The sequence below is a fragment of the Onychostruthus taczanowskii genome, unplaced genomic scaffold, assembly GCF_017590055.1.
Source record: "Onychostruthus taczanowskii isolate IOZ18803 unplaced genomic scaffold, ASM1759005v1 scaffold29, whole genome shotgun sequence".
Classification (NCBI taxonomy): domain Eukaryota; kingdom Metazoa; phylum Chordata; class Aves; order Passeriformes; family Passeridae; genus Onychostruthus; species Onychostruthus taczanowskii.
The window spans coordinates 4,521,645-4,593,733 of record NW_024500239.1 but is presented as its reverse complement, the minus strand read 5'-3'; positions in this window follow the sequence as shown (position 1 = coordinate 4,593,733).

The window sequence follows — 72,089 nt, the reverse complement described above, 5'->3', positions numbered from 1 at the left end:
ATTTAATTTCAAAGGAAACAGAGCCATCAAATCTACATTACGTGTTGCCTTCTCCCAGTGTATGCCAGTGCCATGTGCTAACATTAATTACTTCTTAAAATATCATTGCTGCTTAATTTTTCAAAATTCTTTTGTTATTAGCATATCTGAAACCTGATGTCTCTGTATTTCATTCATATTTGCTCACCTTAACAACAAAAATGGATTTATTATTATTTTCTTGTTCCATTCATCTGACTCAGCACTAAAATCTAGTTTAACTTGCCCAAACCAGTTGTTATGTGCAGCAATAGAAAACAGCATGTTTCACTAATATAAACAATGTACAACAGCTTAATAATTTGTTTACCTAGATTTTTTTTTTTTTTGAGTAGGGATTGATTTGTATTACAAATGACAAATTCAAATAACAGAGTATGGGGAAAAAAAGTAGTTGTTCTATTTGGGAAGTTGCTTTAAAACATAATGCATGGAGAGCTGCACAGCAAGATTTAGAAAGAGATAATGAAAGACAATTTAGTTTTCCAAATTTTTAAAGGAAATGTCATTCAAGAAAATTAAACTTGAAAAAAAGGTATGTACCCATTTACAGCTATATGAGTCTGATCCTACAAAAAAAAATTACTGTTTCATGAAAAATCATGTGTATTTGGAGGTTCCAATTTACATGGATGTTGAAATTTACTGATTATCATAAGAACTTTACATCAGCTTTTATTTGTCAGCTTTAACTCTATGACCATCAGAGAATAAATTAGTAATAATTCTGAAAAACTAAAAATTCACCTATGTTTTGATATGTTGAACACGACTTATTGTGACATTTGAATCATATAAATCCATTTCTTGGTAAAGTTCTCTACCAATTATTGACGTCCTAAATGCAATGCACATCTTTCAGCTTTCTCTTTTAGGGATTACAGATATAAACACGTGCATCCAGGGTGTTAAAATTTATGGTTCTGATTATTTAAAGTGCATGAGTTGCATCTGACATTTATTTAAGAATATCTTTTCATAGCATAATATTTAAACTGCTTAATTAATGGCTAAAAGAAAGAGATGGGAAATGTGTAATTTATAAATTGAAAAAAGTTCTTAAAAGTTTTGCAGACCATCTGGAACTTTTCCACAACAGTCTTGAAATAATATACTCCAAGCCATAGATCCCATTATAGTGCATCTCACATATGTACTACCGCAACTACTCCATGAATTAGTTTTTCATATGTGGATAGCATGGATTCATTAAGTACAGTACACACTAACATTCCTCACTCTGAGTTGATTTGTCAAGTTATTAACATCCAAAACACTGCTGCTGAATTATCAAATTGGAGTAGAGATTTCCCTGAGATATAGCTCCAGAGCTTATTTTAGATTATGGCATTTCTACCAAGTGACTCTCAGCGATGCAGTTTGAAAGCTGTAGTAGTTTGTTAGTAAACTGTAAATTAGTATTTTTTTGAATAAGTGAAATAATAGATGATTTTTGTTCTGTGGCTGAAGATACAAGAAACATTTACAGGTTGTGTGTGCCTCACATTCAATCTGAGTCCTAGAGTGAACATTTCTTTCCCCACCCCCCCTTTGCTTTGCCTGCATTGCAGTTTGTTTTACTGACTGAACACTTAAAGAGATATCTACTTAAGGATGTCAAAAGGTGTAGTAAATGGGAGGCAGGCCACTGGGAGACAAAATAGGGAGGTCATTCCGCCTGACCTCCTCCTGTTTTTTCCCACTAAGAAAGCTGCTGCTCAGCTGACTTAAGATTGAGAGACAAGGCAGAAAAACTGCAGAAACAGAATGAACTCAACCTGTTTGGTGGTGCACTTTCTACTTGCAAAAGGTTTTCCTTCATGCTGGTCTCCTGTTGCAGTCATTCCCTTCTGAAATGCTGCAGTTTATTATTTCTTCTCTGTTATTCACCCTGCATTCAGGCTGTGTAAGTGAATGGAAATTCAATAGTAAACTCCTCTCTGACTTTAATTAGGTATATAGAGATTAGTTTCAATAGTTAAGCTAAGATTCTCAGTAGCCGATGCTTTTTTTTTGACTTTGCAAAGAGGATTTTTGTCTCTAGGTAATATATAATGCTTCTGTAATTTCTTGTTGTGGCATTAGCATATTGGGAAGGGAATCCCAACCTTTAACCTCACAGCTATATTGATGAGGTGCAAATTGATTTCTTGTGTGTATTCAGTCTCTGAGCTGGGCAGGAGGGTCCCAAAAGTTTGGCCAGTAAACATTCAGGTGAGTGTGAGTGGATGTCATGTTGAAGAGAAGGAACAAGTATGCTCCACTTGCAGGAATTGTGTACTTTTCTCTTACCCAGTGCCTGGCAGATCATGGCCACTTTGACATCTCCTGGTTTTGCTAATCAGTAGAAATGGGGAATATCTTTTGCACTGGCATCCAGCATAACTAAGGAGCACTTCTGCTCTTCAGATAGCAGAGGTTTCAACCCAGTGCAGTGGAAGTTAGCCCTAAAAAAAGTCTAAAGAGCTGTTTCAAAGGCATTTGTACTTTACAGGTTCTTACCACAAGTAATTTTCTTTCCTGAAGCTCACTCTCAAATCTGAGAGTGTTTTATTTGAATTTGTAGAGAAACTAGTTATATAATTTACCCATAGAAGGAGGGAGGATGAGCTTTTCTCAGAACTATATGATGACAAAATCCATATGCAGTCAACTGAAGTGGAAAGAGTGTAATTTTTAAAAAATATATATATTAAATTGGCTTTTGATAAACATGCATGCTAGAATTCTTCTTCAACTTATTTTCATAAGTACTACTCTTGCTACTTGAGGTTTACATTAAAAATATTTTACTCTCTTATAGTTTTCCTCTATTTAGATACAACTAAAAATCACATTTTAAAATTACAAATCTTTCTGATGAGGGAATATATGCAGCTAGGAAATAAAGGTTTGCAGTTTCACAGGTTAAGCACCTAGGAGACAAAGCTGGAGAAAATATCAGTGAATGAGTGTAAGGCCTGACCAAACCTTGACAGTGAATGATTTTGGGGGAGATACTTCTCTCCCCTGTGATGTAATTGCTCACTTTCTTTGGTGGAAATTACTCAAGTTATGTTAATTTATGTCAGCATCTCTGAGAGACAGTTCAAGTCCATGATTCTGGGTTTATAAAGGCACCAAAATTTTAGCATACAAAGTAGAAACACTCTCAAATGAAATGAGGAAAAAAAATGTTCACAAGGCATTTATAACCTAATTATATTTCCTGTCAGGGGTGTTAGTCTAAAAGGTTTGTTTTCTTGTTTGGGATGGGGTTTTTTGGTTGGTTTGTTGGAATTTTTTTTTTTTTAATAATGACAGATAAATTCTTTGGAAATACCTAATTAATAATGTTCTGTTAATAGGAATTTTAATGCAAATTTGTTTGTATATAACTGTGAAAAATAGCAGTAAATAGGAAATGTTTGGAGTATAACTCTACCTTCAGGAAGAAAATGAAACAAGACTTTAAATGTAACCAAAGCTACTTACATTCATTACCTGAAAATGTCAGTGATGTACCAGCGCTGGTCCCTAGTTTCTCACATCAGCTATACCACTAAATAGCTCTTTTCCAAGCTTAAGGTCTTTCTATGATTTATTGTCTCGTAAATAATTTAAAATAATGAATAGATGTCTATTATTTTTAAAATTTTCTGAAAATCTCTGGAAAAAAGGAAAAAGCCAACCAAACAAACTAATGGTAAAATAATAGCAAGTCATAGGGATCCAATATTTCACTTCATATTCTATTACATAGTGCTTTGTGCTAACTTAAGGGTAAATATTTCCCTTTTTTTCTTTCTCAGGGGTTAGCTACATAGTTATTGATACTCTCTGCTGGCTCTATATCCATAGAGAACTTATTCATATAAGCAGCTGAAGAGGTGATTTTAAAAACCTGAAATTAGGTTTTAGTCAAGTGTTATGCCAATAAAAACAGAAAAATAAGGATTAATTACAAATAGAATGGCACCAGAATTGAATGTTTTAACCTATTCTCTGGAGGAGCAAGAAATATTTTAGTGCAGGAGTACTCAAGACCCTGTACATGAATATGCGAACAGGATGAATCGCTTGTCCTTAATAATGTTTTGTGTAGCCATTTTAAAAGCAAACTTTTTGCCAATTAGTACAAAATACCATTTGCCAATGGTAGAAAATATCAATTAATCTTCATTTATTAATATATTTCATTTAAAGAGTTTGCTTATGATTTAAAAACCAAACTCTTTTTAATGGGATCCTTAAATTTAGGGATGTGAGGCAAAGGCACAGAGCACCCTGCAATGCAGGGAAAGTGCATTTCTCAAATGGCTATTAGTTTTTCCCTGTTACTGGTTCACTAGGTGTCTTCTGTCCAGTGGGGCAGCACAAGTGGGGGCAGCCTATCGGATAAAGGGCTCCAAATGAGAATGATAGATGTGCTTTAAAGCTAGCCATCTGTACTTTCAAAGGTGCTGAACTAGTGATTTTTTTTCTCACTTCCTCCTTTTTTTTCATTTCTCGTGATACACATTTGCAAAAGTACAGAATCTCCAGTGAATGGCAAAGTGGGATGCGGACAAAGGTTTTCCTTACTCAGAAGGGGTGAGCATGGTGCAGAGTGAAAAGTTCATTGTATGATGGATGAGCCAGGGAGTATGAAGGTCACTCTGTCAATGGTACACAAGAGAGGATTATGGGTGACAACAGCTCTACAGTCCTGGCAACTGAATTGTTTACAAAATGCAATAATAGAGAGTTGTAAGAAACTTCCCCAACTTTGTTATTGCAAAAGGATCACCAGGACAAATAACCTGAAGGGTTTTTTGGATATCTTGGGGAACATTTCAAAAGTAGAAAGATATTGTCGCTTTGAAGACTAAGATCATTTGTTGCTTTTCAAATTAGATTGTCACTAAGAGACAAAGAAGTCCCAGCTCAAAGCACCAACCACACCAGAACCCCACCACCCCATTCTGAAAAAAAACCCCAACCAAACCACAAAATAAAATAAAGTTATATTAATTTCAACTAACACCCATCAAAAATAAATAAAAATTTACTAGATATTGCTGTGTGCTGAATGAAAATAAATGATTCCTATTAAGTTTTAAATTGTGCAAAATTTCGCTTATTCTGTTTTACAGATTATCTTTTAAAGTCAATCAGTTAATGTTCTAATAAAAAATGGCTATAGGCACACCTCCTGAAGTGACCCTCAAATGCCCCAGTATTTGCATACTTTATTTTCTGCCAGCTTAAAAATAGTATAGAATAACCTGAGGTTGTTATAAAATGTTGATCACATTAACATTATAAACCCTAGTATTTAATTAAAACTTTCTGCCATTTTTTTTGACTTGTTTTTCTTTCAAATAAACACAGTTTTGGGATGTCTGAATGTTAAATTGGCTAAGATTGGAATATCGAAAGTGTAACATTTAATACCAAAAATTTAATTATGATTTAATCATGTTCTAGAAATTCTTCCTTTGAAGTCCCTTATTTTGAAAAGAAATGTAACTTAAAAACTTGACCAATTAATATATCAAATTTCTGTACAAATGTTTTCCTAAACAAAAGAACACAGTCTTAAATAAAAAAATCATCCTCAAAATATACACCATCTTTTCTCCACCTAAAGAGATGCATATATGGGAAGATTTCCAGGCACCCACCAATGTGAGAATATGCCAGAAGCAATAGTTTCTGTCCATATCAAAGCAGTGTACTGGATAGTGTTTTTACACTGACTTAAAGCTGTGATAACAGGCCTTTTCAGATATGCCATTTCTTAAATAAGGCACCCTTCATTTAACCAAGTGTTCAGTATTGCCAAATCTATAAAGCTAAATTGCTTTTTTATAAGGTAGAACCTTACCTGTTGGATAAAGTATGTGCAGTGAGGCTTATAAATGCTCATAAAGGGAAAGTATGGACGGTAAAAGTATCCATTACCTTTTGGAAAAAGGACGATTATTTCAAAGAAAATGCCAGCAGTGGGAGACATATAATAATAATTTAGGAGGAAAAATAAAACTGACTTTTTCCCAGTACCACTGTTAATAATACAACTACTTCTTTTATATTAATTAAAAAGTGTTTCTTGCTTGCTATATATTTTTAGTTAGCAGCCAAGTATTTTGTATTTTATAGCAAAGACTGGACTTCAACCAAATTGGGAGCAAGTGTGCTGTGGAAAGCTATTGGGGAAAACTTTATAACATAGTGTCTATTAATGAAGGACAAATTCATTTAATAGATTTCCCTGTAAATCAACATCTGTTGGTAAATTGGCTAGTGGAATTGCTGTGGGTGAAATTCACTTTTGTTTACTGAAAAGGCACAGCTCGACTTTTGAGTTGGGTTAGACTTTTTACCTAACAGTAAGATATAGATAAATGGCTCAAGTGCTTTTTTCTAAGATACAATGCTAAGCTTTCCTATGTTGGTGCAAGCACATAAGAAGATCTGAGGAAAAGAAAATGCCCAGTTTCCACATTCCAAAGCTCACCTTTGTATCAGCATTTGGAACTACTTCATAACAGATAAATCAGCTTGCTTTGGTCTGAGGGGGACACTTGTGTAATTTACTTTTTATCCAAATGAACTTGGTAGCATTTATTCTACATCAGTGCTCCTGAAAGGCTTTATCACATAAGATATCACCTCCTCAGATACCAGCCTTTGCCATATATACTTGTCTATGAAAGTGTCTGTCCTACTAATGGACAGTCTCCACTAACTACAGTCTCCAGTAAGAGCAGAAGATAGTATTACATGACTATTTTATGATGCCTAACATCTGAAGCACAACTGGTTGTCCATTTGGGATGGGGAGTGATGAGAAGATATTTAGGGGTCCAAACAAGAATTAAGAGCTCTTGTTTCTAAGATGGTCTCCACAATTCCAGATTGGATCAGGCTCTCTGTCCCTTTTTGGGATTTGTTAGGATACAAAGAACCACTGTGATAAACTAATCTGATTATGCAAAACAAAGACAATAGGACTGGTCAAAAGTTCATTTAACTGTGGATGAGAACATATAATTTTTAGGGGAAAAAAGTCCAGTCTCAGTTTTCTTGTCATGGAGAAATTCCCAAGATCCTTTAAGATTTGTTAATTTTTCTTCCTGAATAGTTCTATTGGGTTTGCATGGACAGGTTTGTAACTGGGCTGGGGGGAGTGTGGGGGGGCTAAGAGGAGAAACATGAATGGCTTCTGTGAGAAGCTTCTCACATATCTGACAGAGCATAATTTATGCCAATATTGCAAGCTTGGGGATGAAAACATCTTTTGTTTCCTCTTCTTTTTTCCAAAGGCTAGCAAATTGGCATAATGCCATGTTCTTAAGCTGCTCACTACGAATGAATTATTTCCCTACTCTACTGTCACTCTTATAGGGTGTTGTCCTATCTGAAATATCAAGAACAATTTCCTTCCTTCCTTCCTTCCTTCCTTCCTTCCTTCCTTCCTTCCTTCCTTCCTTCCTTCCTTCCCCCATACCCTACCCATCTTCCCTTCCTTCCCTCATTGCAACTCCTGCCCATGGTGATATCAAAAGTTGGTGTAGATAAGTTTATTAATGATGTCTTTTTTTTTCCTCTAGACTGAGAAGCTGTAGGGAAAGTAATCAACCTACAGAGGATGATATCAGAATACTTTCTTAAGCTGATAGGACTAAACTACTTAGGAGAAACACTACTGGATTGCTTTGGACTTTTGCAGAATATGTTACAGAAATTAAAGCATCCTCCTTAGTGAGCTCTCCCCTGTATAAGAAGTGTAAACTGAATTAGACTGGGTTAAATGAACTATACCCCAACTCTTCTTGGTAAACTGACAGTGTTTTGCAGCTGGAATAGACATATCCTAGCATATTTATGAGTAGCACTATGCAAAGATTTAAGTTTGGCTTCAAAGATCTCAGTGTGCCTCCAAGGACAGTGACATTTAAAAATTCAGTAATCTAGATTGTGTCTAAACAAAAAGCAAAACTTTAATTACAGTTTGCTGGAACTTAAGAAACAGAGTGGACACACTCTGTTTTTTAAGTTCACCAGTTATATAACTAAATATAGGGTTTGCATGAAAAGTTTGATTGATTACAACAATTTTAAGAAAATACTTCAAATTTTTTAAAAAGTGCATTTAAATACACTGTTACTTAAATTGAAGGATAAATGGAAAACAAAGGAAAATCTGACATTTCAAATGGCATTTAATGTACAAGTATTTTTGTTTGAAAACTGAAAAATCATTCATTAATTTGTACCAAATAAAAACTCCACTTGAGACATTCAGCAATGCTAATGATAATTGAGTACTCAATTGGAAAGGCCTTCAATATAGGTTGATGTAGTACAAATGTCAGGGGAGATTATAAGTCTCTTAACTATGATGGAAATCCCCAGTCCGTTAAAGGTAGGAAGTTAGAGGGAATAAGCCAGAACTAAATATCTTTATTGTATATGAAGCTTAGTGTTCCCATTACCTCACTCAGAGCCTTCCTTTTGCCTCATGTCCTTTTTTCAGAAAATCACTATGCTCTTTCTCTTGGTGAAACAAATGATTTTGCAATGTTCTTTGTGTTAGTTGGTGTTCCTGCATTGTTTGCCTTTGCAGCACTTGAGGAGCTCAGATATTAAAGCTCCGCATTCCCTGGAGCAGCAGGGATGCCCTGCCTGGGTGGAAGGGGTGGGCTGGGCTGGGTTGTGTAACCCCTCTCTCCTTGCAGTCCTTGTTGATGCTCTTCGAGGCAGTGCTGGGGGAAGAGTGGCACCAGGGCGGAGACCCGGGAAAAGGCAGTGAGCCACAAGCTGGCTTCAGCGGGTAGTTCCCCCTGTTACATCAACCAGAACTTTACAATTTCCTATTGAGGAGTCTTTTCAGGGTGTATTGACAGGAGTGGCAGACAGGGTAATGAAAGACAAATTCCATAACGCAAAAGGCAGAGACGCTGACAATGAGATCAGAGAGCTGACCCCTGACCCAAAGTCAGCATTTTCTTTTCTCTCCTTCTCCTTCCCTCTTTCTTTCTCAGTTTACTGTTTCAGGTTTGCTTATTATATGGAACAGTCTCAATTGTTGTCCTGAGCCCATTATTGCTTTGGCTTTTCCCCTTCCCTCAAATGATTGTTTGGAAAATGGCCCCAACAATGTGGAAAAGATGCTGATAAGTATAGAAAAGAGACGTTAATGAGAAAAGCTTGGAGATGCTTGCAGTTTTTATCAAAAAGAATAAAAGGAAGAGAGGTGTTTTCAGTGCTGGTGATAACTAGATTAGTGCAAATCTTCTCTATGCATTTGTGTAAGTTTTTGTGTGGTGTGTGTGTGTGATGAAGTCCTTCTGTCAGCCACTTTCACCAAGAGGATAGGACAAGCAGTGTCATTTCTTTTCCTGTAATGATTTAAGTCTTCAAGCCATAACACCAAGATGTGAAAGATATCTGTGTTGTCATTTTTTAAGCACGTAGAGCCCTTTTTTAACCTTTTCCTACAGAAATACATTTGTTAGTTAAAATAATTAATGTTATTGACTTAGCTCATGAAAAGGGGAAAATATACTGTTTTACCCTAGAGGTGGCAAGATTGGCATTCTACTGAATACTAGACATCTCACTTCTGAAGTATATGGCTTCTTTGGTCCTATATTCTTTTAGGATATACGGTCTCACCACTACTTGTGTTTAGACACTTACACATTTTAAACATCTAGAAAGGTCTCTGCTTTAATGTCTGAATAATGGGTAGTTGAAATATATGCAAATCATAAAGATGCTTTTCAAAACTTTTCTTCTATTTGTTATCTCCAGGTTTCCTTACTTTTGGAGTGCTCTTCAGACACTGTGTGAGATATGTCTCTTATACTGCATTAGTCTCACTGATATTCAGCTACTTTCATCTTCTCTCTATAATTTTAAACCTTTTCAAATTTCATGAGTGCACTAAGGACCATGTCACCAAAGACACTGAAAAAATCAAAAGAATTGTTTGTGCTTGTGGAACAGAAGGCTTGTCTTAGAAATAAAAAAATAAAAAAAAAACCAAAAAACCATCCAAAATTACACTATTATATATATATATATATGAGTATTTATTCTTCAAAAATATAGTGCTTTAACCTCCACAACCTACAAGGCACTTGAAGCCAAACAGAAAAAGATGGAGAACAAAAAATTCCGATGCTAAGAATCTTCAAGTTGTTTCTTTCCCAAGGTCATCATGTTGCGATGGTTTGGATGCCAAGTCAAGGGTGTGCTGATGAGAAATAAACCTTCTGTTTGACAAACAGAACTGGGAAAACATTATCTACTGTCTTTATTAAAATATTCTTCATAATTTCTGGTCTGAGCCTTGAAGAATGCAATTAGCTGCAGTGCTGTTCATAGCAATAATTTAATTATAGACAAGCAAGAGCAGTATCCCCGAATTTTAGGTGTTGTGAACCTGTAAATGAAAATATAGACTCCTATCAGGAAAAGGTATAAGGAAAATAGAAATAAAAAATTCTGAAGTCTATTGGCATGTTTTATAAGCATAAAGGTATAGGTAGCAGTTTTTTAACTAAACCACTCAAAACCTGATAATTGTTAATAAAATACTTATGGGAAGAATTTGTTCTTTGTAAAACTTTATTACACTGCATTATTACAAGCTAAATAGAAGGAGTTTGAAGAGTCATCTAAATCTGACATTTCTCTGCTTCTTCCTCTAGCTCATTGTGCTATTAGCAATAAGTTGGATATGGAAAATATTCTTTCTTAAAGCAACACATCCCCTTGGGAGTAATTTTGGTCTCTGACCAATAGACATTTTTCTTTCTCTTACAGGACATTTATCAGGTTCAAGCATGTTTTGCCTCTTTTGTAAAGGACCACAAATCAAATCAAATATCACAAAGTACCTGGGGATTACCTATGCCTCATGCTCAACCTTATTATAGGTACTATCTCTTACACCAACATATCCCATGTGAAAGTAGCTCTATTAGTATTCTCCACTAATGCTTTAAAGCAGGCCATTGGATAAGGGAATAAAGATAGAACCTTTAAATTATTAATAATAAAAAAATCTCCTATATCAGATCAATTCATGACAAAAAAAAAAAAAAAAAGTAATTTGCTACGGTGGAATAGGCATTAATTGAAAGGTTGACCTTCATTCAGCACAGCTTAGACAAGATCAGCAGAGTGGAGGCACTGGCGGACTGCAGATCTCCAGAGGGTTTCCAGCTTCTTGTTGTGATGCTTTGGATGAGGCTTTGCATTCTGCCTCACTTCAGGGACTTGTTAAACTGCTGAAATTTGTGAAGTGAGGAAAAGAGCACTATTTGTACACAGGCTTCTGGCATGTTTCAAAATATGGGGCCAACAGGGTCATACCTTTCAGCATCGACCTATGAGCTTGCCTGCCTCACATTCCCAAAGCATCATTCAGAATGGGGAGCCATGTGTGGATAGTAGGATTCTTCTACTTAAGACATCATGGCACCTGATTTGGATTCTCTGCTGATTTGGTTTCATCAAATGGAGCAGATAAACATATTGGCCAGTGTTCATTTCAGGTGCCAGCAATCACCAGTGGACTCTGAAAACCAAACAAAATTGTACTTTCCTAAACATGTTTTTTTTTCCCTGGGAAACTAGATGTTCCGAATCCTGCTTCTGAAAGTGGAATAATTTTTTTCCAAAAAAGAAAATAAATATGTGTGTGATTTTATCATTGTTAAAGTAAGCTGAAAATACTAGTAAATTGAAAGTTTTGTTGAAAGTCGTCAGAAATGACAAAACACATGCTCCAAATCTGGAACATATTTCTGTGTCTCATCTCTAAAGTTGACAAGTTTTTCAATCTGTGTTTCAAAGGAAGCAGTGGTGGCTTCCCCTCAATGAAATCTTGTAACATCAGAGTCAGATTTACAGAATCATTTTTAGATTCTGCACCTCTCAAGAAAAGAGATTCTCCAGCTAATGTCAACCAAGGAAAGAGCAGAACTCCAGCTGACTGACAGACCCTCTCCTGCTGCTATGCCATATTACAAGACTAAATATAGGGTTTCTCAATATTACTTTTCTGTTTGAAGCAGATTTGACTTGCAAAATTGGAGCAAGGAAGAATGAGAATATATTCAGTGTGGCAGACAGTGTTCAAATAGCCCATGAAAGGAAAATCTGTTCCTTTGCAGAAAGTGGTTTCCATCACTTGCCTCATTTTTCCCAGGTCATACATCTCTGGAGACAAAAACACCAAACCAAACCAACAATATCAACCGAAAAAAAAATCCCACACAAACAAACAAACAAACAACCCACCCAAAAAAACCCCACCCCTCTCTGCAACATGATTACAAACCCACACAGATCAAACTTAAATTTAACTATGCATGGAAATGAAAAAGCAGCTGCATTGGGGATTGTTTAAGGACAAATTTTACTACCACTGAACAGAATTCTAGAAATCAAGATTATAGCATTTACTAAATGTCAGACAATCCCCATTGCATGCAAAGTAGAGACAGAGGACTCATGAAAATATTCTTCACACTGCTGTCAAGATCACAGAATTAGGTGATCTGTTCATTTCTTTGATGTCCTGACAAGTTTGTAGTATGACATCATAATACAAGTGGGAAAGGCAATGATTAATTCTCAAATTTGAAAGAAAACAAATTAATTAAAACTGTGGGGAATGGGACAATTCAGGCTTCTGTGTTATTTCTGAAAGTGCAACAGCGAGCAGTAGCTACTTTTTGAAACACTTTTTTCCATCGTTCTGACTTTCTAGAAAATAAGGGTTTTTAAAGTCAAAAAAACCCCTATGGTTTGCTTCTCTCATTTGTTGCGAAATTTGAAGTGAGTGAATAGAGTAGATAAAGCACTGTATGCCCTAAATATCACTGAATTCAACAAAAGTCAGAGGACCTTTAGAAATGCAACTTATTAAATAATCTAATTACATTTTTTGTGTTCTTTTAGTTGTAAAGAATTAGGATGAAACACAGATGGGCTCAGACATGCAACAATATAGTTGAAGAGGAAAATATAAATTAAACTGGAGCTGCTGTGATCCACATCAAAATGCAGAAGGTAAATGGGGTCCTGTGATAGTCCACTGCAGGAATTGCAGTCAAATATGATGCCTCTGTGTGTGAGTGTGTGTGTGTGTGTGTCTACTCTTCAGGCTGAGTAGGAAGTATAATTTATGGTAATTATTTAAAGTCAAGCATAGTCGTACTTACTCTTTGGGGTATTAAGCAGTAAAAAGTAAGGCAGAAACCTACTTCTCCTTTTGCCAACTCTATTCTTTTCCTGTTACAAGATATTTTTCTAACAATACTCTTTATGATTTTTTCATCTAATAGGGGAGACAGATTATAATCCCTGCATTCCTGCAGAAATGGTCCTACAAAAGGGAGAACCAGAGTCATTAATCCTTCTACTATATATATTGTGAAAAGGCACAAAAATTATCTGTATAGCACTGACACAGAAAAGGATAAAGTAGGATCAGCTGAGGCTTGTTCCTTGTGCTTTCTCTGGTGTTGTAGCATTTAGGAAAAATATCATCACTGGAGGTGAGTGGATCCATAGGACATATCTTCCCCAGCACTGTAATATTCAGGGGGAAAATCAGGGAAAAGCTAGACAGAAACTGCAAAAGTTTTATTGACTTCCTAAGTACTCAAAACATGTACCACAATTTGGACTAGCACTGCTTCTGCTTTTATTGTCTGCTTGTCCACACCGTCATCCAATGTCAAGAAAGTTGTTATATCTCATGAGTCATGAAAATTATATTATAACTATATTTTAACTAAAAAATAAGGAGTTGAATTCATAATGCACACTGAAAACTTTTTTTTTTAATTTTGTCTTGTTATTTCAAAATGCTCATAATTTTCTGAAAGGTAGCAGCTTTCCCGACTTCGTTTAATTAGAAAAGGTGGAAAAATTTGCTTTTTGAATAAAACTTTCTGAGCAATTCTTGAGGTGTAGTTTGTAAACCAATTTTTTCTCTTTTTTTTTTTTACATTCTAAGTAAAATTTTCACACATTCCTATCACAAATACTTTGTGAATAAGGGAAATAATTGCCCTTATTTTCTAGTGATATTTAATCAGTGGATCATGGTAATTAAGTTATCTGTGACAGAAAGAATGGAAACCAGATTTTAGTGTCTGTTTATTGCTTAACAGTTCAAAAACATTTTCTCTGCTTTGAATTCTTTGCTCTCTTCTGCCTTTGGACACCCATCAGAATACTTGGAGCTCTTCCTACAAAACAAGCCTGCAAAAAGCATGGTGCACAAGACTGCTTTGCAGAGCCAATCTGGAGGCCTTTTTAACGGCTCTGTGCAGTAATGTTTTATGTTGCCTTCATGGTAATCTATATGTTATTACAGTGATAAACTCTAATGTCAATTAAATATTTGTATTTGCAATAAGCAGTTAGGATTAGTAAGAAGTAATAAGATAAGTGCTCTTAGATTAAAAAAAGTAAAATAATAATTTCTTCTCCAGCAAACTGTTTCTTTCACTCCCTTTATTTTAGTGTCTGTAAACCTGAAATGAAAGCGCATGTATTCCCTTTGGGGAATTGCAAGGATATTCTTCATCGTACTCTATGCAAATATAGCTTAAAAGAGCCTGATAATATGAATAAAGCTTGCACAGATGTGAATACAGTCACCAGTAATTTACCAGGACTATTTGTGTGCAAGTCTTTCTTCACATAAATAAAACTTGTGGAGTGAGTCCTAAAGTCTTATAGCATGCTAAATGAAATAAATTAACAATTTCTCTTCAACATATCAGGACAATCAAAAGCACATATTACCTGAGAAATCAACAAAAACTCCTGTCCATTTCTATTTGGCTTTCTCTTGCCCTGTGGACTCCTTTGTCAGCTCTGTGCCCATTCTGGTACCCCTGGGCAGGGGGAGATGCAGGACTCCAGCAAGCTGTGCAGATCACTGTACAGACCTTCCAGAAGCTCATTGCTGCTTCTGGGAAATTATTGAAAGGAGTCATAGAATGGCTTGGGTTAGAAGGGACCTTCAAGATCACCTAGTTCCATTCATCATGACCAACAGGAGCAAGAACGAAGAGCCCACTGACACTAATCCTCCAGATTAACATTCCAACTTAGTGTAGGAGCTGATATTCAGGTGGGCCCAGGTAGCATTTATTTCATTTAACATTATTCATTTTAGTTTTATTCTGCAACATCCCAACTACCTAAATCTCTGCCTTCAGCTGTGTATTCCTACACTTCAATCTTCACAGTAAAACTCCATACAACTGCCTATATGTATCCAAGGTCAGTTTTAGGAGAGTACTCTCTGTGGGGTTTTCTGCAGGGAGGTGGTTTCCATTAGGGAACATGCATTTTAAAGCCCACAGGCTCTACAGCTCCCACCAACCCATCTGATGCTATCCTCACTCCTTTGACTATACATCTCACCTATACTTGCAAATAAAAAGCCCAGCATCTTTTCTCTGATCCAGAGTGTGGGTGGCACTCTGATCCTTTATACAAGCAAACTCTCTTTCCAAAGAAGTCAGTCTCACATATTGTGCTTACCATCCTTGGTCTGCTGCAGAAGTCAGCTCGAAACGTGTCTGGGAGGATGTCATTTGCACTGACAGTGCAGCTGTGACAGGACTCTGTCAGGCAGGCTGCAGTAAAATTGCATGGACAGTTGCTCATCCAAGCTTAGCACCAAAACATTTTACTATCATCTTGTCCTCTCTCCACAAGACCATTTCCCCTATATATATGGGGACCCAAAACTATATTTCCCTGTGGTTATATGCTGTAATTTTCCATCTCGCATGAAAATGTCATATGAGATGAAGTAGCTATTATTAGAGCTTGATAAGCCAGAGGAGGTAGACATGTGCCATTTAAGTTGAAGCCAGATTGTGAAGCCCTTATTTCATGTTGAAAAGTCATAATAGGGTTGGTTGTGGTCTTCAGCCTAATGATAATTACCAAGCCTTGGGAGTACTGCCCAGTGTTTAAAAACTTGTGTTTGGAAAAAAAAAAAAAAATTACAGCTTTTAGGGTTCTTTCCCCAATGAACCACTGTTAGGCTTTTTGAGCTTTAGTGTAAGAAAGAAAATCCTAGACTGCTGGTTTTGGTCAGCATCTTTTTTTGGCTCTTGTTTTCCTTCATTTCTCTTTCTCTCTCTTTTGAAGTTTCAAGAGGCAAAATCTGCACTTAACCTGTGGCTCTTCCAGCCCCACAATATGCTTTATAAATCTTTGAGCATCTCATACTGTGTTCCCTACTGTACAGAATAAAGTGGAAATTAACTTCTGCAGAGGCCATTACCAAGATTTATTGATCTGAAAGGATAACATTTTCTTAGTCAAAACTGAAGCTAAACATGAAGGCAAGAGACTAAACATATTTAGTCCTGTGAGCTTTTTATAGCTGAGGTGCCAGGACCTTATTTCCGATTTGGAATAATCTATTCCCTTTCTTTTTTTTTTTTTTTTTTTTTTTTTTTTTTTTTTTTTTTTTTTAGCTCAGAGAAAATGTCCATATTTGTTACCATGTTGTAGTTCAAAGCTTTTCTTTTTAAATTTTAGTAAGGACACTTCTCTGCAGGCTTTCCCTGAGGTCTGAAGTGGGTTTGTTGTTCCTGAAATCTCTGCAGCAGTTCTTTTTAATATCATGCCAGCTTGGAATTAAATTGCTTTTCACCTCTGGCATCTGTGACATGAAAAATATACATTTCTGTGTTCTGAAAATAAGAGGCAGTTAGTATTTTGACATTTAATGAGTCTAGACGTACCAGTTAGGCAGACTCAAATCTTTACAGTAGTGGCTTTTCAGAATGTCTTTTTAAAACTATTTTTAATGCTTCCAACTGGTGTAACTAAATATGCTTTAGAAATGTGATTTTTATATTTTTGTAGCTTTTTTTTTTCAGAGATGTTAAGAGTTGTTTGAAATTCCTTAAATAGATCTATATATATGGCATCCCATTTGTGAAACTTTTGATAGTAGTTTAAACTTAATATGTGATTTCTCCTTGAAATATCTAAACAAAAACTATGTTCCATTGTATGGAAATAAGTGGAGGTATAAGCAACACTGTAATAGAAAAAACAAGCATAATATAAATTATTTTGGGGGTAGTGGTAATCAATCCCCCTTTTTTTTTTTTTTTGATAGATTGTCAAACCACCGCTTGAAACTTCTCAGAGAAATCTTATTGTTCATATCTCTTGTTTGCTCATATTTATAGCCAGCTAGAGCTTGAATGCCTAAGTTGTCCATAAGCTTCCTTGCCTTTTCCATAATTTATTGTTGTTTATCTATCTGCTCCTCTGATTTGTGCTCATCAGCCCTTGCTACCACTTCCCTAATCTAAATATCCTCTCCTTTTTCTTCTAAAACACATGGGCATAACTTTCCTCACATTTTTGGCATATGTAAAGGCCAGAAATCAGTAGCTTGGGTGTACTTCAGATCTCCTTTGACTTTGAAAGGTTTCTGTACAGGAATCCATTCCCATGGTAAGACTCGAAGTCACAGGAAAACCACTGTGGCCATACCGAGCCCCACTGAAGTAATTACTTTGAATTGCTCCACTTGCAAATGTATTTAATTTAATTCAGCTGGTTTCACTTATAAATCCAAAGTGGCATAAAATCTTTGTTACCACAAATGAAATTATCCCAATTTTAGGAGCAAACTCTTGTTTTGAATTTCAAGGTATGGGAAAAGTTCTTTTTTGTGAAAACTTTTTCAATACACACTCATTAGAGTAATGAATTAGTGGTAAGACAATTCTATGATTTGTAAAACTAACCAACTATTTTCATTGACGGGGTGAAATCCTAAAGCTTTGTAACACAGGGTTCCCAACAGGTGGTCTGGATATTACTTTTCCCAACCCCAAGTGTAAAGGTCTCTCGATGGAAAGGTAATTGTTAGTGTTGCAAGGCTTCAGAAAACAAATACACCAGTTCACCTTCCTTAGCACCCATGTGCATATTTACACCTTGAAAGTTTCCCCTGTACTTCTTAGTCCTTTTCATACCTATGTAGGCTTCCTTTCCATTAAATGATAGGTGTAACTATGCTTACCCACTTCACTGTTCCAGGGGTGCTTCACTCTTGGACCGTTTAATCACAGTCACAGAACTGTAGGAAGGGCGAAGCCTCTTTGAGGTGCTCTTTGAGCCTCAAACAGACCTCTTTGAGACATCCTTTAAATCTCTGTATTGACATGTTCTTCTCAATCAGTGACAGAGGAGGAAAAAAGAGTCTAGTAGTTAACTATAAATGTAAACATTTTTTCTTTGCTCATGGAGGAACTGGAGCTTCTTCCAGGCATTAAAACAAAGGCGTTAGACCTCCTCCTCAGAAGGAATGAGCTGCTGCCAAGTGGTTTTTCCAATATGTCAAACCTTCTTTGGGTCTTTCTGTGATGAGAGGAATATGCACTGTCACCTTTGAGAAGTGCTTCTGTAGGGCCAGCAGCAGAAATCTCCAGTGTGGAGACAACTCAGTGCAGTTGGAAGTCGCAGAACAACAGGTTTCTCTTAGCAAGATTAAGGGTTTAATCTGCAGTTCTAGTCCACAGATACCCTAAGAATTATATTTCCTAAGATTATATTAGTTCTTTGAATTAAAAAATGAAACAAAACACAACAAAAAGAAACCCCCAACATTTCCAGATGGAGATCATGTAAAGGAGGTAATGTCTATGGGAGAAGGCACTTTGATATTTGGAATTCTGGAGTAAAATTGTGAAAGCGTGTCTTTCTTCATATGCAATACTTGAATCACTTAGAATACTCATGGAAGAAAAATAACCTAATTTGTGATTGCCTGTGTTGTATACAAAGTCATGGAAGTGTGGCAATGTAATCTGGAGAGTCAAAGGAAATTCAGACTCCAAAAGGAACAGCTTTCCACTTTGATTAGATCATCAAGTAACATTCGAGAATGACTGTCACCGTTTTCACAAATCTTGTAGAGGACCCTTGCTCCTACAGAGCACAAGCCAGAAAATCATCATGTTATCTTGCATGCAGCTATAATATTTCCATGTTTCAGGAACTAACAATGAGAAATTCATTTTTCTTCCACATTTCCAGCATGTGATTTACATAACATTAAGTTGTTAACATTATCCTCATACTCTTCTGCAGTATCACTTTTATACAATGATGATTAGGTTAATTTGCAACATCTAATTTTGTTTTGCAATGTCTAACATTCAGATTTAAAACATTTCTATATTTAAATAAGGAAAAACCATGCTTGATAAATTCTGGAACTTGATGGTAGAAATCAATAGTGAAGGACAAGCTATCTAAAATTTTCTTTGATTGCTTTATGTATTGATTTAAATTACAAATTTAAATTACACTCTGCCAAATTTTAATCCCTTCCTTCTCTCCCTCTTTTTAGAAGGCAAAGAAACCCTCAATTTAAAAATAATTTTAGAATTATTTAGTCACACATGTTATTTATTTAATTTGATCAATTTTTTTCTTCAGTCTATTGTATAAAAATTAGCTGTACGAAGTTGATGGCTTTGAGGTCAATAAGTGAAACATTTTGAAGACAAGATTATTTAATTTCATTAATTCATCATTAGACCTAGTCTTTCAAAATTTCTTTCTCAAGAATTTAAATGTCAAATATTTTATTATCTCCATCCACTGTTGTTTTTGAAGTTCTATATGGTACTTATAGCTGTAGTTTCCTGTAGTTAATTTTGTGTTATATTTAAATTTTTTTAAATGCATGCATGGATTTAATTTTGATACTAGAACAGCTCATCTTTTAGTAAACACAAGTACTACAAAGGATCTTAATCTTGAGCACATATATTTATGGTACAGATGGAAAGGCTTTACTGCCAATGTACTATGACAATTATTTTTAAAAATGCTTAAACCCAGATTTCTTTGGCTAATATTATATTTTTATATTTATTGTATAATATGATTCTATGCATACATATTTGTATTTATATATTTATTTTATAATATATAATTATTATATTTTTATTCTAATATTTGCATTTTTCACCATATATTTGGAGGAGTGGAGTTTTTCAGACAACAGGTGAACACATTGAACAATCTTATCTTTTAATTTCATATTTCCTTTCTCAAACATGGTAGATTCTGTATTTCTCACTTATAGCTCTTTTTATTTTCTGTTGAAAAGTTAGGATGAATTTTGCAGGAGTTAAAGTAATGATGAGAAAATGATCTGTAGATGATTAAACAGAAATAAAGTGAAGCACAGTGATGTCTTCAGAGGTCATGTCATGAAACAATGCAGGAAGCTCAAAAGAACAGGAGTAGAACTTTCTGGGAAGCCTCAGTTGTGCTCTCAAAGCACCCTCCATTCTGTGTAAGCTTCTAAAGATATATTGCTTCCTGACATTTTAGTTTGGTGGGGTTTTTTGGTGGTTTTTTTATTTTTTGTTTGTTTGGTTTTTTTTTTTTTTTCCACAAGCCTTTTATCCTTGTCAGAAACTCAGAATAATGCTGCATGTTATCTATTCAATATATAGAGAAAGTACAAGTAGCACTGGAAGGGGAGCATGAGGAGCATAGGTTAAACAATGAAAAAGAATTTCAGCTCCTTGACCCTTTCTGAGAGGGAAAATGTACAGCATTTTAATAATTTCTACGTATGTCTCTATATATATGGAGAGTATGTACAAATGAGGGAAAGCTGAGGGTATTTCAGAAAGTGGAGTGGATCTCAAAAAAATGTAAAAGGTTTATTTCAGTCTTGTAAGAAAGGACATAGAGACAGAACCAGTTTATAATTTTTTCTGTTAAAAGTTTATTTTCTTTTAAAACACTTGATTAAGAAGTCCAGAACAAAGGTGTTTATACTAAAGATAATAGGTTTTGACTCGGCACCTGTCATGTACTTCAATACAGAATTCAGAAGACTTAGGGGGAAAAAATCTCTTTACAGCCACAACCCCAAGTATATGGAGAAAAAGGAGGGTGAAAATATATTTTCTTATGACAAAACTTGTTTTATATAAAAGTTGACAGGTTGAGAAATTAATAGAGGCAGTTGAAACCAAGAGAAACAAATCAGGGCTAATGACAGACTTGTTGAAATTATATCTGGTTACTTTGAGCACCTCTAAAATTAGCATATGGCGCCTTTTCAATTTAGGCCAGCTCTACTGAAACAACTTGTTTACTCCTGAGGTTCCTACTTAAAAGTGCAGTGAAATTAAGACTACTTGCAAATTTCTGCTTTCTTCTTTTAATTTGCTTGAATAAAGTGTATCATTTCTGCCTAGGCTCATGTTAAAACAGCTTTGTAAAATGTAGTATCCTCACTAAGGCATTCTTGAAAATTATCATAAAGAAAATATGTCTGTGAGGAAATTTAAATAAAAGATACAACAAGGGCTCCTCGGACTTCCTACACAGGGTTTATAATTAATATGAGGGTTTTAAAATAAGGTGGATTCCATACACAACTGCAGAGATTTTGACTAGCAACAACGGGTAATTTCAGCTGTAGCTGTAATGCATAAGTATATTAGATGTTTAGGGGTTAAAATTAATTTATTTTCTCATAAGTAATTTTTGTTTAAATCAAAATTGTTTTGTAACAAGCTTATTTGAGCTCCTTATTTAAAGAATCTCATAGCTCCACTGCAGATGTCAGGAAAACTTGCTAGAGGGCAAAAAATCTCTGAAGGGAATATTGTCTTCTGATAGACCCTTGGATTGTAAAGCAAGATACTGAAGAATGAAAAAGGAACTACTGCAGTTCTTATCACTACCATAAATTCAACTGAATACAGAAACACAAAAAATCTGTGTTTGCTTAATGAAATTATATAATTGTTGTCTGTGTGAGTATTGACTATATATAGAGGAACAAGGTCAATGTCCTAGGAACAAATTAATATTTGTGAGCTATGTCACATGCACAGTACTTAGACAGTCATAGTATTACTTGCCCAGGCACTGAACTGCTTATACAAATGAATGCTCTCAGATTGTGCCGCATTGGGATTAGAAGCAGAGAAGGGCCACATTAACTGTATTGCAAGGTGGCTTCTCAGCCTTCTTTCCTTCCACTTGAGAAAAAAGATGAAACCAATTGCCTTCTCCATGTACTGCAACTGTGTGAATGACAGGAATGCAATAAAGATCCATAGTTATAGAAATTGGCTAAGTATGCTGGTACTATGGCTTATCCCTTTTTTGGAGCATTGAAATGAATATAATTTAAAGCTTAGAAAATTCTCTTTGAAATCCACTAATTAAAAAAAATCTTCTGAAAGTTTAATCCTGTTTCTTGATTTTGTAACAGTCAGGAGTGGTTTCTGGTTTGAAATATTATTTAATAGTGTCATAACATTCTGATCCAGGCAAATTTGTAGAGTCCATGGGGGGTGATGGATGTGTTTGGAAGCCCAGAAGTGCTTGCAATAGCCGAGAACTTCTGTACCATCTTATCTTTGACTTTATTTCATTTGTTTATGTTTTAGAATGTTGTAAATATGCATATAGATATTAAAAACTGCACACCAAGGGTTTAAAATTCAGAAAATGTCAAGAGATTAGTTCCTCATACAGAGTTAACTGTAGCTGCCCACTTGATTATAAAAACGACCCTTAAATTCCATTCTGGTCCAATCTTACAAAATGATCTCACATCCTTCCCCAGGTGACTAGTTAAGCAGAATATGTATATACATGCATGTACTGAAGAAAAATAGTGAAGTAATGTAAGCAGGATTACATCATGTCTATGGTTAACAGGAGCCAGAGGTCTAGGTTTTCTCTGCAGTTTGCAGCAAGAAGCTGCAGGCCAAAAGGTCAAGAAAAATATTTGGAATTGAACAAGCAAGGGAAAGGTGTAAGAGAAGAAATGGGAAGTCTGAAAAGGTCTTGAAAGAATTCTCTTGAAAATGAACACTGCTGTAATACTGATCTGTCACAGTTTAGAGAAGAAACTGGTAACATTGAAATCTGAGGGATTTGAGGCAAGTAGGAATAGCAAAACAAGCATGATTCAGCTCTTTCATTTCCACAGTAACTTTATTGTCAAACACAGCACAAAACACTTCCTTTTTTTTTTTCCAACATAATGTAAAATAATGTAATACTGTAATTTCTGATAGTACTACAAAATTCTGGTAGCAGATTCTTTTGTAAATATAAACATAATTCCTTCCTCAGCAATGCGTATTGCTGTGGTGGCAATACAAATGCCACCAAGAGTGGGAGAGGCTCAACTGTTTTGGAGCAACTGAAATAAAAATGTTGAGCAGTAGCATTAATAGTATTTGTAGTCAAGTCTGCTTCCAATAAACCTTCGTAGCAAGACTTCCTACATTTGAGTGGAACACAGGTCTGCTGTCAGAGTTGTCATAGTGCTCCTCAAAAAAAGCACTTGGAGATCAGGACGTATGTCTCAGTTATACCGTGGTAAGAAACCTGTGCAGTTTATGTCTCAAGTCTGAAAAAATGCTACTGCTGCAATTCATTTGCAATTGAAGTCTTAGAGGATCTTCTCTATTTAAAATTTCATTTCAAGAACTACAGCTCTTTAATGGCCTTTTCTACAAAGAGATGGAACAGTAATTGTAGTAATGCAAAACCACGAAATTATTATTTTTTAGCATTTATTTAAATACCTTTTCACAATTTCGCTAGAAAGAAAAGTTTCTCAAACTTGTCTTTTTATGTTTTTTTTTGTTTGTTTGTTTTCTTTTCTTTTCTTTAGATTTTTCTCATTTCTTACCTATGTTCCTCTCCTTTTGCCAAATTTGTATACACCAGGGAGGTTTTATTTAATTTTACCCTTAGCAATTTCTTTTCTTACTGTCCTTTGCAATAGTCATGGAATGTACAATTTGATACTAATTTAATAATTTGCTTAGCAAGTTTTCACCTGTTTATCATTTCTCCATTTAATCTTATGGTTCAGATATTACTTTTCAACTTAAACATTCTAATTGCAAATTTAAAGCCAGTATGATGCATGTAGTTTCAAACACAATTTCATGTGATCTTTGATAAACAGTAATATGATACATGACCACAGTTCAAGAACTAAAAATTTAATAAAAAGAAAGGGAAATTAATATTGTTTTTTCTTGGAATATGTCAACAGGGTACAGGTTTCATGATATTTTTAAAAAATATGTAGATATTACTGTAGAACTGTTTAATTTATCAAACACAACTATAATTTTCATAATTTTGTTCTTAAAATCCATTTGTAAATACCAAATGATTATTCTTGTTATAAAGAAAAATCCTGTCCCACAATTTCTCTGATTCTATTTCTAATTAGTAAGTTTGATAAACTATCTTCAGCTATATTACTTTCATAAAATATATTTGGTATATTTAGTATTTACCTCCAAATAATTTTTCAGCAACACTCATTGAATATTTAAAAGGCTTTTTTCAAAACAAAGTTTTTTTGCAGATTGGACCAATGTAGTTTTGCAATTTTGACTGTATTTTTTATTTTATTTCAGTGATCCTCAGGGAATGGACACAAAATTGTGATAACAATTAAATTGTCTTTACTGAATTTGTTTCTGCCAGCTGCACGTTAGCTGGTTTTTTTTTTCCCTAAGTGCTTCCAAAATGGTAGATATCTCATGAATCCCATTTCTATGAATGGAATTTAAGGAGTTGTAGGCACTTAATTCCCTTCATCTGCTTATTCAATGCCAAGTATTATTTTCAGTTTTCTGTTCTTTCAGTCTTCATCACTTTCATCATTCACAAATTTTCAGCATCTCATTAATGTGATTACCAGTGCTACAGTTATATATCTTTAAGTAGCCACAGATGGAGTTAAACAACTTAAATTCGTTAGGGTTTTATTATGTTTCTTCTCTTTATTTTGAGCTGTGATTTCCTGGGTTTTATGTTTCTTTAGATATCTGAACAAAACTAATACACAAAGAAACAAACTGCCCCCCTCCCCCTGCCCAAGCTTCTAGTTTGTTCGATGCACACAGAAATCAAGTTTGGAAGGTAGAGTGATGTCAGACAGAAAGGTAAAGGCAATGATGCAGACAACAAAGGGAGTGAAATGGAAGGTTGTTGTGAATAAAAAAGGACATATCTGGAATCAAGTCTCAGCCCCAAGTTACTGGAATTCAGTTAAAATCTGTCTTCTCGTTATTACTGATAATTTTGCTGTTGGGAAGGAAAAACATCCAGCTTTGATTTAAATGATATCATCTTAAGGCAAATAATTTTGCATCATGAATCAATGTGACAATATAATAAATTATCACACATATACATTCAGAACAAATGTATTATTTATGTGCTTTTCAGAGACAGATGCTTTGATGGTTTGGAACAGCTTCTGTGTTGGCACTCTGTCTGTTGTTCTTTCCACCCTGGGACACACACAAAAAACCCCTGTGTGCTACACCTGTCTAAATGGGGATGCTCTTTTTCCATGGACATTCAGTAGGAAGCAAAGGTCTTCCAGGCAAAAAATCTAGGACCAGAACTGATCACATCCCTAACCATCCCCTTTTCTGATTCTGTATTTAAAGAATAATTAATCAACCTATCTAATTTTTCCTTTTCCTCTTTCTTTCTCCTCCATGCTATGGATTTCTCTCAAGTACCTTGCTATGTGTAGGAAGAAAAAATGTTTTATCAGGAAAAGGAAGGAATGGGGGAGGAGTTCAATCTGCCCAGCATATGCTGGGTTTTTTCAGGCTGCCAGTACTGAAACGTCCTAGAGATTTCTAAAAATTACAGATGACAATTTATTAACTTAGAGAGTCTTTCATCTTACAGAGAGGAATTTTGTCTTACCTCATCTTGACAGATAAAGAGGACCTGATCACAGGACTAAAAATTAGTGGTTTCTTGGGTGCAAATGACTGCAACTTGATTTCACTATAGTACCCAAAAGGAATAAAAGACATACTAATAAGATATAAACCTGTGCTTAAAAGGGCCAGTTTAACAAAGGAAAAAAACAATTATGAGACAAATGAACTGGCAGAAAAACTCAGTTGGAAAAGACTAAATAGTTATTGCAAAGTATTTAATAATTTTTAACTAGATGTCTAAAATGCTATCAGCAAAAGTTTAGCTTGGTCAAAACTGAAAACAAGCATCAACATAGCCTAAAGGATAAATGGCAACAGTCATTAAAGTGTGGCAACCCCACAAACAATAAATAAGTTATGAAAAGAAAAAAAAAACAGGAGATCAATGAATATTAATTAGATCAATTTTATCAGTATAAGATTATTTGGAAATAAAAGGGCACAAATATGTTTAGAAAATTAACATTAATTTCCTAAAATATTTTTAAACTTGATTTGTGAAATTCAATATACCATGTGCTGATGTGGGCATTAATGAGTGAAGGTCTCTGAGCTCTCTTCAGTTCACAGGTGAGCACACTTCTAAGCTTTTGACCCAACTGTATCTGCAAGATGCATTTTTGTTAATATCATAGCCTGGTCTTCTCAAAAAAAGGAATTAGTTATCATGGTGGATTATAACAGACTAGTCATTTGCATGACTACAACAAGCTCATGCAATTCTTTGATCTAAACCCAGTGCATTTGAAATCACATAATCACAGTGTGGGTCAGGTTGGGAGGGACCACAGCAGATCATCTGGTCCAACCTCTCAGCTCATGCAGAGCACATGGCACAGGATTGTGTCCCAATGGTTCTCAAATATCTCCACTGAGGGAGACTCCACACCTTCTCTGGGCACACCTGTTCCAGTGCATGGTCATCCACACAGTAAAGAAGTTCTTCATATTTAGATGGAACTTCTGTGCATCATTTCCTGCCCACTGTCTCTTGTCCTACTGCTGGACAGAGCCTGGCTCCCTGCCCTTGACATCCTCCCTTCAGATACTTGTACACATTAACAAGGTCCCTTCTCTGTTATCTTTTCTGGAGGCTGAATAGGCCCAGCTCCCTCAATCTGTCCTCATAACAGAGATGCTTGAGTCCTCTAACCATAATTGTTGCCCTCCAGAACTGGTCACAGCACTCTAGATGTGACCTCACTAGGGCTGAGTAGACGGGCAGGATCACATTCCTTGACATGCTGGCAATGATCTTCCTGGTGTAGCCCAGGATACCATTGGCTTTCTTGGTCCCCTGGGCACACTTTTGACTCGTAGGCTACTTGTCCACTCACATCCCCATGATTATTTGAGGAGTGAGTGATACCCCAGAGGGCTGTACCGCCCTTCAGAGAGATCTCAACAGGCTGGAAAGATGGGCAGAGAGGAAGTGACTGAAGTTCAGCAAAGGTAAATGCAGGGTCATGCATGTGGGTAGGAATAACCCCAGGCACCAGGACAGGCTAGGGCCTGAGCTGCTGGAAACTAGCTCTGTGGAGAAGGATTTGGGAATCCTGGTGGACAATGAGCTGTCCATGTCTGCAAGTATCAGAAAGGAGGGTGACAAGAGGGTGGATCCAGACTCTTCTTGGTGGTGCCAAACAATAGGACAAGAGGCAAAGGACAGAAACAGATGCGCAGGAAATTCCACCTAAATATGAGAAGAAATTCTTTCCTGTGCAGGTGCCAAATAATAGGACCCAATAACCCCTTGTAGTCCCTTCAGCCTTTGTGTGACTTTATGATTCTGTGGCTACTGCAACTCTGAACCTACTGCTTGCATGCACAGCAAATGAAGAATGCTGACAAACTGGAAAGCTTTCAGAAAGGGTTGACTCATGCCATGAAAGCTGTAAAATATTCTACGTATACTCCAGCTTATATATTTAGCTTAACAGTGAGAAAATTTAAATGGCCCAGGCTGACCCTACACTCATCCACATAAAATGTCAAAACACAATAGTAGATGATCTTCATTCCAGTGTAGAAGGAATGATATCAACTTCTTTCTAGTAAAAGAAGACAGAATCAGACTTAAGATAAGGTAGAAGCTGTTACTACTACAGTAATTTATCCATTTTGCTATAGATCTGGGAGGACACTTTTTTAAAAGTCTTAAAAGTTTATTCAATGCTGTCATTTAGCTGCACTATGTAAAGAATAGATCACAATATCTGGTTGCTCACTTGACTTGCTCACAAACCTCTAAAAGGGAAATTGCCCACTGTTTCATAAATCTCTAACACACTTAAGAATTTGCCACCTTGAAAGGACACTGTTATCTTCCATGCCTTCACCAGAGAAAGGTGCAGATCCTGAAGACATCTGCTGGTTTGACAAAGTATTACTTCTCTTTGTCTGGGAGAGAGAAAATAGAGGGGGGAAATTGTCCTTAAAAACTCTGTCTCAGGTTTTGTGTTCTGATGTGGTTCCTCTAGCCTGTAGCTGGAGAGCTTATATATATTATTGCTTATCTTGAATGAAGAGTGATACCACAGAAAAACTGAGGCACAATATCCTTAGCACAACATGTTCATGATGGTGCTTATTTCTGTCATAAGTGGATCTAGGTCCTGAGAAATACAGTTACTCTCTCTTTAGAGCTACCTGCCATGCTCAGGTGGCTAGGATCTCAGAGCAGGGCAATAAGTTCACCAGAAAGTTACCTGTGAGGAAAGAGGCTGGGGGAGACAAAGAAGTCCACAGTCTATGAGCTATCTGAGTGCTGTAAGTTGAAAGGGGAAACCCAACAGGAAGTGTTTATATCCAGAATGACAGTGGCAGCAGGCTGTAAAGGAAAAGTATCCTTTCTCAGAGCTGTCTGAAGAGTGGAAGTTTGCAAGCTGGATCTGAAGGAGCTGTGGAAATCAAACATCTAGGCTGAATGAAATCACGGCAGCACAGTCTCTTTCTGAACATCTTTTGTGTAAGGGTTCAGAGAGGCGGTACAAGAAGCAAGTCAAATCTAAGGTAAATTACTGACATCAGTGCAAGAGGCTGACAGGGAAAAATGAAAGAGGAATGGAAGTTCAATAGAGCATCCACTACTGAAAGAATCTCTTGAATGTTTTTGGTGTTGATTTTTTCTTTTAATATCCCAAAGATAGTGTTAGAAAAAGTGTTATGAGAAGGGAAGTTTGACTGTATAGAAAGGGTTTTCTTTATCTTTTGTTTTAAAAAGGAAGGGTTATAGAACCCTTCCCATTCTATATATTTTATCAAATATATATTTTCATAATACAGATAACCATTGTAGACAATACTTTTATGATAAACACTTTAATATGGGAACACATTAATTTCTAATTCTAAAAATGTCATAGAAAGCTATAATTATTTTGAAACTGGGGGAACAATAGTCAAATATTTTAAATTGTTTAGTTTCTGACTAGTATATTTTCTTGAAAATATGTAAACGAAAGTCATAAAATCAAGGCACTCCATTTTATATTTTATGTATGTAAAATGTTTCTAAAATATTAGAACATACTACTGTATATATAAAGGCTTGAAAATAACTATCAAAGCATCTTTCCTTTTCAGCGATCTGATTACGTTGAATAAACCATTGTATAGGGTACTGCAAAAGCACAATGAATTTACAGAGCCAGAGACAGCTTTTCTCTAGATGTGAAGAGACATACAGCAGCACCTAATGTGATTGAGATCATACCTGTCATGTGGGGCAGCATCAGTGGAGCCTTAGTCAGTCATTCCCTACAATCTGCTCCTGACTGGAAGAGTTTTAACCCCATTTACACAGTCTTTGGCATTCTGTGGCTTTTTTGAATAACAGAAGTATGTTAAAAAATCGTATCAGGTCAGAGCAGTAGGTCTTAACAGTTCTCAATTCCCTGTGCAGAAATTCAGCTCCTGGTGCTGGGCAATGGGGGAGGCAAGCTTACAAAGAGCAGCCAGTTTCACTCTGGGAGAGAACACATCAAGGAGAGCTTCTCTGCATTGCTCCCTTTCTGCCTGGCTGTCCTCTCCCAGTCTTCCTGGGTGATGGCCCAGCTTTCCACTGCCTCAAGGTTTATCAAATATACACTCAGCATGGGAGGGGCTGTAGCTGTGGCTGAGTGTTCACAACACAGAGAAGCAAAATGGCAGGAAGATTTTTGCTAATTTAATGAGATGCAGCATGGTTTTTGAGGACTTCAGCTCCAAGAAAGCAATATGGCACTGATGGTCCCACCATTTCAGCATATCTTTTTTCACGCAAAGCAAGTTGCACACGATTTGTCTTCTGAACAGTAGGACCTCTGTTTTTCCTCCCTGAGGCCTAGCAAGAGGAAATGCTAAGCTAACTGGAACCTGGCTATTTGTATTGAATTAGTACAGTCATTAGGACTTTAACTATTTTTATTTGGTGACAGTTTGCTACTGATACCACCTTCGGGACAAGCACCTCTCTTTTATGTTGCTTTTCTTATCACTAACAGGAGAAAATGACTGATTGGTTTTGGCCTTTGCTTGAAACTCCTTTTCGTGACTTTCTTGAGTGCATATCCTGTAGCAAATAGATACTGCTAGTATGCACCAGTCTTCATTTACCAGCCTGAACAAGTGCTGACAGATGAGGGAGCTGACAGTCTGCCCTACTGTTGAAGATGGGAGATATAGTTACATGTGAATTTGCTGGCTTTTTAGACCTGAATAACTGCAATTGTGTATAAGGGTCACCTCTGGGCTCAGTTATCATTCTGAAGAAAAATGGAACTTCTTTAAAAAAAAAAAGTCATATATTTTTCGCCTTCTGCTAAGTGATGCCCAAGGAATGCATGGCCTTGGAAAGTCAGGTTTTCGCAAAGTGGCACAGGAAAAAGTAAGACTTATGATAGCAAGCAGAGATGTTAGGTATAATTATTATCCAAATTAAACCACTGGTATTTTTTTCAGTAGCAGTGGCTCTCAAAAATCTCTCACTCCCTCCCTCTCTGTCTGCCTGCCTGTCTGTCCTGAAGAATTTTGCACCATATTATCCAATTACATGTGTCACTGTCAACTTTTCCATTAGGAGTCTGCTCCTCCATTGTCTTCAGCAGTACTAATCACGCAGGACTCTACTCTGGAAAATATAAGGCAGTCATATTTCAGTTTATAATCCCACAACACTGCTAGCTCTTGAGAATTGTGTGATAGTGGTTTGCCATAGCAATATTAATAATCAGAGAGAGCAAACACAAAACTGCTCTGCACTCCATAGATGTACTTTCAGGTATATAATGTTTTAATAAAATTTGTTTTGGGTTAAAATTCTTTTTCTTTTCCCTATATTAGTTTAAATCAAAATTTCGAAGCCTTAGTAAGCACCTTATAATTGAAAAGAAACTTTTTAACCAGAGTGTCTCTTTGCTGACCATAAACTTCTTATCAGTCTGTTTGAAGAGCAGTAGAAAAAAAACACTTGGTATTTCCTCTGACTCCTCTTAGCTTCACAGGAAGCAGTAGATTCCAGGTGTTCATTGAATGGTGACCACTTGCATCTCCTAAAGTTTTGTACACTCAATTTTTCTTTCTGTTTCTATTTGCAAATATAGCTAATAGCAAATTGTTCCTTCTAGTGGAATGAATTCCCATTTTACTACGGATGCTCTATCAGAGGTGCTTTATTACAGCATTTTCTGAAGGCTTTTTCAAATTCTTTAGAAATGTTGTTTCTGAGTTCATTCTAGTCAGTGCAGAAAATAGTCATATGCATCTAATTATCTAGGAAGGCTCATATCTACTGTATCAGCATACATAGAAAAGTGGCTTATTTTAGTCTTTTAAAGGTTTATATCCAAATTCTTCTACTGGACATAGTTTATCTATTCAAATCTGCTTTGCCTGCTGCTTTAATATAGTCACAGAGAAGGGTCTTATTAGCATTATGTTAAGGACACTCAGCAGAAGGAAAACAAGCTGCTGTCCTGATCTCATTCTTGTTTATTATTGACATTCTTAGTCAGACAGGGACATTTTTCTTAAGAAAATTATTTTTGGTTTGTTTTAATGATGAATGCAAATTTTTTCAACCCTATACAATTCTAATGTGACTGAAGAACTGGTAAAAAGTTCACAGGAAGGAAAGTTGAAAGGTAGGGAATTTATAGACGTGCTCTTTAAAACTGTTTTGCTTTTATTTCTTGTTAATACCCATCTAGCACAACATCTAATTAACATTCTGGATAAAACACAGCATTAATAAGGCTTCAGTATACTCATAGACACCTTTCAACTAAGGTGCTTGAGTTCACACAAAACACGCTTTCCAGTCCTCTGAAAAAGCTTTCAAGAAAACCAGCTGAGTCTTGATGCGTTTATGTTAAATACAAGGAGAGAGAATTTTCAAAGCTTGTTTGGGCCCTTAAAAAAAAAAATAAAAAAAAAAAAAAAGGAACAAAACCCCCTCCAGAAATACACAGAAACTGTTTTCAGGTCTTTATCAAAAAGAAGCAAGAATTCTGGAAATCTAAAACTTTTTAAAATCTTAGGCTGATCTCAAAAATTTCTTACCATTTTTGGAAATAGTGTTTTCAGAGGCTGGCTATTTTTTACTGGGGTCTCCTCACTCTACATAGCATTGCACTGACTTTGAACCACTTAACATTTTTATGGAAGAGCAAAGTAGATCTGGCTTAAGACTGGAAAAAATCATTATGACAGTCCTCTGGCCTGTCATGCCAGTGGAACAAATGTGTTTTGGAATCTATTCTTTGATCCCCAAAGTTTATGTACCCTGTTTGATTGTTACCAACTAGGTGACATACCTTTCTTGTGCTTCTGTACGAGACTGATACTTTGTTAGGAATTTATAGTAAAATGGATTTCAGTAACATGTCAATGAAATTAAAATGGAATTCTATCACAATTTTCTGTTTCCTTCTGTAGAACTCTGAAAGTATTAATTAAATTCAATGCAAAAAGAAAAAAAATCAAGCACTTAATTTTCTACCTTTTGTAGCTTTTGTCCAAGCTAAGCTTTCTTTCCCTGCATTCTGTTTTCTTTCTTTTACTTAGATAAACTCTCTTTTTTTCTAAGCTTATGGTTTAAAAAAATGGAAGTAATCTAGAGTTCACATATAGATCAAGTACCATAAGCTGGTGTTTTTAAGTATCCTGAAAGTTTATTAATGCTTTCCAACTCATTTCCTACTTCCCTGCCAAAAGCAGTCTTTGGTGGATTGTAAAGTTTTTTAAATAATAGACATCTGATCCAAGTTTCGTATGATTTTTCTTTTCAAGAGATCACATACTTTCAAAAATCTGGTAAATTTTTATTGCAATATAAAAATCTGGTATTTGGACTGGGTGCTAAGGGTTGTGGACTTATTAGCCTTTTAACATCTGTTAAAAAATTCATTTCCTCATTCTGAGGGATTCATCTTTGCTTTAATACACATATTCATATGATGTTTAAGTCAGAGGAATAAAAGATTGCTGACCTTCCTCTCACAAATAACAGTATCTGATATCAAAATGGTCATGACCTTTTTAAAAAAAGCGCTTTTTTGAAGTACAATGCAGGACTGTAAAAAATTGTCATTTGTATGTATTTTAGGAGCTTGACAGCAGCATTTGCATTTCTAAATGAAGGATCTCTTTGATCATGTATGACTACCAAAAAAGAGGCAGACCATCTATTTGTGATCAAAGATCCTATGGATGCAACTTTACAGTCCCCCAAACATATACCTGACAGACTCATAGGCTGGGGTCTCAGCACAAGATCCCCCCATAACCAAATTGTGATCTCACAGAAAACTAGCATCAGGAACAACAAATGCAGAGGGAACCTTCTAAAAACAAATCAACCTCAAGAATTTCATAGAGGCTTGAGGTCTCAGGTCTGTCACATTTATGTAGCCATGGAATTTTTTTATGCTCTTGTGTTTTGTGATAATTTGTAGGACACCTAGGCTGTAAAACAACATTGAACTCAATGTCAGTATGGCACTGTTAACATCTATAAAATGACTTAGCAGAGGAGCTTAGAGCAGGGTTAGACATTTCTACAATCAACAATCTTTTCTGTGCTTTTGATTAAAATTTAATAAAAATGTTCGGCGAGGTGAAAACTTGTGCAGAGCAGGTGAGGAAAGATCAACATTTACTCAGCCCAAATCTAATCCAACCACTTTTCCCTCTTCTCATATTCCACATTCATTCAGAGGAGACAGTGTCCCATCTATTCCTGAAACTTAACAGGCAGCATGACATAGTCTCTTACTCAGGAAAGAGGATTAAAAAAACCAGTTTCTATTTGTAGGATCTGAGGTATCTAAAACTCCGTCTGCATCCCCACAGCAGCCACAACTCACCTTTTTAAGCTAGAGGTTTTTCTTTGACTGCAGGATAAAAAATTCCAGTGGGGTCACAGTGAATCCTATCCCGAAACTAACACTGTAAAATATAAGAAGGCAGAATTCAGTGATGATCAAGGCAGAGCCAATGTAAACCAACAAGCTCAACATTGTGAAGTCCCAGTGTGACTGTGGAGTTCAGGCTATGCAAACTGTTTAGACCAGATGAAATCTGCAACTGTCTCAGGATACTCTTTACTGCTTAGGAAATGGTGCTGGTGAAATTATCACATTAACATTTTACAGAAATACAAAGGAGGGACAAGAAAAGAGAAAAAGAATGGGAAGCTTGATGCATATTTCTTCATTATGTTCTCTGAAAACATTGCATCATTTCCAGAACCAGTACTGTACCTTGATGGGCTAAATTCTTTGTGACTGGGTAAGAAATAAAGTAGAAATTAATTAGCAAGTCATGTGGTTTAAGTACTGATTTTATGTTATTAGTTTAGATTGTATGTATTAATACAGTGTAAACATCTTTGTTGATGCAGACTGCTAAATTTATCTGGTTGGTGAGGCACAATAAAGCTTCCCTTCTTCCTCATGAGACATTTGAAAGGCCAGGATTTTAGCAATGAAACACTGGCCTTCAAAAGCCTTCCATCATAAACATTCAAGGCAGTCCAACATGGAAGGTCAGTCATCAATCACTGTTAGGCTGCCCTTCCCGTGTAGCTCAAACAACTTTGTAGCACAAACCATTTCATACGCATCCCAATTCACTCTGAAACGAGGTCTGTGGGTTATATCACTGCAGAAATACACGGCTTTGCTCTTCAAGTGCTGTGATGAATCACAGAGTCATGAAGGTTGAAAAAGACCCTTAAGATCATCGAGTCCAGCTGTTAACCCAGCACTGCCAAGTCCATCACTAAACCTTGTCTCTCAGTGGCACGCCTAAATGTCTTTCAAATGCCTCCGGGGATGGTGGCTCAACCACTTCCCTGGGCAGCCTGTGCCAATGCTTTTGGTGAAGAAAATTTTCCCAATATCCAACATAAACCTTCTGTAAGTAGAGTGAATTCTAGTAGAGGGTGTATTTGTGACCAAGCTTTATATCTTTCCTTCAGCAATTTTTTCATTAAGTTAGAATTTTAGATTTCACTACATTTTAATGAAAAAAAGGTTGGTTGTTTTTTCACTAGTTTTCTGGCTGGTTAAGAGGAAACAGGAAGAAACAACTCTTGAAAGAAAGGTGTCATAAAAAAAGGCTTTTTTTGTTCTATCATAGTGAAAGGAGACATCTGCATGTCTATGTGGATTTTTCAATCCAATATTTGGAAGTTTAGAAAAGTCTAGATAAAATTTGTACAAATATTGGATTTTGGTGCAGCTAGTATAAACATTCAAAAATGAAACAGAAAACATAAAGCAGTGAGTGGAAAAAGAGGAACTTCAAAGATGACCAACCTTTAAACACAAATAAAACATGGTTAATTTAAAAAAGTGAAAATACACATAAATAACTAATAATGTTTTAGAGTACCAGTAACCTTGTAATGAGTCAATTTCTACCAGAAAAAATTATTGACTTTTGAAATTCAGTGTAACTTACAAACCTTGAGTATGCTGAATACCTTCTTTATTTCATTTTTTTTTCCTTTTCAGCTTACTTAAATAATTAATTGAAGCATTAACTTATAACTGTGTGGAGTTAAATTTTAATATTCATATTACAGGAAGGTGAGCTGGATTTAAGCATGAAGATCTTTTTGGCATTCAGGCAAGTCTTTTTTAAAGGACAGTTTTCCCCATAGTAGAACTTATCTGATAAAGAACAAGTGCACTGGTACAAAATATTTTGAGCAGCTAAACTCCTGTAACTTTTCCAGTGAAGTAAGGAAGTGCTTTTATCACAATATGCATAGTTTTTAAATACTTGGCTGATCATTTTAAACTGCCCCTTGACATTTTTCTTAAGGAATTCCAGTCTTACATTCAAAATGGTTTGTTGGTCCTATCATCAGTTTCTACTAAGTCTTTCATGTTTTCTAATACTTATGAAAAACACTGAAATAGGAAGAGTAAATAATTCTTATGAAATTCTGCCATATTTACTCATACTAGATGAAATGAATGGAATACAAAATTATTTTTAAAAATTTACTTGGAAGATCTAGTTAATTTTGATTTTAAATTCAAGAACATGACTTGGTAAAAAGACAAAAGGAAAGTTTTACTGTTTCCTTTTTTTCTTTTTTTTTAAATTAAAGAAATCTGAATTTTAATTTTTTTTTTGTAGATAAAAAGTTATTTTCCTTCAGAACTAAGCTTTGTAGTCCATTATAAATTTTGATTTAAAATTAAATTAATTATTAAAAACATTATCTTACATAGTGAAGAAAAAAGTTCTTTATTAAAGAATGGAAGCGACTTAGACTGCAAATATATTAAATTAATATTCAAATGTTTCTATAAGAAAATCAACATTAGGTGCACATAAATGCACTCTTTCAGAACTACATTTTCTACTACCTTATCCTTGTAAAAATATTTCAAGCGATCACATGAAATGTTAATTCACTTTTTCACACTACCATATAACCAAAAAGTGATGAAAGCTGGCTCCTCTGTCTCAGTCATTTTTCTCTACCAATCTGATTCTGATAGAATAGTGGACAGTTTTAAGTGTACTCTGTCATGTTTTATTTTTGTTGTTTGTATTCATAATAGATTAAACTCATGAGCAACCCAGCCCCTGAATTCTGGGTAGTATTGAATTCTGTAGTAGAATTGCCATTTTCAGTACAAAATTTTATTATTAGAATTACCTCTAGTTGGACTTTTAATTTTTTTCTTTTTTATTTCTCTTTTTTTCTTAAGCAAAACTGATACTGAATCTTCATTGTGATATTATGAGCATGATATGCTCTGATACCTGAGACACCTATTCTGATGGCACAAAACAGTGCTAAGAAATAAATTCTTCTTTCTCTTTTACTATTAGGTAGTGAGTTTTGCTACTTTTTTGAGAAATAAAATAATTTTCTCCCTACCAAATGATGACACAATAAAAAATTATTTGTATTATTGCAGATTTCTAGGTTGCTAGTACTAAATCAAGACCACATTTTCCTAGGATCTGCACAAACATTGAACTTAAAATTTTTTTAAAAAGCAGAAAAAAAGAGGGGAAACATTTTTTCTTTTTTTCAGTAGCTAATGGAACAGTAAAATTACTGGTTTCAAGCTGTGCTCTTTGCAAATAAAGTGCAAAATATACAAAGTAAAAGGGGAGGTTCTATGGTAATAAAATGAGGAGTGACTTTAAAAATATAACCCACCATAAACAAATGAATAGCATGGTTTTTATACAGATTGGGTTCACCCCTGAAAGTGTATTTTCTCATCTTTTTACACCAAAAAATGACATAAATTCCCTATAGCAGATATATATAATGAAGTACAGAAAATGAATGATAAATAATATATTGTGTCTTGTATGTTCTCTTTTGGAAAGGATTTGCATTAAACAACATTCTTGACTTGTCATTCAAAATTAAAACTAAATCTGCCTTCCCAATATAATATTTACAAAGAGAATGCTTCTTGCCTTTTCTTCCACTGTGCACAGTAGAGTATTGTACACACGTCTTTCTGGAATGAGGCAGGTGAAGTCATCCAGTTAGATCTATCATGTGCTGACTTTATTGTTGCTATTTTCTATTGTAAATCTTCATAATTTGTGTCATTCTTTACCAAGGAGTGATTGTTGGTACACTTTTATGTGCTGCACGTGATCTGAAGAAATTAACAAAAAATAATAAAAAAATATAGTTTGTATCTTATTATATGGAATGTCTAGAGAGCCTACACCATCACTTAGCCATTGTTGACATTGAAAATTGAAATCAAAACATTTGCAAAGTTCAGAACCTATAAAATACTTTTATTTTAAATTTCATGTGTGGATTATCTTATTCATAAAAATATGAATAACATTAATATTGGCCTTGCACACTTGAAAAGTCTTCTTAGATTAAAATAAAATTATTTGTACTTTGCTGAGCTGAAGAATATGTAGTAAAAGAGGTCATAAATCTGTCAGAGCTTCAGGCTTAATTATACAATTAGGACCGAGCTCAAGCCATCCAGCATGGTGTCCAATCTATCTATGGTGAAGTGCACCTTCAAGAATTTTTAAATTCTCAAGAGAAATTCTTTTGCTTTTATTGTAGTCCAGCTTACAAAAAATAACTGCCTAAATGATGTAGAATTTGACACAGAAGATTAATCTGATTCTCAGCACAAGAGTAAGTTTTAGCCTCAAACCCAAGAGAAACTACCTCTTCATAGGAACATAAGTTAATGTTTTAATCTGTCTTTTCTATAGTTGTCTAGGGTCACAGTGAATCTAGTGTTGTGGTGCCACTTTCTCAATTTCATATTCATGCTATCAACTGATGGAGTTCTTTCTTTCCCAATCTTACTTTTGAGCTTTTCAGCAACAAATGAAAATTTTCCAAATGGTTTTTGAATCAGATAACAAAGACTATGATACAGAAAAAAAAAGAAAAATAAATAAAGAAAGAAAAAAAAAGGACTGCTTTATTTCTACTCTTAGATATCACCACTGTTTGATTAAGATCTGACCACTTAGATGATCATAAACCTGAGCTGAGTAGCAGGCAAGTAACTGATCTGATATAGTCTTAATTGAGCTACTGGGGTACTGTAGGATGAAGCACAGCATTCCAGGTCCTGAATTGCTTTTATTTTCTTTATACTATAATGGTTAAAAGTGTAGGAATAATTTTCAAGGTTTTTTTTTCACTCAGAAGCCTTATAACAGCAGTTTTGTGATGTGAATCACAAAATAGAAAGAACAAAGGTTACAGTTAATTATTTCTTTTTCAATTGACTGTGCATTTGAGAAGGTTTTACCTATTTTTTTTTTTTTTTTTTTTTGCAGGGGTGAGATTAAAAACCAGAGTATAATTTAGTAATTGCTCTAAAATATTTTGCATTTCTGTTCATTCCCTATAATATGTTTTTAGGTGGTTGTCAATCACAATTTTGTGGACACCACCATAAAATGCTTTTACAAATGTTTATATACACATACAAAATAAAAAGTTCAACTTCAATAAGTATCTCAGAAAGCAAGGAAAATAGTGTCTTTTATCCAACTTCATTTACATAAGTGCATTTTCTCTGTTGTCTAAATTGCTTAGGTACACCTAAACAGAGTCTAGCTTGGGATAACATTGGAAAATTCACCTGGATTTGTATGGCCTAATTTTGCTAATCTCAGTCAAACTAAGTGTTACCCAGAAAGGAAAGTCTGCAATAAACACTGAAAAGCACAGCTCAACGCAGTAAAGACAGTATAATCACACCCTGATATATGCTTACATTTCAGTGCCTACTAAGGATGTATCTGTATCTGAGGTGTTTACATGGATTGCCTTTGTGGTTGGTGGCTCCAAAGTCTTCTGGGGCACAGTTCTTCTACAGCAGCCATCTAAAATAACCCACATGAGTCATGGCCTTGAAGTGCCTCTCTTTACTGATTACAGAGTCTAGATAACCAGCTGAGATGTAAAAGTCTATACAGTAGTTGTCTACAGTCAACAGACACATCTCACTCCTAGTGATTTTACACTCACATAGGTGCCTCTACACCACTCTTGGAGACGGATCGATTAATTTAGTTCAATTTCAATTTTGCATCAGTTCCAGTGAGTTTTAAAACAGAGCAGCTAAAATTGTGTGATGCCTAGCTAAAAATATATCAGATAAATTTCATTAAACTTCAACCTAACTTAATGGGGAATCAGATTAAGATGAACTAATGAGTCTGATTCGTGCTGAATTAATTAATTAGTTCCTTAAAATCCAGTTTTCAGTATGTCTAGTTCTATTTGGCTATAAGAAATTTTTCAAGTTTGATATTAATCGGAATCACTTTGATTCAGAGACTGAAAGAAATAGCAAGGAAAAAAAAAAGCAACCACTGAGAAGAAAAAGCATCAGGCTCATGTGTAAAATTAGGCTTACACAGGTAAACAGGACAAAAAAGTAGAGGAGAAAATTCACTGATTTTCTGCCACTTCTCTTTCCCCAGCTAGCTGATGTTGAGAGTGGGGGGCGGCAGTTTTTCCTCCTGGAGCTCCGTTGAATCCCAGTTGTCAGTTGTTTCGGCGCAGTATAAAACACAGGCAGAGAACACGGGTCCCAGGGAAACTTTATTTGATGACAAACTTCCCCTCTTTTCCTCTCCTGGGCCCCGATCAAGGGGTGAACAAAGACTTATATCTCAGGGGAAAGTCAGGGGCAGACCAAACTTTCAACAAATCAGGAGAGTTGGGAGTAAAAAACCTAGGTGGGGAATAACTGTAGTGAACCAATAAACTTCCAAGGAAAAAAAAAACAGTTTCAGTAAATGGGTAAAGTTTGGAGAAATAGAAACTAGAAACTAGCTGATGAAATAACTGGGAAAAAGGCAGAGACAAAAGGAAAACAGCACCAAGGAAAACCACCAAATCACAAATCAAACCATAGAACTACTAATAAAACAAAAAGCATGATACAATTTTCCTTTAGCAAAACAAAGGCCTTTATTTGGGTGGTTGTTGTTGTTGTTGTTTTGTTGTTTTGTTGTTTTGTTTTCTTTTTAAAAAGAGGAAAATTGCTCAGTTCATCTGTATTTGGGCATCTGAAACTTTCATGTAGATGTCTGTGCCCATGTCTAATAAAATGTTTGAAAGTCTGAATTGAAACACTACAGAGAGTCTTCCAGTTTGGCCATGGTAGTTCTCATGATAGTGATTCAATTAAAGATTGAGGTTGAAAACCTATACTTCCTAACTTCAGTTGGGATTTGGACACTGATTTTAAAGGGACCTCAGCATCATGCTAAGCCTCTGATTTGTGTTACTACATTGTGTCAGATTGACTCACTCTGCACTTTTGGATTATGTCAAGAAGGACATCAGATAATGTAAACAGATCTATTGCCTTTGAAAATCAGTGGAGTCAGTTTGATGCACAGCAGCTGGTAGTCCAGCCAGGGATACTTACTGTGGCATCCCAAGTACAGCTATTTAAATGAAGGTCAAGGATGCAACTTCCTTGTTACTCCTTGTAACTTCCCTTTGCTTCTGCTGATCTTTTGCACACTGATTATTTCAGCACTATCAGAAACCAGATACCTATTCAAATTGGATCTCTGATTCTCATCTTGAGACTAGCTTGCTAACATGCTGATGCACTAATTAAAATATACTCAGTTTACATTCGGATGCATTCAGCCACACTGAAATAACTCATGGGAGGCAAGTTCATTTTGTAAATGAAAAGATGCTGGCTGCACAGCAACTGTGGCAAGCTTCAGCCCATCACTCATATTGTTAATGACTCTGGAGTGCATGTTTATGCAGAAAGCATAAAAGGAATTTGTTGCACCTTCCTATATGTTTCTGAATGGCATGATAACCTTGTAGTATCTTAATTTGTCTTTTTTGTTTTTTATGCTGTACACAAGAATGTGTATTGCTTTCATCTAAAACAAAATAAAAAATGTCAACTTTAGTGATCCCAAGATTGCCACCTTATGAATATTTCTACTGTATCATACAGAAAACATGTACCTTTTCCATACTTCAAGTACCAGCTCTGTAGACCTGGAAATCCTATACACTTAAAAGCCAAGCACAAATTGAAATGGCAATAATCTAGCCTGTAAAGTCTCTCTTTAAGGGAGCAGGAAATAAGAAAGGTGATGGCAATTATAACAGAAATTTTAAAAACCCACACAATATAACTTGAACCCTGTTTTTGGAAAGTTTTCAAGAATGTCCAACAGTTTTTGCTCATATTTCCTTCTGAGGCTATTGTTTATAGCTTGCTTTTTGCTCCCCTCCTTTGCTCATGTATTATTACTCCATATGTATCACTTTCTATAACTCAGCACAAAGAAGTTCAGAAAGCACTGTATCGCAGATAATACAATTTCAAAATGGACAATTTTTAGCATTTTGAAACAAGTGACATCAAATTTCTTGGAAGGTGGTATTAAACTGGAAAGACATATTTTTCATTTTCTTAATTTCTTTTCCAAGGGAGTGTTGCAGACATTTATTTCTAGCATACATCTAGCTAAGGAGGAAGAAAAATACTGGATTTTTTTTTTAGATTCCAATTTTTTTAATTAATTCCTTTAGTCTTATGCACAATGATTTGAACTTGTTGAGCAATAGCAACTTGATTTAAAAAAAAAAAAAAAAATAACACAAAACCAATATATCTAAACTGCAGCTTAGCATAAAAGTACTCAAGTTCAAACCCAAGAGGGTAAATAGGGAATATGACAACTTTATGTTATTTTTCAGAGTTAGGCCTAATATATGTGAATAGGCTTGTGCATAAATCAATAAGCATATGGAATTCTATTGGATTGAACTTAATTGTAGTACTTTCAACTTTAAGATTTTTATTATTCAAAACCTATGTATATTACATTGTGTTCACAGACATGTACATGCATTTCATTCACATTTCTTTTTCTTGTCATCTCTGCCTTCTAAACAATTCTACTGGAAGATATACATTATGTATGAGCTGAAAGAAGGCGTCCTGGCAGCAGTAGGGTTCACACAGTAAACTTCATAATTTCATTTTTTAACACCACATAGGAATTTTTTTACCAACAGTGATTAAGAAGTAGTGAATAATACCAAAATTAATAATTATAAATCCAACCTGTTACTTCTTTATCACTATTTTTTTTCTGCTTCTCCAGTGAAGATACCCTCTATTTTTTTTAAATTTCCTCCACAGCCTTAAATATCATTTAGAACTCAAAGTCTATGGGAAAAAATAGGAATTATATTACTGAAATTTATTCTTTAGTTGGGAGCATTTAAGTAAGGGAGAAAACCCTGAATTATGTCCTACCTTAGTCCTTTAATATTGCATACTCCTACCATTTTATATGGACAGCGGACTATCCATTTACTTGTGTGTGGTTAGCACTTTACATTATATGTTAAAGAGTCATTCAGGAAAAAAAGGAAATTTTCTTGGCCAGTTAAGAGAAATGGCAGCTAGAGTTCCGTGAATCTTGATCAGTAGTGCTTTGTTCATAGGAAAAAAATCATTGTATAGCAAAATATATTACAAGTTATAATCTAAGGTGATGCTTTGGACAAATTGCATCAGAAATGTTTGTCATCATTCTATAGCAACAAGGTTGTTCATAGGTGTAGTGGAATCCCAGTGGATAGAAAAATCACAGAGATTCTTCAGATAATTTGAATCATAGCATCATGATATATTTTGTTATGACTCAATCAGCTAATTGTCCTTCTTGTGCCTGAACCTACTATAAGAGCAAATAATAAATAAGGGTAGCAAAATAAGAAGAAATACAAATCACTAAAGTACTTAACCAGTGTTTTAAGTAAATAACTGTAGTATTTCCTGATAAATAAAAGCTGAGATGTGCAGATATTTGAATTCACAGTTACAAAATTGGTAGCAATCTCATGCTGAAATTAAGACATGTTTTTAGTTACAGCATGAAATTAGCTACTGTTTCATATCCAGTTTACTTTTCTTCTATGGACCCAAATAGGCATCTCCCAGGATTTTTGGCCTAATGATAACATGAGATGTTTCTCCTGGTATCTTGCTATTTCCTCCTTTATGGCAGAAAAAATAAAAGGGGTATTAAAAAAAACCCAAAAAAACGTACATCAAAGGCCATGAATGATGATGATGGTGTTGTTGTTGTCCATGATGATGATGATTATGATAATACTAACTGCTCACAAAACCACACAAGTCATAATGAAACAACTCTCATTGTGTTAGGCTGTGAAACAAGAATAATTCTGTCCTTCAGATTTGTTCTGATTGTAAGCAATATTTCTGGATACATTAAGGTCCATTAACATTTCTGGATACATCACTGTTCACTAACAGTAAGAAAAATAAAGTTTTAAAATTTTAGGAAGAATATTACTAAGCAACTGGTGTCTGCTGATCATGCTTTTGAAAATGCTTCAAATTTTTTTAACTAGTGACTAGATTGTAGAACGGACGCAGAATATCAAACTGATAATATGCCAATTTCTAGGATATGTGCCACAGAAAAAGCTATGACAAACCAAAAATTTGATCTTTAATCACCTGACTGTTTGACGGGAAGCATATATTGGATATGTGAGAAGATCTAGGTCTTTACCACCATTTTTATTGGTCTCCAAAGATTTATCCCATTAATGGGAAACACATGTTTAGTTGGACTTTGGGACTATTGAATCAGCTATCCAATGGTGCTGAAGACATTACTGTTGATTTTTAGTTTTCATTTTGGAGGAAAAAGAAAGTTTATCGGTTGTATCTGACAGAATACTCACGTTATGAAACGCTGGCTATCCATTTTCTCTGAGAGAGAGACAGAGTAACGATGTACAGCAGGAATCTCAATTTAAATGCATACTATGTGAGAAAGCCTAAACATAGATGGGCTCTTCAACTCCCACTTGTGAGGTTATCTAACTGCCAACAGCACATATTAAATGTCATGTGCATGTGGTGCGACTGCGATATGAAGAGTGTTAATCCTGATTTCAAATAACCCTCTGATAAAAGTCTGCTGATTGTTCCTACTTCCACCGTACCCACTACAATTTACCTGCAGATTTCTTGTGTTTTCTAGAAATTATGTATTATAGATTACATTTTCCCTTTAGAATTTCTCTAAATTATTTGATTGGTTAACACAACAATAAGCATTCCGGTCAGCTGGAATTACCTTTTCAAGAAGGAATGTTCATTTCACCCCTGGTCTTTGAAACTTCTTCTAATTAGTACTTCAATAAGAAATGAGTACTTTTGCCATTTCTTTAACACTTTGTCATATGAAAAAAATCCTTAGATTGGGCAGAAAATAGAAATCTTATTTGGCTACTCTTAAAGGAGTCTTTACTGATGTCTTTAGTATGAAACAGTTTAGGCTCTGAGATCTGAGTTCTCAGCTCATCTGCCTGTTTTCTACCTAAGGATAGTTTTAATCTTTCTTTGTTCTACTCATGCTACTGGTGGTGATAACTTAGAAAGTCCTGGTCCTGCAGACCATGCTGTTTCTAATACAGGCCAGGATATCATTGACCTTCTTGGCCACCTGGGCACACGCTGGCTCATGTTCAGCTAGCTGTCTACCAGCACCCTCAGGTCCTTTTCTGACGATTCTTTTTCCAGCCACTCTGCCCCCAGCCTGTATAGATGCACAGGGACTTAGTGACCCAAGGGCAGGGCTTGGCAGTTGATATTACTGAACTCTGTACAATTGGCCTTGGCCCATTGATCCAGCCTGTTCAGATTCCTCTGGAGAGTCTTCCAACCCTCCAGCTGATCAACTCTTCTGCCCACTTGATATCATCGGCAAGTGACTGGGGGTACACTCAATATTCCCCTGGAGAAGACCACGGTGAAGCATGTTGCTGCCTTGCTACCTCTGGCAACAACCACACCAGAGCAGTTATTGGCACTACAGTCTGTCGAGGATCCCACACCAGAGTAGTCAATTAGCCCTGGAGAAAGCTACAGCTCCTGGAGGCTTATGCAGGAGAAATCTCCTAGAAGGAACCATGGGCCATGAAAGGGAGACCAAGCAGAGGCAGTCTTTGATTAAAGGGCTACACTCCACAGGAAGAATCCACAGTGGAGCAGTTCTTGAAGAACTGCAGCCTGTGGGAAGGGCCCATGATGGAGAAGTACTCTACCCCATGGGAGAGACCCCACACTGGTTCAGAGAAACAGAGAAGCGTCAGTAAAGACTTACCACAACCCCCATTCTGCATCTACTCTGCGCTCCTTGGGGCAGGAATGGAGGGAGGCTGAAGAATTAGGAAGATGTGTCTGATCAGAGAGAGAATGTAGTGAAGATGGATTTAGTTTTGTGACTATTTCTCACTATCCTACTCTATTATTAATTGGCAATAAGTGAAGTTATTCTTCCCCAAGTTGAGTCTGTTTTCCTGTGATGATAATTCATGAGTGATCTCCCTGTCCTTAACATGTGAGTTTTTCATCATACTTCCTCCTCCTGTCCTGCTAAGGGTTTGAGAGTGTCGTTTGATGGGCACCTGCCAGCAAGCCAAGGTTAACCCACCACAATATCACATAGCAAATTAGAATTATAGAAATGACATTACCTTTCATCACCACCTAAAAGGCACAAATTGATCAATTAATAGGAGGAAGAAAGGGAGTCAATGAAAAATTATGAAGATGACTTAAGAAGGAAAGTTTGAACAAGAAAGAAAGGATGTAAAGAAGGAAACACCTAGGAAAGACATGAGAAATTCTGCTGACAAAACATGTACATATTTTAACAAAATATTTCACAAGAAACCTTGCTTCCACCAAGCAATAATAATTAGACATAGACATTGGTTAGAGTATCCTCATACTCTTTTTCACAGCAAAAGCCTTTTCATCTTAAAACAAGGATATTGTGCCAATTTTCCTGGAATCCAGAGTACAACTCCACCACAAAACCACAAAGCCAAAGAATACAGCAAACCCCTCTCCCTTTCTGTGCTCAGGTCCTGAAAGCTGCCTGACAGGAGTATCAATACCTTACACATCACACAGAACAGCACAATGTCTAAGGATGAGTATTCTCTTCTTCAAAGTCAAAGGATGGAAACCCTTGGAACACAAGGCATTGCTTTGAGCCAGACTGCTACACAGAGATGCTGGTGCTGACACTGTCAGTGGCTAGCAGTCAAGCAAGATAAACATTTCAGCTTATGACTGTCATTTCAAATCCTGCAGAAGCTGGTATGGACTGTCTACATGATCTTAGGGTCCAAAATAAAATAAAATAGTTGTTCTAGTGTCAATCCTATGAATCAGCATCAACTTAAACCACAGCCAAAAATTACTACTTTTCTTGTTAATCTTCTGGTTACTAAAATCCAACCTATATATTTTGATTTGTTTCCATTATTTTAATTATCAAAATTATTTTAATATTTATTTCAATTATTTATTTCAATTTTTTGACTTATTGTAATTGTCCAAATATAAACTTAATTTTCACCAACTTATGTCAGTTTTGACTACCTGGAATAATGATTTACTATGAGCTGAAGTCCAATAATGTCCAAACTGAAAGAAATCTGACTATTGAAAATATATCTTGTCCCTGAAGCTATTTTGGATGAGTTTTGTTTCTTCCTTTCTTTGCAGATGCAATTAATGTGTAAATTTACTATATATAATGTGAAAAGACCAGAAGTGGAGAAGTAGATCTTTTTCCAGCTTGGATGTATGAGATGATAAAGAGGGTATTCTCAATGAGTGATAGCCTGAATACCTCTTCTGAATCTCCAGTTGCTACTGTGTATTCATTTCAGCTGGTACAAAATCATTTTGTTGGAAAAATAATTTTCTTCCTCACTTATCCACTATAAATTCTGGGAATAATTTTGTCTCACTGAAATCTCTTTTATAGCGCAGTAATGCCACTAATTTTGATGGATTTTCTGAATAGGTAGAACTGAGAGGCAAGGCATGTGCTGCGTCACATTAAAGGCTTCTAGGTGGGGAAAGTCAACAGAGGATGTCTGTTGTGTCATTTAGTTTCATGGTGGCTAACACTGCATTCAACATCCCAGCTCCACAAACAGCCTCATTTACAATTTACAACAAAGTGAATTTAATCTGAGATGCTTTATAAATAAAAAATATATTTGTTTGACCCTGTTTGGATGAAATAAGAGGTATAATCTTTACAATAGCCACTTAGAATCAAGATCTAGAAAGTAAATGAAGGCAAACAGAATATTCCTGAAATGTATTAGAACATCTATGAGAGATATAGATATTTTGATTATGAATAAGGGAGCTGTTTTTACAAATAAAAGAAAATACATAGTTTTTAACCTGTTTTGTCTGAGAAATATTTCCATGGACAACTTTCATACAAACTTGGAGCCAAGTTGTTAAAAAAACAGAAACCAGAAAATATTGCAGTTGTGGAAGATTGATCATCTAGAAGAAACTATGTCAATATCCTAAAATATTTCTTTACATAAAACTTATCTTACATATTTTTGCCTTCCTAACTCAGAAAAAAAAAAAAAAAAAAGTAGAAAAAACTTGTGTGTGGCCATTGCTGCTGATCCTAATCTTTTCTTGCCTTGATTTCACACACATCTATATTCTAAAACACCACCTTATGAAAATGGACAAGCCATATGCCAGATGCCTCATTTGGCATGTCTGCCTACTAAACTACTCCAGTTTAACTAATTTGCTATAAATTTTGAGTAAAATTTTGCAGGTTTGGGTGCAGAAAACCTGTACTTTCCATTATGGGGAAATACAGCAAACTGCAGCACTCCAGATTATGTTCTTTGATATAACAAGAGACAGAGGTTAGCTGTACATTTAAAGTGGGAATGACAGAAAGTTCAGGGGCCTCTAAGCAAACCCTACCCAGCATTTCTGAGTTGTATATGATGTTCTTCTTTTTGTGGCTGGTGCCCCATGTCAGGCATTCCTCTGTCAGACTCAGCAGCTTGCACCCATAGGGAGCTGGGTTGCAAGGCAGGCAGTTTGACAGACAGGGAGCCAGAAACCAGAGACTGTGCTATTTATATTGCTGTCTGGCTTATCTGTTTATATGCTAAAGTATATGAGCAGTTCAGCCTTGAGCTGGAACCTCAGCTGAGTGTTGCTCTGGTGGTACAGTCTAATCAAATGACACAATATTTTAGGAATACATAGTTTTTCTTAGGACTCCCTCATTTATAGGGAAACACATCTTTGATAACTAGTGGAAGCTGATGGTGGTATACCAGTAAAAATGTTTCTTTGGGCCTAACAACTCTTCAGTTGCTGCCTTCTTTAGAGGCATGATCAGCAGTGCCAGACAGGCATTGTCCCAAAGTAAGAATTTATGGGAGACTTCTGAGCCTGCAGCCTGTCCTGCTATAAAGGTGTGTAAAAACAGTGCTCTTGCTTTGGAGGGGGTGCTGAATAACTTGCCCAAGGTTGTGATTTTTCCCTGCAGGCCTGGGATTTGTGAAGGGAAAATACCTTGCTGCATGTGGGAGAAAGCAGGAGAGAGAGAGAGAGAGAGCGAGTTAGTGAGCAGCACTGAGCCCTTACAGGTGATCCATTACCCTGCAGCCATTACAATTTGTCATATATGCTTCACCTAGCATCTGCTGCAAGATGAAATGTTTTCAGCTCAGTTTATCAGTCTACCTGGATGTGTCAGGTCAACTTCCTTTTAACCCACTGTTCTGGTTCATGGGCTTTTAGAAAATATGGCACAGCTGATCAGAGCTAGCAGTTGTCTTTCTTTTTTAATTTTTTTTTTATTTTGCTCACAGGGTGAACCAGGGATTTTTGTACACAGACAACACTAAGAATTTGACTTCCACATTGCTCCGTACAGTTCAAAAATCCTGGCCTATACATTCATTTTTGTTCCAAATGATAATTAAGAAAACATATTTTATTGGAAGAAGAAATTCCTTTGCAAATATGTTTTCACACACATGTGAACATATGCATGTAGACATGCAAACACAGCACCTACATATCTGCATTCTAAGAATCTAATCACATTGAAATAAACCAACTTTAGATTGTGTTGGTAGGCTACCAGAATATAGAAATACATATATTTTTAAGTCAAAAAGCTATGGCAAAATGATATGCTGAAGACTTTTCAGTTATATTTCTCTTTTTGTGTTTCTACAATTGCAGGGACAAATCATTATACACCCTATAGCAACACTCAAATTAGAAAATCCTTTTTGCAAAATTTTTAACCTTGCCCTATACATAAAACAGGTAGAACATGACGAGCTTAATTTCTCTTTTTACTGTCAGACATAACCAGCTGAATTTCTATGCAGATGGCATAATTTTAGAATGGAAATTATTGGAATGGTAGTTAAAGTTAAATGGTCAGGCAGTTCACACAAATTATATTGCCCTTCCATTCAGAATGTTCTAAGATGCTGCCGTCGGTGTCCACTGTGCAGTCCCATCTTGTTCCCAGAACTTATTAATAGTGACTATGCAGAGATTGAAGGATGTTTGTCTATATTTTTTCATACTGACTACTCTCCAGTGTGCAACCAAAGTGGGGTATTGCTAACAAGCGCAATTATCATGTAGCTTTGGAAACCTTGCCATTCTTCTGTCCACTTGACTCTCTAAGTGGTCTTTTAAAATTATAAATCTATAAAAAATGTCACAGAGCTGACTTTTTATTTCTAATTTATCTTCTGTCCTGAAGGGAATGAAGTAGTATTGGGGATCCCCTGAACACACTGATGTTTTTATTTTTATTATTGTCTAAGATGAATGGGTGTCTGATCTCAAAAAACAAACAATATCTTATGTTATTTATGATCCTTCATAGTTACTCTACTATTTCTGGTAGCAGTAGTAGTAGTAGTAGTAGCATTAATAATATTACATTTCCCTGCAGGTTGCTAGACATATATATTCAATTTTTTGAAAGTTGCAAGTGTATTAATGATAGTTTTTCAGTTTTTTGTGTTACAGCCCCTCTTTAAATGTCCTATCCATGAAAACACAGTAAAGAAATAGAGTTTTGCCATGGAACAGAAACACATGGAGGACAGAAGAAAGATTGGAATTTCACTTGTGCATGACTGCTCCTTTTTGCTCAGGCAAGCTGCTTGATAAAAATGACTGTTGACTTGAATACAATGCATTTTGATAAAACCCATCATTTCAGCAAAAAAAAATAAAGAAAAATAAATATATTCCCTTCACCTTTAGTTTTTAATTGCAATTTTTGTGAGGTTACTTTTAACCTTTGTGTTCTGTGCTGCAACATAATAATTTGTCGCCAGTTTTGCCTTAACCTCAAGTGCTTAGATGGCTATTTTTGAAACTTTCAGGCTAGGATATCTGTTTTTTCCTGTGCATATTTCCTTACCAAGCTAATGTGACATGGCTTTTGTTGACACAAAGAATTCTGTCATTATAGAAAACAGCATATCTTGTCGAGAAAAGGCTCACCACTCCTCTGTCATCTGCAGCATTTTTAGAGACATGCTGGAAGTTAGGCTTCTTCCAGACATGCAACCCAGTATCCCTCTAAGAACAGTATGAGGAGAACCTGGATGTGAACCATACTCACCTGCATAGTGAGTGGGATGTGAGGGAAAGGAACTATCCCTGGGCACATGTCAAAAGAGAATCTAGTAGAAAGAATATCTAAATGACCTAAGGAGCTGAAGCACTGTACAAAATCCCTTGATGTGAATTGTCATGCCTGAAGGACTAAACTTATTGACAGGAGAGGAGAAATCCAACCTGGTAAAACTGATTGATATTCACTAAATTGCTCTGCCTCTGTTTAAAACAGCTAAGGCTAGTCTGGGAATCATAAATAAGGGGAGAACATTTATTTAAATTACAGTATGACCTATCAACACTATGTTCACTCAGAATATTAACTGAAATTATATAGCTTGAAAATAATGAAAATAATGAAAATAATGAAATTATGCTAAAAGATTATTTTATTAGATATTTGCAACATTGGAGAAAACAAACTAAATCTGACTCAATCTAGAGTAGGAGAGCATTTAACTGTATCATTAAGCCTACCTCATCTTTATAAATACAAAGAATTAAACATCAAGAGAAGATTAAGTGATTATTTCAAATGTACATGATGGTCTTGAGAAGACTGTTTTATTGACAAGTGATTTACTTCTTTTCAGAAATCTATTTAGCAAACACTGTATAGAAGAATACCAACAAGTTAAGGAATCCCTCTAATTAAATAAAATTATTAAGGAGATATCTTAAATTTATTTGGAAATGATTGCCTTTTTCTAAGACTTAAGCTTGTCAGCAACCATATTTAAAAAATTCATCTAAGGATAAAATTATTTTTGCCCACTCAAAGCAACAAACTGTGTAAAACACCTGTGTTAGTTATATGAGGGTATGTCACCACATTACTGTATTAATCTAAATTGTTCTTCATCTTTGTTAATCTCAATTAACAGGAAAACATCAGCCTAAATATCTTCACAGTATTTTTTTTTTCATCAAGTCGTACTTTTGTAGCTGTCATCCTAGAATGGGAAGGCACGTAAGGTTCTACCTCTTTCCAGGGAAAAACTGCAAATTACCAAAGGAGAGGAAAGAACTAATACCCTGAATTGTCTGAAACAGACCTTTTTAGGCTTTTCAATGTCTTTTTCTTTCAACATTTTGAATTATTCATCACTTTTCTGTTTGACCTGTCTTGTTTCAAAGTAAAAGGCCAACAGAAATGGAAAAGAAAAACAACTGGAAATATATAACCACTTTCTTTCAAGTAACAAAGGCATGGCTAGAAATGAACCTCTGTACTGTGTAGAATAATTTCAGAATAAAAAAAGATCTACATCTGATCACAACTGTAAAATCTGAGACAATTTCAGTTTTAAGAATTATAAATAAGGTGGGTTTGAATTGCAACAAAATAATAATTGTCTATATCAACTTCTCCGTGTTGTTCATAATTAATATCTTAAAATTGCTTAATTGCTGTCTAGCAAATGGTTTTTATAGTTTGAAGTGACAGGTGGCTATAAGCTAATAAAACACATTTCCTAGACCACAGCTTTAAAAGCTCCATGCAAAATGAAGTAAACTGGCCTTATTTTGAATTTTGACAGTATTCAGTCCTTAGTGGGCAATTGCTCACACCAACCAACCAACCAACCAAAACCTTCCAATAATACCATACAACCTGAGGAAAAATAATCAAGGCTTTCAAGAATTCATTGAATTTTGTTTGATTCTTCCCTTTACTATGGTTTTTTCCTTCATGGAGAGTAACACCAGGAAATCCTGTTTAATTTCTTTATGCAGGGAATTTTGCATAGCAGGATAATGGGCAGTAAGATTTAATTGGTTTGAGTAATCAATTTGGGAAGTTCTGACAGCGTGACTGGGTATTTTATTCAAATGCTAACACCCCTAATTGACAACAGATTCTTACAACAGCGCATCAGTTAAACCTGTGCCATCATTCACTGAGTTATACATTTTATGAGCACATAATACCAGTTATACAATTTTCATTTTTCCCTAGCTTAAAATATTTTATTAGTCAAAAGTTTAGTCACCATGCAAAGCTGTAGAGTTTCTTTCTAGGTTAGAGAAGGTTGAGTAGACATGAGTGTAAAGTAAATAGAAGGCTGAATTGGGATCATTCCTTTTACACACAGACATTATTGATACCTGTTTACTTTAGCATTAATTGCTTTGTTAGAAGTTTTGGTCAAAACTGATATTTGGAGTCCTAGTTCAAATGGATGAGAAGGCTACTTTTATGTTGGGAGAATTTTTTCCACTTTGATGAGAAGAATAAAAGAAAGTCTGGAAATTGAAGACTTTATATCTCATCAGAGCACAGCTGCTATTAGAGGAGAAGAGGTGTGAAAACAGACATGTCAAACATGTCTGAACAGACATCAAATACAATAAAAATCAGTATCTTGGATATTATGTCAGCCCTTTGTCATGTCAGTTCTGGTTTTCCGGCAGAAGTTTGGTTTTTAAGCTCTGTCTGTTACTATCTTTACTAAAAATGTCACAAATATTATAAACCCTAAGAAAAATAGAGCATATTGTAGTTCTACAGTTTATTTTGTCCTGAAGGTCTGTGATAGCTTACCCCAAGTTTAATTTGGTTCTTTAACAACACAAAAAGATAAAAGAAGCACTTTAATTGAACTTAAAGGAAAAAGAATGAACAAAACTGAAACAGGTGCTCTAGAGTTTCACATTTATTTGCACTTTCTGTTATCCTCTTCCATAACTATTTTTTACAGACAATTACATGGCTAGTGCCTGGATAAATGACATGTTGATCTTGTTGGTCTCCACAAAGAATGTACTAGAATTTCTAATTTTACGTCTGGAAACAAAGTTAGGTTTATTAAAAGTCTAAACCCAGATGATCCACTCCACTTTAGTTTTAAAATAATTTTTCACAGAGTTTTTGAGTAGCTGTGTATTGATACAGCATTTTTGAAATATTTTTGGTAAGTGGAAAGTTGGTATGGCAGAGGCACTTCACAAGCAAATGATTATTTACTTTAAAAAAACTGTTCATATGTTTGTACAAAAGAAATGTGGTGTCTGCAAAATACCCTACTTTAGGTACTTTAAAGGAAGAAATATGGGAAAGAAAAAAGTGTTGTGACTCTTACCAGTTGGTCATGTTTGGGAATAAATTGCTTTAGTAAATACATTATAGGATAATTTCTATTACAGGAATGTTAATACAAGATAGGAATTCACCTTGTACAAGAAAGGCAGGTAGTGGAAAAAAAGGAGTGTTGCTTTGAAGATGAAGGATGTGTGTGCTTGCCAAGGTAGAAGAAAAAGAGAGAATCTTGTTGAAAATCTGTGAGAAGAAAGGAGGAGGTAGGAAACAACGGAGATATGTGGTTAATATCGATTAGAATTTAAAATGTGAAGTTGTTCAGGATAAGGTTTTCTGTGAAAAAATAGAAAAATTATTCAGCACACAGAATTTGCTTTCAAAAGGAATGGGGAATTAGAGAAATGTTACAGAAAGTTAGAGCTAATTCCAACCAACATAGAAATATTGGATAAGAGTGTAACGGTGAAAGGCCATCTTAATGTGAATAAAAAGAAAGTAATGGTATTCAAGATCTGGTAGGGTTAAGAAGTAAAATGACATGGAAAAAATATTAAAAACGTTGGGCTCTGAGGAAGACATATTTACTGAGAGGGTTGATAAATACTGCAGGTGAATATAAGAAAAAGTGATATAAGTGGCCTTTTCTTCAAGCACAAATATGAAATAACTAAAACAAAGATAGTTAGGAAACTTCCTTGAATTGTGAGTTTTTTATAGATCTCAGGTGTATGGAGAAACTGTGCAGGAAGCAAAGAATATGTCAGCTCACTTAGAATAAGTTGAAAAACATGGAGCAGACACATAGGGACAAAATCCTAAATGTCTAGACAGCAAATGAGGTGCAACTTACACAAAATGGCACTGATAGTGCAGAATATGTATATTTATAAGAAAAGGAAAGTCACTAAGAATATCATTGGTCAGATTCTTCATGGAGATGGAGAGGTGTTCAAATGATGCCTAGAAGGTCAAGTATTTTAATGGCTTATGGATCTTCATAAGACATTAAAATAGTAAACCATCATTTGTTAGCAAAATTGATGAGAAAAAGAGAAAAAGAAGTTGCCAATCCAGAACAAAGGAGGAAGAAATTGGAGTATTTAAATAAGACAGATGTTTTCAACTCATTTGGTTCTGATGATCAAATGAAATCACAAAAAGTAAACTAATATTTTTGAGACTGAAAAATGCGAGATTTATTAACTTATTTTAAAAAAGGAAGGAAAACAAGAGGGACATATCAGTTATAATCCTTGTAAAAAAAAAAAAAACAAACAAAAAAAACCCTCAAAAACCAAAAAAGCTAATAAGCAAATAAGGAAACCATCTCTAACCATTTGAAAGACATTAAAGAGATAAGTAGCAGCCAACACAGACATGTAAAGAATACAAACTACAATTCTCTGTGTGTGTGTGTGTATATATATATATATATATTAGTAGGTCAGGAATTTGTTGTGCTTTTTAACCTTTCTGAGTATTTTCCCTAGCCATTAAAAGTAGATTATGATGTAGCCATATATTGATAATCAACTTTTTTTTTTTTTTTTTTTTTTGTGTATGGTGCTAAATTAATGACTCTTTTTTTCACATACATTTTTTTAATGATATTTGCCGAAAATTCATTTGAACTTTTAAATTTCCTTAACAGGAACTTTTTCATTGCTTTGGGAAAATAATAGTGTAGTTGATAGAATGATTGGTTCTTGAGAGACAGAGATTGAGAGCGATTGTGCAACTACTTTTCTTTGTTTTCATTTTAAAGACAAATGGGAATCAAATGCCAGCATGAGGTAGTTATAAACATAGTGAAATTGTTCTACTAATCTTGCAATATGCTGTCAAGATAATAATAGCTCTGAGCATTTCCATTGATTTCTGAAGGAATTACTGACTTATTATCTATAGGAACTCCTTATAGCTGGTTAAAAATGAAATGTGGGTTTGAAATATCCACTATTTCAATAAATGCTGTGAAAATTACCCTTTTATTTAAAAAGAAAGCAAGGAAAATGAGAAGTAGCATGTTATGGATGTGTCACCTTGAGTTACACAGATTTAAGGTGGATGGAAGGGTTCCCACATACCTTTTCATGATTGTTTGGAGTTGTCCTTTCAGAGACTTCTATTTCACAGATCTATCTAAGGCTTCAAAATTTATGTTTTGTCCACATTGGACCAAACTGTCATATGCTATCCCAAGACAGGACTATAATAAAACAATGCTCCTTGGAACACAACCAAGAATATTTCTTAGATTCCATTTCTCTCCTCCTTTGTCTGCCATTAGAGAACTTTGGAAGACAGAAATCATCCCACTAGAAAGTACTAAATCAAAAAAAGCTCTAATTAAACAAACTATTTTGAGGAAAGTACATTTAACAAGAACTCTCACTCTCTATAGTGCAAATTCAGTGAGTGAGGTAGGAATGAGGATAACACTTTTTACCTGGCTAGTAAATGTGTGATTTCTTTGTTGCTTATTTTTAGTTTCAGGAGGCCTACTTTTGCACTAAGAAGGAATACATCTCTGGAGAAAATTTGCAGACAAATGTATTAATTTGAAGTTGATATTAGAACTCTTTTGTTATGTTTCATTTTATGTGGTAGTATTAACTCTCATTCAAAATCTCAGGATAGATAATTTTACTTACACAATGCAACACTAAAATACTAGCTGCTTTAACAGGCAATGTCACTTTGGCAATAAGAATGATAATCTTATAATATTTGGATACTTTACACATTAATTTTCAGAAGACTTGCATATGTTTTAGGCACCATGCTTGGTCCTCAACAGTTCAAGTAGTTAACTGAAAATATGATAATGTTTCCCATTATATGCATAATCTGACAAATTATTTCCAGTACCATTCTTTCCATGTTCTTAGTGCAATGTGGCCCAGCTTAGATGGGAGGTTTAGAGTACTTAGTAAATTTTCCTGCTTTCACCTCAATTCTGCTTTGGAAAATTTCATTCCTTAACCTTGATAGGTTAAAACTCTCTGTTCTGAGGATTTGGAGTTTCAACCCTCTCAAACTATCACCAGCTGCTCATCCACCTATGTTCAGCAAGAAAATACAAATACAGTTTTCTGCACACAAGGAAAAATTTACATGCCTGTGTCAAGCAGAGCCTTTGAGTCATAAATCCCAGCTTCTGGAGGCGTGCAGCTCAGGACCATGTGTAATTGCTGAGCTCTGGGCAGCGTGAAGCATTCCTCTCATCATTGTTTCCAGATCACTTTGATATGTGGTGTCTGTGAGACACACATAGCACGCTGTGGAGAAGACAGGGAGGTGACCATGTGTAGGAAGGAAGGTCTCACCACAGGCATTTCTGGTTATAGAGCACCAGGTGTATGCACAGAATGGGGGAGCACAGGTGCTCTTAGGTTGACTGCATCAGCTAAGGGTGCTCTGTGAAAGGGCTGCAGCACCAAACCCTGCTGCAGGAGCCCAAAACTCACAGCAGCAGGTGGGTGCAGAGCCATCTACCCACGGGTGTACACAAGGCAGGTGTTGCAAGTAGGAATTTTGACCTCAGCACAGGGGGTACATTAAGTCTCTGCTTTTTATTATCTGTTTTTACCACCTGCCTAGTCCCCATGCAACCTTTACATCCGCAGTCTTAGGTGCTTACTTTGTACCATTTCTTGTGGATAGAAAATAGGCTTTACTTTGAGTACTGAATTTCATGGATTCGACACTGAACAGGTAGGTGTCCTTTGTGTTCTTTGTCCAATACAAGTTTTGGCACAGTAATATTTTATTCTGGTCCTTATATTGTACACAAGGGTATCTGGTTATGCTTATACACTTTTGAATTTTACAGTGATTTGAAATATCTTGGATCTGAATACCTGAAGTAGATCAGGAAGTAATTGTTAAGGGCTTGAGAAGACTTGGTTTTCTGCTTTCTGTCAATCAAAAAACAACCCTAATACATTATTTCTGCTATATCTGAAGAGAATATCCTGTGTTTGCCATGATATTTACTACACGATGAGAAAGGTGGCACCACATTGACCCCCATACTTATTAGAATGAATGCTTTAATTTGTGAATTAACATACCAAAAATATTTTATTTCATTATCATCTGTGTACTGCTGGAGACTGTTTAAAAAAAAAAAATAGATGGCTAGCAAATTAGAACAACTAGACCATGTTTTGTGTCAATATTGGTTCTTTGTATCCTACACAGTTGCATGTTGCTGTTCATTGTGCGTTATGATTTCAGTCTGCAATTTTCACCCATAGTGTTCATTGTTTAAATGAGACAAATAGGCTATTGTCAGGGACTGTGATCCTGGTGACATTATTATCCTGACCTAATGTAAGTATCATGACCTGTCTTGGAACTCTTGCAGTAAATGAAACAGTTCAAGCAGTCAAGGTGACAAGAATCTGCCCATAAATCAAACCTTCAGTCATTAGGATAAGTTTTATTAAAGAACAAATGGATTTCTTGAAATTACTTGCATACAAAAGTCTGTACATATTAATGTAGCCATTTATTTAAAAAGATAAACTACATTAAGTTGTGCGACTAATGTAAAACATTGCTGTACCTTCTATTTTCACTTTTTTATGTTGACTATGGAACTTCTAAAATACCATAGATGGATGATACACACAGAAACCCACTTATTCTGAAAGACAGCAGGAATCTAAGCTTATGAACATAGATAGTATTAAAGATCAGTGGCTTAATTAACTCAATACTCTAACAATTTTTATATAACATAAGGCTACACAAAATTATTTCATGCTTCCAGAAGGGTTCCCCTCTATCTGGATGTGTAAGCGAATACGAATTACTAGGAAAGCTTTAGTAAACTCAGTAAACTTTAGTAAACTTTTTCTTTAAAGGATTTGATCTGAATTCAGATAGTCCAACAATAGAAATTGTACACTGAGGGAACTAAGTTTTTCTTTTACATATTCTTGTAGCTTTTTCCATCCTCACTGTAGAGGTTTAAATTTTGCACACCCATAAAGTAAAGAATTCTAAACACACCATAAAATATTATGTATCAGAAAACATTGTCCAAAGATATTTTTTTTCAAAATAATTTAATGCTAAAATATAAGAGAATTGAAAAAGGTACAGTTTATGTACAAGATAGTTTTCTGTTTAAAAAAAGAAAGAAATACCTCAAAAGTCTTGGGAGTCACATTTGCATAGTCAAGTATAATATATTTATTTATGTATATTGCACAAAACCCATGTGCATCTAAAAATTAAATCTTTCTGTAAAAGGCAGTGCTTGAGCCACACTGCCCAAGTTACAGAAGTCAAAGGAAGAGATTGGTAGAATGTGAAACACTAACTGCAGGAAAATATCAGGCTTGAGACCATAAAGGAACCTGAAGATGCGCAACTTGTAGCATCATCAAACGGCTTGGGTTGGAAATAAGCTGAAAGGTCATCTTGTTCCAACCCCCTGCCATGGTCTTCACTGGACCCCCATCCAGTTTGGTCTTGAACACTTTCAGTGATGAGGCATCTATTACTTCTCTACATCTGAAAAGATGCATCTATGGGTTCTGAGGGAGTGGGGAGATTAAGTGGCTAGGCCAGTATCCATCATATTTGAGACGCTGTGGCAGTCCATTGAGGCTCCTACTGACTGGAAAAAGGAGAGAAAATAGCTTCCATTAAAAAAAAAAAAAAAAGAAAAAAAAACCCCAAGACCTGAGGAACTACAGGCCAGTCAGTCACACCTCTGTGCTCAGCAAGCTCATGGAGCAGGTGCTCCTTGAGCTCCTTGAGCACCTTGGGAAGTATCCTTAGGTACACAGAAGACAAAGAGGTTTTGAAAATGAGCATGACTTCACTAAGAGCAAATTGTGCCTCAAAAATTTGGTGGCTTTCTATGTCAGGGTTACAGAGTTAGTGAACAAGTGAAGAGCAACTGACATTGTCTGTCTGGACTTGTGGAAAGCACTTGACCCTGTCCCTTCATGATATCATCGTCGTTAAATCAGACAGACATGGATTTAACAAATGGATCAGTCAGTGGATAAGGAAAAGGCTGGGTGGTTGCACTCAAAGATATTTGGTCAGCAGTTGGATGTCCTAGGACAGACCAATGTCAAGTAATTTCCTCAGGGTTGATATTAGGACTGGTGCTGTTTGACATCTTTGATGGTGACATGGACAGCGGGATTCAGTGCACCCTCAGTAAGTTTGTCATTGTCACCATGTTATGAATGAATGAAGCCAGATTTCAAAGAAAAATGAAAAAGGCTCTCGTTTATTTAAAAATAAGCTGTAAGGAATGAAGGGTCCAAGGTAAGCTTCAACCCCCTCACAACAGCTCAAAGATATCAACGTGTCACGAACACACTGGGTTCTCCCTCCCACAAACTGATCCTACCACTCACAGAATGGAAAGAACCCTGCCCAACTGAAAGCTCCCTTTTTTATGACACCCCTTTGGTCCAGGATTGGTGGGATTTGGATCTGCACATTGATTGGTGGAATCTCAGCGCTCCGATTGGCATTTAGCAATGTTTATTCTGGGCCAATCATTTCTTCAGGGCGTCGAATGATTTGTTGGTGTCTTAGTCCAATCACCCTTTGCCTCGTCTGCCCATTGCCTCCACCAAATCCTGGACCCCCTCCCCCACTTACAGCAAACAACACCCTATTTTTCCCAAAACCAATTGAACCAAATTCATAACAACCAAACTGTGTGGTTCAATTGACATGGAAGAGATGCAATCCAGAGGGATCTTGAAAGAGAGTTGGAGAGTTGGATCCATGTGAACCTCATGAAGTTCCACAAATCTAAGTGCAAATTTCTGCACCTAGGTCAGGGCAATCCCAAAGGCAAGCTGGGTGTGGAATGGGTTGAAAGCAATCCTGAGGAGAATGACTTGGGGGCCTTGGTTCATGAGAAGCTTGACATGAGCAAGCAATGTGTGCTTGCAGCCCAGAAAGCCAAACATGTCCTGGGCTGCATCAAAGGAAGTGCTGCCAGAAGGTTAAGGGAGGGGATTCTCCCCTTCTACTCTGCTCTGGTGAGACCCCATCTGGAGTGCAGCATCCATCTCTGGGCTCTCAACACAAGAAGAGCATGGACATGTTGGAGTGAGCCCAAATGAGGCCACAAAGATGACCAAAGGTGAACCTCTCTTATGAAGACAGACAGAGAAAATTGGTGTTGTTCAGCATGGAGAAGAAAAGACTCCATGGAGATTTTCCAGTACCTAAAGGGGGACTATGAGGTAGCTGGAGAAGGACTTCTTGCAAGGACATGTTGCAAAGGACAAGGAGGCATGGCTATAAAATGAGAGTAAGTTTAGACTGGATATTAGGATATCCCACTCATTGTGGGAGTGGTGAGACACAGACACAGGTTGCCTGGAAACATTGTGGATGCCCCGTCGTCAGAAGTGTTCAAGACCACGTTGGATGGAGCTTTGAGCGGCTTGGTCTGGTGGAAGATGTCCCTGTTCATGGCAAGGTGGTTGGAACTAGATGATCTTTAATGTCCCTTCCAACACAAACCATTATATGATTCTATGAATCTGCTTTACTTGGAGAAAAAGTTTGCAAAAGATAGGAAGTTCCTGACAGAAAAAATTTGAATACTTTTAAGATGCTGAATAAAGTCAAACTGAATTGGGGGCTGATATTAAAATCTTTGCTGATGCAAATTTATATTTTTGAAAAGAACAGAATGAAAGCCAAATCTATCCTGGAAAAATTAGAGAAGGAAAGGAAACTTCTAAAATAAATTAAGAAACTGAAACTGATAACTGAGGAAGGAAAAATTATATTTCATAAAAAGAAAAAGGCAATGGCTTTTCTTTAGGTTAGCTCACTACAACCAGAATGCAAGAGAAAATGCCTGGCCTTCATTCTAGAAATTGTTTCTGAGATTGCAAGTGCTTTTTTAGGGCTGAAGCCAGTGTGATAAAGTGCTGTTCTTTCACCAGAAAGAATGTTTGCTTACTATTTCATCATCCCCTGGAGGCACAGAGAAAGAAAATAAGCACATCAGTTGTCATTATGACAGGATAAAAATGGAGCCATCATATTTCAATAACACAATGCAATGAGCAGCCCCATCGAGTGATGAATTATGGACTCTCTCTTTCACACTCAACTATAAGTTAATATTATCTCCCCAGGATAATTAGAGTGAAGTTCAATTACTGACCCTGAATTACCGTGTGGGCCACTCCATGGGTTCTGACACAGCGTTTTACACATTTATCTTTTCACCTAATGCGCTAAATCTGCATTGCTCAGGTGATTAATCATACTGGGTCCCATCTAGCTCACACTATTCTTCTTGTATGGATTGGCTGGTCCCTGGAGTCCCCTTGAGCACAATATGAGAAGGTCTATTATGCTGTGTTTTTCTTCCAATTTGTGTTCTTCCTTGTGTTTTGAGACTGTGGTCACTTCTGATGTTTGCCCAAAAAAGCTCATTGTGTAAATGCAACACTTTCAGACAGGGGATTATCCACCTCCTTGCCAGCAAGGAGACAGATGACTCAGTCAGTGCAGGTAAAACATACCTATAAAACCCCAGTTGAAACAGATAGGTCCCTTTATTTCAGTGTGTAAAGATGAAAGAAGAAAAATTCACAATATGGGTCTGGAGGCATTGATCAATTTCCTGCAAGCTGTGTTATTTCTTTCCCTTGTGAAGAACAAATTCTACCCTTGATCTAATTACTCAAAATAAATCCCTTGCTAATTTTTTGTATGTCTTTTTAGGGCTGTGTATGAGTAACCTCAAATATATCTCATTAAAAAAAGAAAAAAGCCCAAGTTTTTATTTATAATGCAAATTGTATAAACAAACCTCTAGATTCAGAACCCTTAGCACAGCTTATTACAATTATGTTTTCATCAGCCCAATGTCTAGCTAAATATACATTGGTGATTTGAGAAAACTAGATAATTCCACCTCACTTAAAGAAAATCCTGGTTTACTCCATAAGCAGTCTCAGTGAAATGAGGGAGAAGGGATTAAAAGAGTCAGAGGATCTGGATAATCAGCTATCTAAAGGATAGAGATTGAGGTCATATGCTGGGAGGAATAAAAGAGAATGAGATCCCCTTTTATGTCAGCAGCCATAATACTTAAATCTCAGGTTGCAGGGCATTGGAGTAAGTTGTAAATCTCTTACCCACAGGCCAGGGAAATGGGTTGCAAGAAGAAACAAGAGTCAGGGAACAATTTGGGCAAGTGGCTACACATGGCATGCAGATCAACACAATACCATGTAGCAAAATTGGGCTACAGCAAAAAAGCTATGTATCAAAACAGAATAGAATCAGGAAAAGCAGCAGACCTCAGAATGGTATCTAGTTCCCACCTCTTCCCTGGATATAAGCTCCCTGCACTGCCTATCAATAATATGGTGCCAGTGAATAATCTGTTTTCTCCCAGCAATAAATTTCATATTAAGCTATAGCCAAATTTTTACAGAGGTTAAAATTTTGACTGAGAAGTGTTTTCTAACCTACCCAATTTTTTTTTTAATTTTTTTTTTTTTATTTGAATCAGGTTCAGACCAAGTTCTATGGTGTTTATGTTTTCTGAACAGATTCTTTGAGCTCTAATCTTGTCTCTCTGGGTCGCAATTTCTACAAATCAAATTTATGTTAAAAAAGAAAAAAACAGTAACTGCTACAAAACTACTTCTACACACAAAGGAAGAAAAATAGTACATCTAATGTCTAAAAATAACAAGAGAAGAACAGAAAAAAGTAGGCAATATCCAGTGTTCAGGAAAACTATGGAAAGCAGCTAGAAGCAGAATAAAACTAAAGAGTGAATGAAACATCCATTCAGCCTTTCTGCTCATGTAAATTGTACTGTTTCATTTGATGACCCGTTTAAATTTACTCATTATATCCTTAAAATACTATCCATACAAAACAATCAGAAACCAAAGTGTAATTAGTTATAATTTTGTTCCTGAACATAATTTTGTTACAGCTGTATACTGGCATGCTAAACCTGCTGAAATTTGGTGAGTTTTCCAAAGAGGTGTGATGGAACATGCCGGCATTCTCTGAGTTTCACATTGATTTATTTTGCATTTATTTGTCTTTCAGGGTCAAATCAAAGTTATGGGCCCTGAGTCCATAAAACTGTAACCGAAGCAGCCCTAAAGGTGGTGTGGAGGAAGGAATATGGTTTTCATATGAGCATAATAAAGGGCTGGTATTGTGGCAGGCTTTTCAGAGGAGGGCAAATACCTCCAATCCTCATCAGCAGTCAATTTTAATTACTCTTGCAGCATGAAACAGTTGGAAACCTGAGTCCTATAACGTGTTGGATAGCTCTTGTGAGATTTGCAGTACATGTAATAAAGTTCTGCGCTTTGCCTTTCCCAGGTTATATATATTCATCATAACACTTCCCATTCCTGTTCTCCTTCTCCTTCTTGAGAGGAGTTGGCATTGTGATGCAGAGGAGGCTTTAATGATTCTCAAATGATCTCAGAGTCTCTGGGTGTTGAGTGGCTTAAAGCCAACATTCCCCCAGTCCCCGTTCTGTGCCAAGGGCAGGTCAGAAGAGCAAAAGAAACTCTATCTAACAAAATGCAAACATCAACCTCTTTCCACCTTCAGGCTGTAATACAAGATCCTGTCTTCCTAATCACCTGGAGAAGCATAACCAGAGTAACATAACTATTTTAATTAGACTTTTTGGATGAGACTAATCATTTCTTCAAGTAGGATGGGGAATTTTTTCCAAAATCCCATGAGAATCTGTGATTTCATCTGTCTGCATAGCTCTGCCTTTCCTAAACTGTGCACCAGAAAAGCCTGTGACTTTTATTTGCTTTTCCAACTATATGTAACAGTCTAATCACAGATCTGTCTAGATGATGTGCTTTTGCACAATTACAACTACATATGAATTTTTTTCAATCATTTCATATGCCACATAGATTTGAGCAGATGATCTTTTTGGATTTGAATATGCTTTGATAAGATTCTTTGGGTTTTTTTTTTTTTTTTGTTTTTTTGTTTGGGTTTTTTTTTTTTTTTTCTGAACATAAATACCTATACTTGAGAATGTCAACCTTCTTTTATCCTATTCTCCCTGATTTGTCACTTTTGTCCACTCAGGACAGAACTCATTACTCTTTTAAATGTATCACTGCCTTAAAAAGCAGTCCAGGATTGGGCCTTACCTGTCAACAAGTTGAGCTGTTCAAGAGCTACATCGTTAATTTCAATAGCCAGAAAAACATAGCAAAGAGCTACAGAGCTCTGTGTTGGCTCACCTGACAACATTGTTACTATTTTAGTATTTACTATTTTAGACCATAGAGGTACTGGCTTGAGTCAGGCAACTGTGATGTGAGGAATCACTCTGCAGACGCAGGCACAGGATGAGAGAGATTGCTAATTGGGTAAGTCTGGCCACCATCTGGCACTTGTAGTCTCTACCTAAACTCTCCAGATGCACCTCTGAGCAGCTGTAAATAAAGATTTTCAGCAGTCAAAGGTAATTTATATTAGATATTTTATTCTGTTAGTTAAAGCCCAGAGAATTTCGCGTGTCTGACAGCCTTCTGTGAGCCAGAAGGAAGAGTATGGGGAGGAGGCAGAGGATGGACTATACTGTAGTTGTTTTCAAGACTCTTGGATCGCTATGCCAGCAGTTCAGTCACTTTTTCAACAGGCACTTGTGAGAGCAGCTGCTGAACTTTGTCCAGCATGTGTTAGCATCTGAAAAACATACACAGTTTACGTGTTGTCCCCCATGAGGTTGATGCCATCTATTAAAAAAGACTGAAAATTCAGGATGCAAGTTATGTCATAGTGCTACTGATAATGCTATGAAATGTTGCAATGGATCAATCCATTTCTAAGGTTATAACTGAATCTTAATTTTCTTTTATTATCTATTTTAAAAGATTCCCATATTTCTATATTATTCTTGCAATTTAATGGGTTTTTACACTGTACAGTATTCTTACTCTCCATCTTTCTCTACTTATTCTTCTCCCTGGAAATCCTCTCTCCAGGTTTTCTCTCTCTCTGTTCTTTCTTTTTTATCATTCTTTTCCTTTCTCTTTTCGTCTTACCAATTTAACCTTCTTCATTTTCTTCTGCTCAGGCCTGCATGCCTACAAAAACTCCCCTACATTCAAAAGGCAGCAATTATTCAGCCACTCTATCTTTGAAACCAAATAAGCACAATATAAAAAAGCCTCAGTGTTCACTTAAAAGGGCACTGCCCACATTTCTCAAAGATTTTCTTACTCAGTTATTCCTCAATTGACATATCCAAAGTTTCTTCCTTCCAGATTTTTTGGGTCTTTTTATGTTCTACCTAGTATAGGCCTATGTCCACCCAAATCCGTATCTACCTTTCTGTTCTTCATTTACTTTGGACTTCAGTCATGTCTGTCCAGCTTTTACATGGAGGGATTGTAGTCTTTCCTAAGTCTCTAAAGTATGTGTTACTGTGTTGATTGTACTAAAAAAAAAGCAAACTCCTTCCCTGTCAATAAGAAGAACAGCATGTGCTATAGCTCTTTAACTGAGCTCAAATTCTATCTCATAAATGGTCCCAAGGGTTTCTTTTAGTTCCATCCAGGGCCACTTGCTCAGCACATTTCCTCCCTGAATCAATAATGCAATACCTGGGCCAGATAACAAAAAGTGGAATGCCACCTTTTTATTTTTCTTCCCTCAGACTTTGATTATAACCAGACACACTGATTAGATCTGTTTTATGAATCTTCACGTGACAACAAAATTAGACATTTATACCTGTCCCAAAGCAATGACATGTGTAAATATCAGGCTTGCAGTTGAAATTCTCTGTGAAGAGAAAATTTCTGCCTGAAAAAGAAATCTGGTTTATTTTAGAAAAATTTTGAAAGAAGTGAAAAGAAGTGTTATATGCCCAGCTCCAACAAAAGTGTTTGTGTGGTTACTGTATGTAACCCCACTAGAGGATTTCCATATACCTATATTTTGTGGGTGATAGCGGGAAGACTTCCCTTGGTCATTCAACAAAATCTATATTGAAATGGCTTTTACATAGATTTACTACTGTCCTGCTCTCACTTTTGTAAGTTGTCATTAAAAGACAACTTATTTATAAACTGGAAAGATTGTCTTCTTCCAGATCAGTAATCTCATAAAATTCTAAATAATATCTATAAAGCATTTGTTGAAGCTTAGTTCCACAGACTGTTGCAATATCCCTCATTTGGACCAGACTGACTGCATTGGCAGTAGACAGGAGAGATGTTTTCTCTCTCTGTGAAGGATTAGTCCCCAGGCACAGGGCTCTTAGGATGCTGCAGGCTGCTCCACAGGCTGTTCTGAAATCTGATGAAGAAGGAAAGGAAAGCTGTGGCCTGACCGCTTTCCTGTGTCCTTTAGATAGTAATAACATCTTTTGGGTACAAAAAGGAACAGATTTTCCTCAACAGCAGCTACTGTAGCTCTCAGTAGTTGTCTCTTAGTTGCTGCTGCTAAAGGCATGCTAGTCCCATTTAATCAAATTGGTGTAATAATACTATGTTGACAGGGGTGTCAAAATCTAATTTTTTAGGTAAGTTTCTTTCTCCTACACATATATTAAAAAGCCCAAAACCCTGCACCAAACCCTCTCAATTATTTGCTGTCTTTCTGTAACACACCTTTGTGTGCCAGTACTTCCTAATACACAAGAGTTAAAGGGATATGTTTTTAACATTCCTGTTTTCTCACGTTTGCTTTATTACCAGAGGGGTATTTATATTCCTTCTTTTGATGATAGTCCCTGGCACACCTTCAGTGAAATGGAAATAGTAAAATATCTGATTCCTTAGAATCTTCTGAAACATCCAGGACAACTTCAGAAAGTCATTGTAATAAATTACTAGGTAAGAGCTAAGACTGCTCCTATGCACTATCCATTTCTTTCTCAAGCAATGGATATAAGAGTTTGTCAACTATTCAGAAATTATTTTTTTTTTTTTTAGAATTCAGCTCTGAAGCTGTCTCAGTCAATACTACAGCTATTTCAGACACATTTTTTTTAAGAACATTTATGTAATCATTGATTCTCTTGATTTTCTATAACCAAGAACCAGCTAAAACAATTTTTGCTTACAGGACTGTGTATTTATTGGTATCTGTAGTACAGCATGTTTTATAGAGTTGGTTAATCCAGGAGAAATGTTAGCCTAAGTTGACAAGACTGAAAGAAGTAATGAAAAAGAGATCCTGTCCTATAGGATTTCTAAATATTTATTAATGATTGATTGATCCTACGTAGAATACAGTTTAATGGACTTAGAGCCTTAATTTATGCTTCAGTTTTCCTGAGGCTCTTCTTGGATACTTCAAAACCTCTATTAGTGTACATTAAATCATGCTTGCAGAAAATCAGGGTCTGAACTACTTGCTTAGAATTTCCTTCATTTTCTTGCAGTTGTAAAGTCTGAACTGTGAATTGATGAGCATTGTGGGAAATGGGTTCTGTGTTTCCTTTGAAAAGAAATACCACAAAGCATATAATTTACCATCAATTATGATATAGCAAAGATTGTCCAAGAAATTAACCTAAACAATCAAGTCATCCTTTGATATTATTTCAGTAGCTGACTGGCATTGTCACATTTCAGAAAATTGAATTCAGCTTTATGAAACATATGTTTAAAAGTTGTACTCTTTCAATAATTATGCTATAACATCCCTATTTTATGCAAAGATAACTAGATATTGTCATATTAAAATAGCAAATCCAATTCATTGCTTATGAAACACATGTTTAAAAAAATAAAAGGCACACTTTAATTATTTCAAGAGTGTTCAGACTGGCTCACCAGCCTACTGAATATTGCATTTGTTTAAAACTCAATCATGCAAAATGAAGACTCGATTTGAAAAATTTTAATAAAGATAACCAGACTATCATTATATCATTTGAATGCTAATCGGTGCTTTCATTCAGTGGAGGGAGCAGCGATAGTGTCAACTTTGCTGGAGGCTCTTTATTTTGCAATAAAAACATTTACATTCTAATGATTTTATTAAAGCATAGTAGCTGTCAGCATCCCCAGATGACTCCCTGGCAAACTGTATCAGTTATCAACTCATATTGCCTTTATCAAAACCACCCAGTGGTGAGTCTAGGCCTGCCACAATGAGATGTCTATTGCTCAGAGAGCTGGTATTTAATCATTTCTTCTTCAGTATTGTTCTGCTTACAGTGCATAAATAAGTGCTTCAAATAACCCCAGAGTGCTACTGACAATGAAACAAAGTATCAGTCCTATTTATCTTTCCCACATTCTTCAGAAACCTTCTTCTCCACTTCTTTTCCCCCCCACCTTTTTTATTATTTTGTTGTTGTTGCAGCGCTTTTTTATTCACTCTAACATATCATCATTCAACAGCTCTGAATTTCTTCATGATGAGCAGTAGAACTCACAGATAGAGTCAAGGAAGGTGATATTTTTTGTGCTAGGAATTGATATAATGAATACTGGAAACAACTGGATTAGAAGTGATAGGTGGACTCTGAAGCAATGTTGACCTTAACAGAAAAACCTAAGGAGAAGGGAAAAAAGCAGTCAAGCCCCAAGGCTGCCATTTTATATTGCAAAGGAGAAAGAATGTTCCTTATGGAGAGAGAGAGAAGGGAAAAAAATGGTGGGGGTGGTAAGCACAAGATCATAAACCTCTTGGGTAGACCTTGTCAACTTTCTGCTAAGAGATGCTAAATATAAACAGATGCAAGCTATACATTGTCAGATTTCTTTTCCTGACCAAAAAATGCTGATCTGAGGACTGCTCTCTTAATGGTGATAAAAAGTGTGTCAGTCCCCAGCAGGCATATGTCTGTTTTTTGTTTTTTTTTTAAAAAATCTTTCTCTGACTTTCATTCACTTTGTTTTTCACTCAGAGAACCAGAGCAGATTATAGTGCTCTGAGGAGTCCTTTTTCAGTGAAGCCAACTAAAACCATCTCAATCTCACTGGTAAAATGACTTAATTTGGTGGTAGTGAAGATCTATCCTTGGATTGTAGCTGAATAACTGCTGGAATAATTTTTAAAACCTTCAGGAGAGATTAGCTGTAGATGTTTTGTTTTGGTTCAACTCTCCCAACTCTCTCTGACAGATGGCAGAGTGACAGTGTACTAGGTGGGGGCTTTCAAGTTCAGTGTCCTAATATTTGACTTTCTACTTAAACTGCTGAACATCAGTTCTGATACACTGGGATGTTTTTCTTGCAGAAATGTCATCACATCCTTTTGGTTTATGGCAGCTGTCCATCTACCCAGTCATATTATCCATTCTCCACTAAAGTGTTTAGTATCACCATCAAAATGCACCATGCAAATCAATAACATATTGTTGTAATTACGTTTCTCCAGCTGGAAAATCAAATACTGTTTTCCGTGTTTGGCTGAAATGGCATAAATATGCAAACTCTATTCCTCGGCTGGTCTACTGGTAGCCCATCTATTTTAAATCTAGATCCAGATTTTGTTTCTGACTCTGCTTCTGATTTGCTCTGCAGCCTTTGGTAAATCATGTTGCCTGCATCTGTAAAAGCAGATGATAATTGATCAAAGGCACCATCTCTCATTGCTGTGTGTAATTGCAGCCTAAAAGGAGGACAGATTTTGAATACACACTTAAAGACAGTGAGGTGAAGAGTCAGCAGTGCTAATGCCTGAATAAGGCATGGATGTGACATCCTAGAATTGCTCATGAGTGTGTTTGGGGACACTCTCCAGAATGGGTATATTTTGTGTTTGAAGGAAGTGTGATTTTGGCCTCTGCTCCTGTTCCTTCCAATCTCACTCAATTTCCACATTCTCTTATGAGGTTTTTAGGATCTAAAGAGGATTTTGAAACTTTGAAAGGTTCTGCTTCTGCTCCAAATGTTTTCCTGTTTTAATACTGCTGAGAGTTGCTTTATTTTCTTAATCTAGAAAAGCAACATCCGGGTCAACAAACATCCACCTGCATTCAGTGAAGAGAGAGAAACAATTGCCTCCTTTATATTTACTTCACATTTTCCCATCTGATCTTGGTACAGGGCTCAGTGCTTCCATTTGACCCTGTCCTGCTCACTTTATACTGAAGCGCTGTTGACCTGACCTCTTTGATATGTCAATGTTGACAAACATGCAGTCTGACAAACAAGGTCCTGATCAGAGTCTTTCAGACACAGCAGCGATACTTCAAACACCCTTCAATCTGCTGTTCAGATGATGATCCTGCCAGATCACATTTAATTTTATTTTATAAGGTGGAGACTGCACCAACAGTTTAGAAATAAATCCTCAAAAAATAGAATTGAGATTTTATCAAAATGCATTTATTATTGTTTTGCCAAGTGCAGCTTTGAAATATTATTTCAGCTGTAGCTTTACAAGGAGCACATTTATCGGTATTGAACATAAGTGGTTTTATAATGTTGGATGAAAGATATTGAGAAGTTGACTGAGGATGCACCAAGCTAAACACCATTTTTATACAAATGTCATTCCTTTTATTAATTATCTTTTTGCATAACAATCCCTGTTTCTTATTTTCAGTGCATACATGCATTTCTTTTGACAGAAGAAAAAGCCGTATATAAACCAGCTATTTGTTAGTTCCAAGGGCAGAAAAAACTGCTGATTTCAATTATTTGA